Source organism: Talpa europaea (genome assembly GCF_964194135.1).
Source record: "Talpa europaea genome assembly, chromosome: X".
Taxonomy (NCBI): Eukaryota; Metazoa; Chordata; class Mammalia; order Eulipotyphla; family Talpidae; genus Talpa; species Talpa europaea.
Genome location: NC_140081.1, coordinates 62,650,882 through 62,711,829, shown reverse-complemented (window position 1 = coordinate 62,711,829; position 60,948 = coordinate 62,650,882). Strand labels below are relative to the sequence as shown.

General features: G+C 41.6%; 2 protein-coding genes and 1 pseudogene across 3 annotated transcripts; 2 read left to right on the top strand and 1 right to left on the bottom strand.

The window, feature by feature from the left end:
• Positions 1–6,117: 6,117 nt before the first annotated feature.
• Positions 6,118–6,966, bottom strand: LOC311187613 (transcription factor E2F6-like; the record flags this gene model as incomplete). Its single annotated transcript, XM_084258960.1, has 1 exon — positions 6,118–6,966. The coding sequence occupies one exon, from the start codon at positions 6,964–6,966 to the stop codon at positions 6,118–6,120; it is 849 nt and encodes a 282-aa protein (XP_084115086.1).
• A 19,641-nt stretch (positions 6,967–26,607) lies between these two features.
• Positions 26,608–27,245, top strand: LOC311187612 (N-acylneuraminate-9-phosphatase-like; annotated as a pseudogene). The gene has a single exon. The product of its transcript is annotated as an N-acylneuraminate-9-phosphatase-like (transcript).
• A 143-nt stretch (positions 27,246–27,388) lies between these two features.
• Positions 27,389–36,533, top strand: LOC311187611 (nuclear RNA export factor 2-like; the record flags this gene model as incomplete). The annotated part of the gene is made up of 18 exons (XM_084258959.1): positions 27,389–27,395; positions 29,984–30,170; positions 30,396–30,603; positions 31,141–31,224; positions 31,341–31,445; positions 31,764–31,833; positions 31,970–32,058; positions 32,186–32,293; positions 32,453–32,562; positions 33,813–33,849; positions 34,242–34,310; positions 34,395–34,450; positions 34,589–34,696; positions 34,823–34,881; positions 34,996–35,111; positions 35,207–35,249; positions 35,796–35,868; positions 36,374–36,533. The coding sequence occupies 18 exons, from the start codon at positions 27,389–27,391 to the stop codon at positions 36,531–36,533; spliced, it is 1,689 nt and encodes a 562-aa protein (XP_084115085.1).
• Between the last annotated feature and the right edge of the window lie 24,415 nt (positions 36,534–60,948).

Below are 60,948 nucleotides of genomic sequence, written 5' to 3'. Positions count from 1 at the left end.
TTTTGCATTAATTCTGAGAACCAAATGTAAAAAAGAGCTTGGAAAGTAAATCTCAGAGCAGCTAAGTCCATTGTCCAAAGTCATAGAGTTAACAACAGAGTTGGGAATTGAATCCCCACTTTTCCTTCTACTGTATTACTGGAGCCAGGGCGTTCACTATCCCTGGGTAAATGCTGGTCCAGAATAGCTTCCGGGTATGAAGGACCTGGGCAGACCCAGGGCAATCTTACCCATTAACCACAGTGGGAGCAATGCCTCCATATCACAATACTTTTAGGGGTCCACAGAAATGAATTATTCAGTGATGTCGCTCAAAATCGCAGAGTAACAAACTCCCGGGAACTTGTCCACCCACAAACATAACTAATAAGCTGATAAAAACTGTCAGACTCCACTGTCACAGAGCTCTGGAACCTAGTCAGAATCTTACAACTTGGGGAAAGGGGTTGTGGCATTTCAGTGAGCATTTTCAGTAGTTGTCTGAACATTCCCATTTGCTACAGCAGCAGCCATGAAGATAGCGTTTGCAGAAAGCACTTGTGACAGATAGCTGTATGTGTCATCTTGGTTGGGCCCAGATAGTTGAGTAAATATTATTCTGGATATTTCTATGAAGATGATTTTTGGATGAAATTAACCTTTAAATCACCATTGAGTGGGTCTTTCAAGGAGCTTCCAGGCTAGTTGAAACATACAACCACCATTCTAAGAGAATAAGGTCTGTACTATTTCCTGTGGCACTGAGCAACATGTACCAGTTGAATTCTCGTAGAACAAAGACTAATCTTCCAGAGGAAGAAAGAATCCTGCCATCAAACGTCCTTTAGATTCAAACTGCAACTTAGCTCTGAGTCTTTACCTTCAAGCCTGTCTATAGTGAAGATTTTTACTTACCAAACCTCCACAATCATGAGGCTAAATTTCTTAAAACAAAGGAACACACATCCTGCTAGTGCTGCTTCTCTGGGAAACCCTGAGTAAAGCAGATTCTAGAACTGAGAAGTCAGGTACTGTTTAACTAATAACCTAAAAAATGTAAAAGCAGCTTTGGGTCTGGGAGGATGTAGAGGCAAGAAGAATGTTGAGGTGCATGTTAGAAAAAGTCTAGTTTTTTTTTTTAAAGAATTCAAACTTTTTTTTTAAAGATTTATTTATTTATTTATACAAGCACTGGTTACAGTCAGAAGCGCTGGAGGGTGAGAGAATTCACCAGAGCCAGAGCGGGGAACAGAACAGGCAGACTGACGAAATACACTGCTGAGGGGAGCAGCGGGCGCAGCAGGAGAGGTCTGTGTGCCATGTGGGACCCTCACCCGGCGGCCGGGGATCGAACCGGCGCTGCAGAGGCTGTGGGCAGTTTCGCAACCCGGCGCTCAACCGCTGCAGCACCAGGGAGGCCCCAGAAAACGTCTAGATTGCCTTTAAGGGACTGCTGGTAGAAATATGGATGTTAAAAATGATTCTAGTAAGAGCTTAGGAAAATTATGAAGATGTTATAGGAAAAGTAGAGGAAAGGCAATCCTTATAAAGTAGCAAAGAACTTAACGGAAAGTGTTTTCTGTAAAGTGGAGATTGTGAGGAATATGAATAGTTCTCTGGGGAGGTTTTAAGTAAAATGTTAAAGGTATTTTCTGGTTTCTCTTTGCTGCCTATAGTAAAATATAGAAGAGTTAAACTGGAGAAAGAATTATTAAGAAAAAAGTGGGGGGAGGAGCACCGTAACTTGATGATTTGGGAAATTGCAAAAACAAAGTGAAACCATATTCTGAAGAGAGCACCAAAGGTGTGACTGGACAGTCACTTCATAAAGAAATTATGCATGTGACTTACGGTCTCAGCAGCCTTCTCAGCAGAAACCAGGAACAGGGGTGGGGTTATACTAGCAGAAACACTCCCAGCTTTGAGCTAAGGCGTCAGAGATGGTGCAAAATGAAGGAAGACTGTCGGACTTCTGGGATTCAATACATGGACAATAGACCCATTCAGCTGTGAACACAAGTTACCCTTCAAAAGAAGGTAGGAATGCTTCTTATCTGGCAAATGAGGTTTCATTAGCTATTAAAGTAGTTCCCAATATGAAAAAAAGAAAAGGTAAGAATGACCCCAGAGATGGGTCTGCCTCCTCCTCTGTGTTAGAGAGCAGAGCCCGCTCTTCGGTTTCAGTAGGTCAGGCTTTGAGCCTTAGAAGTGGGGCTGCCACTCCAGTGGGCAAAGAAGGTGGGGTTCAACAGAGCATCCAGTCAAAGACAAATCTTGATCCTTAAAATTAAGTACAATTTTCCTGTTACGTTTTGTTGGGTATTTTGTTGTTGTTTGTTTATTTTTTAAATCCATCCTCTGACACAGGCTTTACCGACAACTTTCCAGTTAGTCAAAAAAATTAAAAATGGCAGCAATCCCCCTGCCTGCCGTGACCACACGGTGCTTCTCTTCACCCACCTCCCATCGCAAAGCAGCAGAGGCAGCTCCTCCCAAGGCTACCGCCTGTGGCTATGCAGACCTCTCTTTCCCCCTGTCTATTTCAGGGGCAGCCCTTTCCTTCTCTCCTCTTTTTAAAGATTTATTTATTTACACAGGAATTGGGGTACAGACCAGAGGCGCAGGAAGGTGAGAAAATTCACCAGAGACAGAGCGGGGAACAGAACAGGCAGAGGACCGAAAACACTGCTGAGGGGAGCAGCGGGTGAGACAGCAGAGGTCTGCCGCACCATGCGGGGATCTCTCTGGCCCACCGGGAACTGAACCTGCGCTGCAGAGGCTGTGGACAGCTTCACAGCACTGTGCTCAACCCGCTGTGCTCAACCCCTCACCAGCAGGCCCCAGGGGCAGCTCTTCTGCCCGCTTGTGTCTGTGCAAGTGTCCGTTATTCTCCTCTCCCTTTTTATAATAAACTTGCCCTTTTAAATACAAAAACAAATTAAAAATAAGGAACACAGCAGACATTATCTCATACACTAGAAATCAAGATGATAAGAGCCCCTTCTCAGTCTGTAAAAAACAAACCAACCAACCAACCTGGGCCTCCCTGGTGACGCAGGGGTTAAATACAGCGCTATCAAGCTATTGGCAGCCACTGCAGCACAAGTGCAATCCCTGGCCATTGAGCTACACACACACACACACACACACACACACACACACACACACACACACGGTGCAGCAGACCTCTTCTGTCTCACCTGCTGCTCCCCTCAGCAGTGTATTTCAGTAGATCTTTCTGTTCTGCTTCCCACTCTGTCTCTGGTGAATCCTCTCACCCCTGCACCTCTGGCCTACATCCCAGGTCTTGTATGCAGAATAAATAAATCTTAAAAAAAAAAAAAAAACAACCCTAAGAACTGTGGTACACAGGACTCTCGACCTCCACCAAAGGAAGCAAAATAACCCACCCTGCTAAGCCTAGGACTTGCTTAGGGCCTGTAAGGCCTTTCCTCTGCCTTTCTCCCTGTTGGGATGGGAATGTCTATTCTGCGCCAGTCCCAAAAAGTAGATAACTTACCTGGTTTCATAGATTCATAACTGGAGAGGAATTTTGCCTCATGATGAATCATCTCTTTAGTTTTATCTTTACTTGACTAAGATTATATCTAGATAAAATTGGGGACCTAGAATGGATGCTGGAATGAGTTATGAATTTTGGACTGAATATATTTTGCATGTGAGAAGGGTGCCCTAGTATCGAAAGACTGTAACTGGAAGTGGGGTCCTTAAAGAGGTGACTAAATTAAATTGAGGCTCTCTTATAAGAAGAGGAAATTGGGACACAAATTAATACCGGAGATATTTGCACACAGAGGAAAGTCCATGTAAGGATGCAGTGAGAAAACAGCCAGCACCTACAAGCCAAGAGAGTCTGCAGCAAAATCAAATCTGTCAATAACTTGATCTTGGACTTCCGGAGATTTGAAAAAAATAAATGCCTTTTGTTTAAGTCACCTATATTGTCATAGTCATCCTAGCAAATTAACACGACATTAAAAGGTAAAAGTATTGATTACTGTAGTCTGGAGCAAATGTAATGGGGCAAGTAATAGAAAGACTGAAAAGCCTAGGAAGGAAGAGGTTGGGAAAAAAGATATAGGGAGAAATAGGGGCTTTCAAAAGTTCCTGTGTATACTAGGCAGGGAACAAGAAATTTTCCTAATGCCATGGGCAACAAATGCTGTTTTTCCTTTCAATTGGTATAAACTTAAATATACTTTTCTTTCGCTAATAAATTTTTATTCTGGTAACATTGGTTTATTATGTTTTATGTTTCAGGTGTACCATATAATGATCAACATCTGTATATGCTACATGATGATTAGCAGACTTCAATAAAAGTCCCATTGAAGTGGTCAAATTTGTAAATTAACTTGGGAAAAATGGACATTCTTCCCAGTACTGTTAATTTCTTGTAAGATTGTGTTATTGTTAGTGAATATTGCTAGTGTAATAATTTCTCCTTTTAAATTTATTAAGATCTTCTTTATATGTTAAAGTGATTGTGTTTTTTAAATATTTAAAGGATATTTGAAAGGGAAATATTTACATTCATACAATCAGGTCAGTTTTATTGCTGAAATTCTCTATACTCCTACTTTTAAACTTGTATTGTGAAAAAAATCAAAACATTTTCAAAGATATTTAGAATAGTACCATAAACCACCTTTTGTTCCCTACAACTACCTTCAGTAATTACCAACTCATAGCTGGTTTTGCTGCATCCTTAACCTCCATTCCTCCATTCCTGAATTACTTTTAAGTCAATCTCAGAAATCTTATGGTTTTTATAATTATTTCAGTATATATATTTAAAGCACAAGAACTCTGAAAATATAGCCATATATTAGTTTTACACCTCAATCAACTAGCAATAATTGCTCCAGATCAAAAATCTTCCATTATTCAAATTTCCAATTTTCTCATTTTCTTTTTCTTTTTTAATATAGTACTATTCAAACAACTAGTATTTTAGATCCAAAAATTGTGACTGGATTTTATGCCTCCCACATTTCCTTTAAACAATACATTCGTTCTTCATCTCTTTGTATTTTTTTCCCCTTTCAATTTGTTTGTAGAAGAAATCAAGTTGTTTGTTTTATAGTTTCCCACAATCTGGATTTTGCTGATTGCATCCCTGTGGTCTGGTTTAAAATGTTCCTCTGTCCTCTATTTCCTGTAATTTGGTAATTACACTGAAATGCTCGATCAGATTCATGTTCAATTTCTTTTTCAGTCAAAACTATTTTTCTGGTGGTGGCAAGTTTTAATTTAATTTCACGTATTTATTTCATTTATTTTTACCTTTTAAATTTTATTTATTCTATACAATATTACTGTTTTTTTAGCTTCCCATAACCTATTGAAAGTTCAGAGATTTTATTTGATATGTATATTGAAGACTGATTTACAGACTTTCATATTTCATGCTATATAATTATTTTATTGTTTGTTAACCACACTCACACACTTTAATTGAACTTATGAACTTAAATGCACAACACATCTGCGATACTTTTAAATGTAGTTTGGGGGGAAAAATAAAACTCCTCTAACCTTCATTCAGAGGATTCTAATGAAATATTATGGATACCACAGAAATTAGAAAATTTGTGCTATTTTCCACATGTACATTATCTTGATGCACAAGGGTGAAAAGTTTCACTCAGACATTTTCATCAGTAATCCAGACAGTATACAGATATATACAAAGTCATTTACATGCGTGTGCACACCCACCTGACACACAACAGCTAATTGTGATACCAACACAAAACCCATGAAGGAAAAGGCAGAGTCCCTGAAGAATTGTCCATTTCAGTCCTCTCTGCTTTAGTGATAGTCCTGTGATAAAGTCATTTCAGTAGGCAAAATGTTTATTTCACTGACAAAAGGAGAACTGTAGTTATCCACTAGCAGTGGATGCGTACAAGTTTCATTTTTGAATGCAGAAACCATAGCTATCAGTAATTTAAGTACTGAACCACTCAAAGATACTACTGGCCTTAATGTTACTACTAATTGAAAATGAGAGAACTTCATGGATGATTTATTGCTCTGAGAATAAAAGCTGATGCAGAATTCACCCATATAGGCTATTTCCCCAAAACTCAACACACAAATTGTCAAATGCTATCAGTTGCCAGCTATAAGCAACTCCTCACTTTGCTGTGGAGTATTTTCTTCTTTATCAAGGTGTTGTGGATGTTTGCTTTCAAATGAAGTGGCCTCTGCACCTTCAGACATCTCATCACTTGATTGATCCTTTTCCACTTGACAGAAATAACAGTGAATAGGTCCGTCGGTGCTTCTTAGATGTAATGCAATAGAGTCTTCTCCCGGAGGTGGAATATCCAACACGGTTTCTGAGGGAGTTTTAACTACAATAATATTCTGTTCACAGAAAGCTGGAATCCTATTGATATCATCATATGTCACATATGCTAGTCTTTTGTTTTCGTTGTCCTCTGTGAGCCCAAACAACTGCTCAGCACAATCCTTAAGCAACTCATCCAGAGCATCTTCCATTGCCGACAAGTTAGCAACTTCCTCCCGTAGCTTTTTCTGTTGAGAATCTTCTTCCACACCACTAAAACTAGATCCTATCCATCGAATATGGTTCCTAGATTGTTTTTCAATGAGATTGATTCCATCTAAGATATTGGTGATATCATACAATCTTCGTTTACTTACGCCCAGTGCCGCTGCAACCATGTTTAACTCCAGAACACCATCAGGAGCAGCTCTGACGAGATCCATAAACTTTTGGGTTAAAACACCCAATGAAGCCTCGGCACGCGGTCTCTTCACTTTCACAGTGTCTTCCCTGGGCACGTTGGGCACATTATCTTCTAAACCGTCCCACGCGCCCACCTGCTGCAGGTGGTCCAGACCGGCGCAGCCTGTGCACCCCGGGCTCACCGTCCGCTCCTTCGGGTTCCTGCGCAAGCTGGGCGGTCTCCGCTGCAGCGCCGGCTCACTCATGGCATGGAGACGGCAGCTCCTCACCCTCGCACCTCACGTGCTGTCCTGCCTTCCGTGGATCCAGTGCGGTCAACACTGCTGTGTCCCAGGCCAAGTGCGAACCAAGCCGGCCCGCCGCGGCTTGCCAGAAGGTGCAGTCTGGCTGGACGTGCTCGCCACCCAATGCGCGCACGCCCCTCGAGACCTGGAGCTGTGCCGCAGACCACACGAGACCTTTGCACGAGGTCTCGGATCTCAGCGCGCCTCACTGTTCAATTTTTTAAAGGCACATGCAACCATATTGCCTTACGAATCAGTCCACTGAATTGCACTATAAGTCATTCCATTGTCCTAGGAATCAATCCATTCAAAGAAAAAAGTGACCCCCTCACCACTTCTTCACCCCTTCCATGAGAATACTTTTATAAATACGGTGATCCCTCTTCGTTGCTGAAGATCTGCTATGTGAGATGTTTCACGTACGGACCAGTGGTGAAAACTAGGACTTATTCGTGTGACTCGTGGGTTTCTACAAGGGAACAGAAAAACCACGGACCTGTCTGTGCACATCAGGGAGCTGCAGTTCCATTTAAATAGAGACAAACGGGTAGCATAAGTGTCCCGGGGTCAGCTGATGATACCAAGGCCAGGTGTCCAGGCTCCGCTGACATCGCAATTCTCTCTCTTTACTTTCTCCAGACCATGGGCAAGATACTAAAGGAGGCCTGCAAGCGGTGACCCGGCATCTTGATAACAAAACACTTTCATTTTGCCATGTTCAGCCTCATCATATTTGTTATAACTTTCCTCACCACAAAGCCTCTTCCACGACTGGCAGCCCATTTACCAGGAAAGGAAAGTTCGCCTCCCAGGCTGTCAGTTGTTCTGTAACTTCCACACTTATGATCCATGATAATTTTCATGCGTAGTGTACGGTAATAAAAGGTACGTGAGTGTGCTGGTCCCCTCACAAACCGTCTTCCCGTCCGTAATATATATATATATATTTTAATTTTCTGGGTTTATTTTAAAGATTTATTTTTATTTATACAAGAACTGGGGTATATGCCAGAGGTGCGGTGGTTGAGAGGATCCACCACAGACAGAGTGGGGAGCAGAACACACAGATTGACTGAAATACACTGCTGAGGGGAGCAACGGTGGAGACAGGAGAAGTCTGCCCTGCCATGTGGGAATCTCCCTGACTGGCCAGGAATCGAACCCGCACTGCAGAGGCTGCGGAGAGTTTCACAGCTCTGTGCTCAAACCACTTCTCCACCGGGGAGGCCCCCGTCCATAATATTTTTAGCATCCCTCCAAATGGGGTGGTAGGAGAATCTGTGCCCCTGAGCCCTGGACTGCCGGGTCATTGAGTCACAAACCACACATGCTGTTGCGCCCTCTGTTCTTTGCGCCCAGCTGCCGTCCCAGGGACAGAGGCGTCCCGTCCTGCAGAAGCGATCCTCCCCAGGCACGGGGAGAAGGTCGGGATGCTGCTACACTTGGAGGCAGGAGAAATACTTCTGGCTCCCAAGTGATCCTTTGCGTGCTGCTGGGCACTCTCCTGCCTGGGACTGACAAAGTGTGAGGAGACACCCAGGTCAGGGAAGAGGAAGGTGACTAGATAGGAGGGTCTGCGTGGTGTCCCCCCTAAGCCATTGAGACCATCACACTTAGAGGTGCGGGTACTGAGGGAGAGGAGATGCACCAGTGTACCTCTAAGCCCGACCACGAAGGTGGGAATTGTGTGGATAAACAAAAACATCGCCTGCAGGAACCTGTGCGAAGCTTGTTTGTCAACATGAACATAAAACCCAAAGCACTTAAACTCCACTTGTTTCCAAGTACTATGTCTCTCCAGGTAGCATGGACAAAGGCTTGAGTTCAAGAAGTACCTCTAGGGCCTCCCTGGTGGCACAAGGGGTTAAGCATAGCCCTATGAAACTATCAGCAGCCTCTGCAGCACAGTTTGACCCCTGGCCAGCCAGGGAGCTACTCACATGGCGCAGCAGACCTCTCCTGTCTCGCCTGCTGCTCCCCTCAGCAGTGTATTTCAGTCAGTCTGCCTGTTCTGCTCCCCACTCTGTCTCTGGTGAATCCTCTCACCCCCTACACCTCTGGCCTGCACTCCACTTTTTGTATGCATAAATACATAAATCTTTTTTAAAAAGTTATTGATTCCTTATATTCGCTATTTTCCAATTTTACCATTCAATAAATTACAGTGCAGATTTCATAAAAAATATCAATCATGACAACAAAGAGAATCACCATGTTTTGCTAACATCAGCCTTTTTCTTTATAGAGCTTCCTTACCTTTCCATATGGCTTATCTCTAAAAGAGTTGGAATTTTAGGAAAAAAGTCAATATCTTATAAAAATACTCAAGGTAATGAATAACTCCTTCATTCATGTACATTCTTTTTAATATGCTAAAAGAATTATCTGCCAGAAAATTCACAAACTTGCATGGGAATGAAAAGAAAATTTTACTTATTTTTTCCTCTCCTTTTTCTCTTTTTTATTTATTTTTATTTATTTATTTTATTTTTTTCAGTACCCTTGCTAATTTTTTCAAAATATGGTATTTCTCCCATCAGGTTTGGGTCACCATAGTTTTTCTACCACCAAAGCACCCATAGTCCTCCACCACACTCTACTGAGCTCTCCTCACCCCACTTCTGTACTCTCTGCCTCTCCCTGCACCTCCGTTTTCCCTCCTGAGGGTCTCAGATCTAGGGTATGCTCTCAAACATCAGAAAAGAAAATTTTAAACAAGGCAACAAGTAAAATAAGTTAATCACAGAAGGACAACCACTGCATGATCACTGACAAGCAACTGTCGTTCACTGAAATAAAGATGAACTTGGGGGTTAGGAGGAGCAAGGCAGAAACAAATGGGGAGTGGCTAAGCAACATGCATAAAATCCAGTTATGCAAGATAAATAAGTTCTAGACATAACAAAACTCTAGTGTACCCCTAAAAATCTAAAAATCTCACCAGGTTAAAAATAACCATGTTCACATGTTCACTTTTCGTCTTCTTTTAACATCTTAGTTGACTAAGCGAACTGAGAAACATGGCCAGTGAGTCTTTTTACAACAGTCTTGTGTTCTCCACAGAAATTTTAAATTCATTAATCACCTTTTTCTCCCCTGGGAAATCAGTCATTTTTAGTTATTTCCTAGTAATGAAACATCTTTTTTCTTAAAACTTACTAACTTGTCATTCACCTAACTATGTAATGTCCGGGGAGCAGCCTCACACCCCCACATGTGCATGTGCCTCACTCACCCTCCACCAAGACCTGGTGCAGATGTGCTATTGAAGTAGGAAGCTGAGAAGTAGGTACGGGCAGTCAGTTCGGAATAGGGTGCCTCAAGCCCCAAGTCCATTTATCGGTCTGATTGAGAGACAATTGATTGGGAGCCGGGAGGGTATCCCATCCTTCCAAGCCCAGGAGCCCTAGGTTCATTTAACAGTTTTTTTTATTAAAGATTTATTTTTGGGCCTCCCCTGGTGGCACAGTGGTTGAGCACTGGGCTGCGAAGCTGCCCACAGCCTCTGCAGTGCCGGTTCGATCCCCGACAGCTGGTGAGGGTCCCACATGGCGCACAGACCTCTCCTGCCGCCTGCTGCTCCCCTCAGCAGTGTACTTCATCAGTCTGCCTGCTCTGCTCCCCACTCTGGCTCTGGTGAATTCTCTCACCCTCCGGCGCTTCTGACTGTACCCAGTGCTTGTATAAATAAATAAATAAATCTTTAAAAAAAATATTTATTTTTTATTTATACAATAGCTGGGGTACAGGCCAGAGGCACAGGAGGGTGAGAGGGTTCACCAGAGACAGAGAGGGGAACAGAACAGGTGGATGAACGAAGACACCGCTGAGGGTAGCAGTGGGCGAGACAGGAGAGGTCTGCCACGCCTTGTGGGTAGCTCCCTAATGGCTGGGGATCAAACCTACACTGCAGAGGCTGCAGACAGCTTCATAGTGCTGCATTCAAACCACTGCGCCACCGGGGAGGCCCACTTAACAGTTTTATTGGAGAACAATCATGGAACAGGAAGGTGACCCCCTCAATTCAATTGAAAATGGACTGTTCAGAACACCAACACCGTAACACAATCTTGAAGCAACAGATCAACGCTAGGTTTGGAAAGGTAATGTGTGCAAACCCAGTGGCCATGGGTAGCCTGGGAGACCCCACAGGCCCAGCCAATCAGCAAGAGACACAAGATGGAGCCTCCCAGCAGCCCATTCCTTGTCCACTATACCCATATAAGCAGCTACTTCTGGATTGTCCATTTATGTATATTGATAAGTATTATTTAAGAGAAATTAATTAGTGATTTATATAAAAGTAGCCCATATACGAACAGGTACATGAGACAAAATTCAGATTTCAGAATCTAGATCTAGTCAACTATCACAAGTACCTGTCAGCTCTAGAGGGCGAAGGATGTGTCTAGATTAAAAAAAAAAAAGTTAGGGGACCTTCCTGGTGGTGCAAAGGGTTAAGTTGCAGCATTATGTAGCTATTCGCAGCCACTGCAGCATGAGTTCGATCTCTGGCCAGGGAGGTGACCCACATGGCACAGCAGACCTCTCCTGTCTCTCCTGCTGCTCCCCTCAGCAGTGTTTTTCAGTAGCTCTTTCTATTCAGCTCCCTGCTCTGTCTCTGGTGAATCCTCTCACCCCCACCTCTGGCCTGCACCCTGGGTCTTGTATGCATAAATAAATAAATCTTTAAAAAAAACTTTTAAAAAAAAGTTAGAGTAGTTTGTAAGTTTTAAATTTTAATTGAGATCTAGCCGGCTACCTGAAATAGTTAATTAAATTAATTAAGAAACTACCTGGTGACAATAGGTAAATACAAAGTCAACCAATGGCACTTAGTACTCAAGCCATAATTTTTTTCTCAAGAAAACTGGCTGATATCACCCACTTACATCATACACAATTATATACACCAGCAGCAGAGTGAAGAGTGATGTTATAACAAGAAAGGGTGCACCTCCTTATGGAAAAACTGTTCACAATATTTTCAAATATGTAGTTAAAATTAATTTTTGTGTGTTTTGAAATAATAGTTACATTGTGTGGGTAACAAGAGCCAAGTAGAACCACTTAAATTCTTCCCTTCTAGTAATTCCTGAAAACATGACCTACATTTATTTTTGAATAGTTTTCACATGTATGTGTTTTCAAATTTTATTAGAAAGTGAAACCATCACAAACAACACAGCAAACAGCCTGTAAGGACCTCACTCCTCTCCATCCCTTGGTCTGAGAGAAGCTTGCATTGTGTATATACTGCTCACTTCCATGCTTGGCAGTCACCAAGCATGAGCTCAGTATTTAGACAGCTTAAATTTTACACTGTGTGGGGCAAAGGGGAGCATTTTGAGCACCTTACCTCAATCTGAAATCTGAGTTCATTCTGCAACTGGTTTTCTTTCCCTATTTCTTGACACCGACAGTATAGTTAAATACAAAAATAAACATGTCACAGGGTGGGGACTACACTGAGAGGAGAAAGCATACATTGTACAGAAATGAAGAATGATGTAAAAATATAGAAAATAATAAAAAAACCCCAAAGATAAACATGTTGATTACACCTTCTGTAAGGACACGGCCTTAGCTGATTCATTCCCTTGTGTAAAGGTACCAGGTAAGTAAATTTTACTGTCTGACAGCAAATTCACCTAGGACATCTAATTCAGTTGTACATGACTGTGTAGTTCCGTTGTACATGACTGTGTATGTTTCGCAGTATCCCGACCACCTAGTGTTCCCCTTCCCCATGCCCATGTTAGGGAATGCTACTGCTCCAAACGCCAGTAGCTCCAACCTGTAAAATGTCCACGACAACATAGAAAAGTAAAAGAAGTTGTAGGTGCTTCCAGCACATCTTGACAAGTAACATTCAAGCACAATGGCTTAGCCTGCCTCACCTAAAGAACTGCAGGGCCCCAACTACCTAGCACGTATATGCTGTGTTCACACATGTTTATCCACAGGCTCAACTCCCCCACCATATATTTGAGAGAGCTGACAGCCCCCGGTAAATGTAATGAAATACTTTTTATGATTCCTATCTTGGGGTAATCATCTCAGAGAAAGAATAAAGGATCTGACCATCAGGTGTGACAGCAGAAAACCTGCCTCTTCTGAAGGAAGTGAGAATTCCAGGGATTGTCTTTTGGAGGAAGAAGTCCTCAGTCACCCTCACTCCGTCAGCCTCACTCCCCTGACTATACTCAGGCTAGGTGTCATTATGCTGTCTCAGCCTGTGCATCTGCCCACCTGGAGGTGACTGCACAACTAGGGGAGAGACAGACATCAGGTCTTGATTCCACCCTGTGACTGTATGCAGCTACTGAAATCGAGCTTGGAGTTTCATCACAGTCTACTGCATTAGGTGGCTCCATTTTCACACCTGCACTTACATGCTTCTGACAAGTAATTTCCCCAAATCATGTGAGAAGCAGAAATATAGTCACCACAAAAAAATCATGACTTCCTTTAATAGTTTTAGAACCACCCATAAGTATATCCAAATTTAACCATGGCACAAAATTTGGTGTGCTGAATTACTTCAGCTTATTTATGTCATCATGTCACATTGCTGAGGCAGAGCTAAATAATTCCACTGGTTATGTAGCATTGACTTTGCCTAGGCCAGAGAACATGAAAAATCAAATCAAATTTATTTTGGATATGCAGGCAAAGTTTCAGTTTCCTTACAAATGTACAAAAGAAATTCTCCTAAAACTGTAATATAACAAAACCACATAGTTTATTCACCTGCCTCTTTTCTGTCATTTCTAGAAAGGCATAAATATAAATACAGTGATACTGAATTTATATTCCACTTATTTTTATTTTTTTTGTATTTCAGGCAAAGGTATGTTGTTTAAACTGCAATATTCCCTTTTGGTGCTTGTTTAATAGAAAGACATGCTTTCAAATAGCATCGAGTATTTTATTTTATTTTATTTTTAAAGATGTATTTATTTATACAAGATCTAGGGTACAGTCAGAGGTGCGGGCGGGTGAGCGAATTCACCAGAGACAGAGCGGGGAGCAGAACAGGCAGACCGACACAAAACACTGCTGAGGGGAGCAGCCGGCTAGGCAGGAGATATCTGCTGCATCATAGTTTCTAGGGTTTCTCCCTAGCAGACCAGGAATCGAATCCATGTGGCAGAGGCTGTGGACAGCTGCACAGCGTGGCGCACAACCCGCTGCGCCACCGGGGAGGCCCACATCTAGTATTTTATACAACCTTTAATATACATTAAAATTTTACCTATTAATAACTTTGTATTTATACACTAACATGAGTCTGAGTTATAATTTGACTGAACGTTGTAGCTTCAACTTTCTTTAATTGCATCTGGTTTCTAATAGTACCTCAAATTATTGAAATGACACTTTCAAGAGTTCTTCTGTGATCCCAAATTTTCCGTAACAAAGGATGAGTTTATCTGTTAGTCTAGGATAGTACCACTGAACTAATATCATTACAGTTTCCTTTGGAAAAACACGTGGGTGATCAGAACACAAAATCTAGAACCTGGCTTGCCAACTGGCTTTGCGACCTTTTGGGAAAGTGACTTAACATTTCTGTGCTTCAACTTTCTCCTTTCTAAAAACAGAATACTAGCAATACCTACTCCATACAGTTGTCACCATCACAGGAGTTAACATTTTAAAGTGTGTAATACATAATAATTACATGCACCATTTTTCAAATGAACAACTAAAAGTCACATACTGGGCTTGTTTCAATTTTGTTTAGCATCACTTTAAATCAACAAAACTTACCTACACCCACTGCGAAGGCTTTTGAAATAGTCCCTAAAAAATGGCAACGATTAGCGCTGTAGGGAGGACCTATTTAGTTGCTATGTAATGAATTGCATGTATTATAAAAAAAATCATGCATAAAATTAGTACAAAAAGAAGCAATGGAGGCAAGTAATCCTGACAAGTGTCGCGGAGCAACTTCACTTGCAAACACCACGATCTCCACAGAGCCCAGGAATATGAGCGCTCTCACATCTCCAAGTCTCTGCAGAGAAAGGTCTCATGAAACACGCAGATTGGCATGATCTGACTATCATCGCAGCCTATGGTCTCACAGTGACCAAGCTATGAGCATGGTGGGTGGGTTCCTAAGGATTTGGGTGGTGGTCAAGGGGACCCGCCATCATGCGGACACTACAGTCTATCAGCAGACTGACCTACTACTGGTCAGGTCTGCATCATGGGCTCCTAAAGTCTGAGCTCACATGGTCTTCCCTGACCTGTGGCGCCGTGCTCATGTGGTAGATTTGGGTCTTTAGGGCACTAGACGAACATGGAGTCTCAAAGCCGGCTCAGCGCGGGCGGCTTCTTCCTGTCATGTGGTCCTTGTGAGCTCGTGGCTTGTGAAAACTTCACTCTCACACAGGTGACGTGCTGTGAGGGTCACAGGGAGGCTGTGTTCACACATCCCTCTGTGACCAGTGGTCAGACTCAGCCATCTGCAACCCGTGAAGATGAAGGACTTAGGGAAGTGCTTTTGCACTTGTCAGCCCACGTGGTGCCTCTGCACAGCAGGAAGAACCTTTGCAGTCACGTGAGGTCTGGACTCACCCAATCACCGGCGGCCATGCAGATCCTCTGGTCACGCCCCACGCTATCCTCAGTGGTGCTCGCCAAGTTTTTGCTCTCTGAGCTGCAGTTCCTTTAGTTACCTGGAGGTCTAGAACTCCTGAACCCTGCGACCACTTGGATCTTGCCAGCATGTGGCCGCAGCCATGGAAGGACCTAGAAGTCAGGTAGGGCCCCACAGTTGCGGCTTCCTTGGACCTTAGTGTTTTGCGATAACCTCCCCACCCCCACCCTCACCCTCATGGTGCTGGAGAAGGATCCTCACTTCAAGTGTGTGGACAGCTCCTGAATTTTAACTCGATTTAAAGGGGAATCCAAAAGTTCAGGCCTTAAGAATGTGTCCATGCCTGGCTCAAGTGCAGCTTTGAGGAGCCTTAGAATCTAACCCCAAAATTTTCATAAACTTTTACTTCACGCGGCGCTGCGCGGTTGTTGGCTAGAGCGAGCCCGCGGGTGTTGCGCGTTTATTGGCGAGTTGGCGCTAGACCGGGCAGCAAAGGCTGTGGCCCGCTCAGCCGTGAGTTGGGTGATAGCCCCCAGCCACCCGCCCCCGTCCATGCCGTGCCCTGGCCTGTCCCCTTCCTCCGGGTTGCGCTGTGTGTTGTGGCGGCCCCCTCTGTCCCCGCTGTTGTTAGGACACTGGGGGCTTCCTGGATGCCATTTTATAGCGATTCCAAATCTGATCTTCAATTCTGTTGCAGACTTGGTTCTCTGACCCAGGGATGGATAATTCTGAAAAAAAAAAAACTGGATTTTTCTTTTGAAAAAAAAAGTATGAAAGTGGCCACGATGTGAAGATTCAGTTTCTTATCTATACTGTGCTTCACAAGAGTGTTCCAAAGTGCTTTAGGGAAGGGGATTTTTTTTTTGTGCTGGGGCTCTCTAAATGGTTTAATCTAGCCAGCCAGGCACTATTTCTTTAGGTTTTCTTCCTGAGTTCTAAGCATTCCTTCTGAGATGTCTTGAAAACCATTTTCTTTCTCTGTGTGAATACAATTAGTCAATTTATTTCAGTAAGCCTATTATGTAAATTGTAGATGATAAATACGTTTAAAATAATCCTCAAGATGGTACTGAATGAATACAATTCATCAAACAAATGATTGTATTTAGGAGGTTATAGTAACACAGTTTGGTTTGCTTATATTATAGCTGTTTTATTTTTTTCTCATTTCAGCTCTTCCCAATTTGTTGTACAAAACACCATGTCTGAGAGACAGCAACAAAACCGTGTTCACTCATTCAGGAACTATGAAGATGAAGGTAAAGGATTTCCAAATTGAAGTGTCTTTTTAGATAATATGCCGATACTTAACATAATTTTCAGACCGAGGGGTGTTGTCTTACCTTTCAGAGTACTTGTCACTGGACACAGTGGACTGGGTGATTTATATCAACAGAAACTTACTCCTCGCAGGTCTGGGGGGTGGGATGTCCTGAATCCAAGGCAGGGGAAGGTGCAGGGTCTGGTGAAGACTTGCTTCCTGGCTGCTCAGTGACTGTTTACTTGCTGCTTCCACACATGCTGGAAAGGACAGGGGAGCTTTCTGGAGTCACTTTTGTAATATCACTAATCTCATTCTTAAAGCAGCCTCCTTCAGTCTTTGCCCCAAAGACCCCAAATACCAGCATGTTAGTGATTAGGTCCGAATGCAAACATTCTGTTTATAGCAAGTGGTTTCCTCAATGTATATGGGAATTTTTCCATTTTTCCACAGACCATTTAAGACACTAAAGTTCCTCTGAAAACTTTCTGTTAAACCTTGTTCAAACCGAATCTCAGCCACCACATTAATATCTTGTACCATTATTTGCTAAAGACAGTATAACGTGTGTTTACTAATACTTTGGATTGATTCTCATTGGGAATTTACTTATTGCTCTTTCATTCATTTTATCTTATTTTATTAAGCAGCCTCTTGCTTGCTTTACATCTTTTACTTTTTCATTCTCAACAGACCCTTCCAATGTTTATTTCTGATACCATGATTACATGAATAAAGTGCCTCAAGAAAATCTTAGGAAGTTTAATCTATGGCCTCAAATAAAGCGCCCCACTCTGAAAGCAATAGATGTAATGAGCAAATGCAGTATTTCTCATTTTATTCCCATTTTTCACACTTTCAAAACTACGTTATTACTACCCTTTAATGATTGTAGCTACCATTTTTCGAGTTCCTGTTATACGTCAAGCAGTGTGATAAACTTGTCACATAAATTGTTTCATTTCCCCTTTAGAAAAGTGCTGAGAAGGTGTTATTTGAGCTCACATATACGATATATGAGTCAGGAGAGACCAGGTTATGACATTGTACGAGGCAGTCCCAAATCTCAGTAACTTGTTCCTCCATCCCTCATGCGCATGGCAAGTGCATGTCCATGACAGGATGATGGCTCTTCAGGGTCTAAGTGATTTTCATGGACTGACTTGACATAAAAACTGATCAGCAACCTCCCAGTCACCATGCCTGTGGATTAGAGGCCCTGGAGGATCTCAAACCAACAACCCTAGGTTCTGCCTCGAAAACAACACATGCCACTCACCACCCACTAGCCAGAACTAGCCACATGCAGGGCACCACCAAAATAAAGGATGCAAAAGGAGTAGCTTTACCTTGTGCCCGGAACAGGGAAGAAATAGAAATATTCAGTAAAGAACATTGCTGACAATGAGAGATTAAGAACTTGCCTAAAATCACATAGACGGTAACTAGACTGTTCCAGATATATATGTGATTTGCAATTCCATCCTTTTTCTTTCTGACTCCTTTTTAACATTATATGCCATGCTCTTCAATGTAATTAATGTGTAATTATAATTGAAATTTTTTTATTTCGACGCTGCACTTCCGGCTCCCTTTTGAATCTGATTTTTCAACAGTAGCGTTGAATGGGCATGATGTAATTGATTACAGCTCCCGGAATTAGTGACCTACAGGTCTTTTCCAGGTAAATAAATGTATATTTGGATATTCAGATTATTCAAGCATAACAATTCTAAAGTAAAACGTAATGATAGCTGAAAAGACTGTCCATTTGTTATATACTGAGTAAAAATATTTCATGCCATTCCAAGTCATTTAGGAAAAAAATAATAAAAATTAAAGCAAAAGTTAATAAAATTAGATAAATCTGAGTTGAATTAAAATACCAGATGCTAGTGTTTTCTAAATATAAAATCATAAACAAACCCCCAGGCAAGACAGGTCAAGACAATAATGAAGCACAGATAAAGCACTTTTGAATAAAAAAAATGTAGTAATGGGTTGTACTTACAGTAAAAATAAAAATATAATATTAAAATGTGCTTATCATTTGAAAATTTAAATTAAATTGATAAATTGTAGGAAGATATAATTTGTTATACTGAGGAAATAGAAAATACTAGTATCAGGACCTCCCTGGTGGCCTAGGTGTTAAGTCTCAGGGCTATCACTGGTGTGGCTTGAGTTCTATCCCCAGCCAGGGAAATTCCCCAGATAGGGTGCAGCAGACCTCTCCTGGCTCACCCGCTGCTTCCTTAGTGTATTTTAGTAAATCGGCCTATTCTGCTCCCCACTCTGTCTCTGTTGATTCCTCTCAACTCCCGTGCTTTTGGCCTATACCCCAGTTCTTCCACAAAAAAAAATATTAGTATTGAGAGTATTAGTGTAAAAGAATACATGAAAAAGCAACATTACTGGTCAGTCTTTTCTCTTCCAATATTATCTAATGAAAACAAATGCTATATATAGAAGTAAGATAATAATTAGCAAACTAATTCTAGTAATGGTAAAAACAGGTAATATGGCCTAATATAGTTGTGTTTTCCCCAAGTTTAGTGTTGGTTTAACATTGGGAAATCAGTAATGTAACTCAAGACGTCATAAGGTAAAGGAGCAAAAAAGCATTGTCATAAAGATTTCATAAAAGAAAGGAATGCATTAATATATCAACCAATTGAAATTAAACAACAACAACAAATCTCAGGTAACTGGGAATAGAAAGAATTTCTTGAAAATGATAGTGGATATTTAAAAAAACAAAACCCCATACAAGTAATGAAAACATTAAAACCATTCTATTTACTTTTTTCTTTTAAACTATTTTTTAAAAATTATAGCTATTGAGGGAATGTTGATTTACATCACCATATATATTTTAGGTGCATAGGTTCTCAGGTCTACAAATGTATTTACTCACCTCCTGCATCACCAAAGCACCCATAAGTTTTTACCATAGTTCACTGAGCACCCCTCCCCTTTTGTTCTCACCCTCTGCCCTCCCCTTCTGGTAGTGTGCCCACCAGATTTCAAGAATTTGTTCTCTTTTTTGTCATTTCCTTTTCATAGATTTTTGTTCCACATATGAAATTGTATGGTATTTGTCTTTCTCCTTCTTACTTAAGTCTCTCAGTATAACCCCTTGTGCTTTCATCCATGTTGTTACAAATGGCAAAATCTCATCTTTTTTATAGTTGACTAGTATTCCACAGTCTATATACACCATTTCTTCTGAATCTACTCACTTGTCATTGGGTACTTAAGTTGTTTCCAGGGCTGACATGAGCATAGCAGTGTATCTATCCATTGGAATTAGATTTTTTTTTTTTGCATTCTTCAGGTGGATACCAATCGGTGGAAGTACTGAACCTTAAGGTAGTTCTATTTTTGACATTGTGAGAAATTTCTGTGCTGTTTTCCCTAAAGGCTGGACCTGTCTATATGCCCAGTGACAGTGTACAAAGGCTACTCTTTTTCCAAATCTGCAACCACACTAGTTATTTCTGGTCTTTTTGCTATGGACCAGTCTCAAGAGTGTGAAGTGGTGATTTATTGTCATTCTGATTTGCAATTTTCTGATGATAAGAGATGTTGAACATATTTTCATTTGACTGTTGGCTATATGTATATATATGTATTTTTTAAAGATTTATTTTTATTTATTTATACAAGCACTGGGTACAGTCAGAAGCGCGGGAGGGTGAGAGAATTCACCAAAGCCAGAGCAGGGAGCAGAGCAGGCAGAAGGACCGAAGCACACTGCTGAGGGGAGCAGCAGATGGCAGGAGAGGTCTGCGCGCCATGTGGGACCCTCCTCTGGGGCTGGGGAGCAGGTGGGGATCGAACCGGCGCTGCAGAGGCTGCGGGCAGCTTCGCAACCCAGCGCTCAACCGCTGCGCCACCGGGGAGGCCCTATATGTATATTTTTTATTGGAGCAGTGTCTACTCATCTCTTCTGCTCATTTTTTGATTAGGCTATTTATTTCTTTATTTTTTAATTTATTCATTTATGCATACAAGAACTGGGGTACAGGCCAGAGATGTGGAGGGTGAGAGGATTCACCAGAGACAGAGTGGGGAACAGAACAGGCAGGCTGACTGAAATACACTGCTGAGGGGAGCAGCGGGCAAGACAAGAGAGGTCTGCAGCGCCAGGTGGGTCACCTCCCTGGCTGGGGATCGAACTCATGGTGCAGTGGCTGTGAATAGCTTCATAGGTTACCTCTTAACCCCTTACATCACAAGGGAGGCCCACTATTTGTTTTCTTTTTGTTGAGTTGTATGAGTTGTTTGTACCTTGTGGATAGTATACCCTTGTCAGATGTGTGATGTGCAAATATTTTCTTCCTTTTGGTTGCATTTTCTTTTTAATGATAGTTTCTTCTGCTGTGCAGAAGCTTTTGAGTGTCATGCAGTTCTGTGTATTTTTGATTTTCTTTTCCTTGTCCTTGGAGTTGATCCCCCCCCCCACAGTTGAACCCAGTTTCAGAGTGTTTGGCATTTCCTTCTATTTATTTTAATGATATTCATCAAAATATAGAACAGGACTTACTGAATTTTATATAAAATCACAAAAGACCCTGAATAACCAAAGCAATCCTAATTAAAAAAAGAATAATGGAGTTCTCTCACTCCCAGACTTCAAACAATGCTACAAAGCTGTTGCAATCAAACTGTCTGGTATTGGTATGAAAATAGATACACAGACTAATGAAATAGAATTGAGAGCCCAGAAACAATAAAAATGAAAAAAAAAGGCATAAAATAAAAAATGTAGTCTGTTGTAGAAAGTAAAATCACCAAAAAAAAAAAAAAGCAGCTCCTTCCTCTTACCCTTTTATAACAACTCTAACCCCACCCTCTAGCAAACACTACTTTGTTCTCCATAGCTATAGTTTCATCATTTCAAGAATATTATGTAATGGAATACTAGAGCATGTGATTTGAGATTGGCTTTTTCACGTAAGCACAAACACTCTAAGATGCATCCAGGTTGTGGCATGTATCAATAGTTTAGTCCTTTATGTTGCTGAGTAGCATTCCGTAGTTTAAATCTGCCAGAGTTTTAGTCATTTTCTGGTTGAAAGACGTTCGGATTGGTTCTAGTTTTGGGTTACTGTGAATAAAACTGTTAAGAACATTGAGTCCAGATTTTTGTGTGAACATGAGTTTTCTTTTTGAGATAAATACACATTTAGTTTTCTAAGAACTGTTGAATTCTGCCAGCTTCAATGTGTAAGGGATTTAGTTCCTCCTTGTCAACATTTGTGGACCTTTATTTTTTTACTTTAGACACCTTTGTGAGTTGAATTGTGTCCCACTAAAAGATATGTACGAAGACTTAACCTCCAGTACCTGTGAATGTGACCTTACTTGAAAGTAGGGTCTTTGCAAATGTAATCAAGTTAAGGTGTTCCTACTGGATTAGGTTGAACCCTAAATCCATCAACAATGTCCTTATAAAAAGGCTATGTGAAGACACAAATGGGGAAAAGGCCAGGTGACTACAGAGAAAGGATTGGGGGTGATACAATAACAAGCCAAGGACACAGGTTGCTATCAGCCTCAAGAAGTCAGAAGAGTCAAGGAAGGATTCTTCGCTAAAGTCTTTTGGCCCTGTTGATAACTAGGTGTCAGAACCCTGGCTTCCAGAAATGTGAGAGAATAAATTTCTGCTGTTATAAGCTAAAAATAAATAAATAAATAAATAAATAAATAAATAAATAAATAAATAAGAGGTGAAGATGTCTCGTACAATCACTTCTGTTCAACATCTCACTGATTCTCCTAGGCAGTGCACCAGCCAAATTCATGCATACATACATAAATTAATAAATATATAAGGCCTCCCCTGGTGGCGCAGCGGTTGAGCACTGGGCTGCGAAGCTGCCTGCAGCCTCTGCAGCCCATTTGATCCCCAGCCGCGGGCGAGGGCCCCCCATGGCGCAACAGACCTCTCCTGCCACTCCAGCTGCTCCCCTCAGCAGTGTATTTCATCAGTCTGCCTGCTCTGTTCCCCACTCTGGCTCTGGTGAATTCTCTCACCCTCCCGTGCTTCTGCCTGTACCCAGTGCTTGTTTAAATAAATAAAAATAAATCTAAAATATATATATATGTATATATAAGTGAAAAGTAATGAGAGCAATTATTTTCATACAAAACTTAAGAGAATCTATAGAAAATTGTAAAAATAGTTCATGCAAGCTCATTGCCTGCAAGAATTATGTACTCAAAGTAATTGCAACAAATAGAAAATATAATGTTCATAGTGAGTAAATATACCATTTACAACAGCATGAACTTTTGGGTCAGTGAAATATATTATGAATTGGCTCAGCTGGCACCTATTCCAACACTGGTAAACACCCTATGCTTTCTTCTTACAGACTGAAAAACTAAAAACCTGTGCTAGAGCCCTTGCACTTAGGGTCCCGAATGGGATCTCAGTGTATCAAGCATATGCACATGCTGAGACGGGGGTAGAACTGAGTAATGTGGGAGCCACATTCAGGCAGCTACATATGTTGGGAGAGATCTTTTTTTTCCCACGCCACCATCCCTCACATCTCCTTGTCTCTTTCTCCCTGTCCTCTCCCTCTTAACTTCAGAGCCCTCACTGCATTTATTAATGTCCACACATTTTGGTATTTTGCTTGATATGTAAATGTCTATTATTTTTTTTATCAATTCAACTGGGTTTACTACACATTATTCTTTCAGACTCCTGAAGAGTATTCCATAGTGCATGTATACCACATCTTCATAATCTGATTTTTTATTGTTAGGCACTTAAGCTGCATCCATGTCTTGTTACTATAATTAGTGCTGCTTTAAACATTCTAGAGCATAAAGGTTTTGTGCTGATGGTTTCATTGTCTTTGGATTGGTGGGCAAAACTACTATTGCTGGGTCTTATGGCATTTCTGTTTTTATTATTTCAAGATGAATCCAGTTCACTTTCCAAAATGGCTGCACCAGTTTACATTTCTACCAACAGTGTTACAGGGTTCCTCTTTCAGCGTATCCTCTTGCTGGTATTTTTACTGCATGCCTTCTCACAGGTGTGAGTCGGTGTCTCACTGTGATTTCAATCTGCTTGTCTCTCATTGGAACATTTCTTTTTTTTTAAGAATTATTTATTTATTTATACAAGAACCGGGGTACAGACCAGATGCGTGGGAGGGTGAGAGAATTCACCAGAGACAGAACGGGGAACAGAACAGGCAGATTGACAAAATACACTGCTGAGGGGAGCAGCGGGCACAGCAGGAGAGGTCTGCTGCGCCATGTGGGACCCTCCCTGACTGGCCAAGATCAAACCAGCACTGCAGAGACTGCAGACAGCTTTAGAGTGCGGCACTCAACCACCTGCGCCACCAGGGGACACCCATATTGGAACATTTCTTATATATATCTTGGCCTTCTGGATATCCTCTTGAATGAGTTGTTCACATAGGCTGCCCATTTATCAATTTTTATCATTGAATTGTGTAAGTTTTTCATATGTCGTGGATATCAACACATTGTTGGTTATATATTATATGACTATTTTCTTCCATTTAGTTGGATGTCTTTTTTTTCCGTTATGTAAGAGCTTTTTAACTGAAGACAATTACAGTTGTTTGTTTTTGCTACTATTTCCCTGCCATGAGGTTGAATCTTCAAAAGCATCTTTAGCATTGATATTATGGAACATATCACCAATGTTTTCCTCTATTGGTTTTATTGTTGATGGTCTTAAATCTAAATCTTTAATCTATTTGGAATTTGTTTTTGTATGTGGAGTTAGAGAATGATACAGCTTCATTCTCTTATGTGTGTCCTTTCAATTTTCCCAGAACCATTTATTAGAGAGAATCTACCTTCCACATTACATAGTTGTAAGTTCTTTTTAACAACATCAAGTACTGATCTGTACATGGATATTTTCTGGACTTTTATTTCTGTTCAATAGATCCATGTATCTATTTTGGTGCCAGTATCATTTTGCTTTTAATATTGTTGGTTTGTAGTAAAGTTTGAGGTCAGGTAACATTATACCTCTATTTCACATTTTTTCAGGATTGGTTTTGCTATTTGAGGCTTCTTGTGCTTCCACGTGAATTTCCATATTATTTTCAATTTTTTGGAAAAATATTGTTCGCATTTTGATCAGGATTGCATTCAATTTATGTATTGCTCTAGGTAGGATATTCATTTTATTTTTTTAAGATTTATTTATTTATACAAGAATCAGGGTATAGACCAGATATGCAGGAGGGTGAGGGGGTTCACCAGAGACAGAGTGGGGAACAGAACGGGCAGACTGACGAAATACACTGCTGAGGGGAGCAGCGGGCGAGACAGGAGAGGTCTGCTGCACCATGTGGGTAGCTCCCTGGCTGGGGATCAAACCCATACTGCAGAGGCTGAGGACAGCTTCTGAGTGCTCCGCTCAACCGGCTGCACCACCAGGGAGGCCCTATTCATTTTAATTTTATTGTTTTTTCTCATCCATGAGCCTGAGGTGTCCTTCCATCTCTTTATGTCACTCAAAAAGGCCTTCAATAATGTCCTGTAGTTCTCATTTTCTAGGTCCTTTACAACCTTAGTTAGGTTAATTTCTAGGTATTTGATTCTTGTTGAGGCAATTACAAAAGGAATTAATTTCTTGATTTCTTTTTCTTCTAGTTCATTGTATATAAAAATCGTATGGTTTGGTAAAATGCCTGTTTGTATATTTATCTATTGTTTCTATTAGTTTTTGGGAGAATAAGATTTCCTAAAATAATTGATAATTTACAAAGAGTAATATTTGCATTTCTGCTTTTCCAACATAGATTTCCCCCCTTTATTTCCTGCTTTTGCTTCTGAACACTGAACAAAACCTCAAATACTAAGTTAAATACTAAGTTAAGGCATAAAGGTGACAGTGGGCAACCTAGCCATAGATTATTCTAACAAGAAAACTTTTAGTTTCTCACTATCAAGGATTATGTAGGCTAATGGTTTATACTATATGATCTTTAGTACATTAAGGTAGGGTCCATCTATTCCCATTGTAAATAGTTTTTATCATAAATATGTGTTGAAATCTAACAAATGTTTTCTCTACATCTATTAACTTTCCAGTTTTTATTCTTAATTTTATTTTTAATCTGTTATATTGATAGATTTACCTCTACTAATCCATCCTTGCATCCCTGGGATAAATCCCATGTGGTCACAATGTATATAATCCTGGTGATATACTGCTGAATTAGATTTTTCTTGTTTTTTGTTGAAGATTTTTGCATCAGTGTTGATCAGGAATTGGTCTATAATTATGTGCTCCTGTGCTCTCTTTAAGTGATTTCTACATTTAGATAATATTGGCTTCATTACATACTGGGGCTGTTTCCTGTGTTTTTTAAAAGATTTATTTATTTATGCTGGGGTACAGGCCAGAGGCGTGGGAGGGTGAGAGGATTCACCAGAGACAGAGTGAGGAGCAGAACAGGCAGATGGACTGAAAGCACTGCTCAGGGGAGCAGCGAGTGAGACAGGAGAGGTCTGCTGTGCCATGTGGGTATCCCCCTGGCCAGCTGGGAAAGGAACCAGCACTGCAGAGGCTGTGGACAGCTTTATAGCGCTGTGCTCAATCCACTGCTTCACCCAGGAGGCCCTGTTTCCTCTGTTTTAAAAACATTTGAGCTTGCATGTGGAGGTGGCTAGTTGGCCTTGGGAATTGATGCATCCAGCCAGAGGTGGCAGCATGGGGCTGAGATGGGTGAGGGCTGGACAATGTGCTCATCGACAACGGCCAGGGAGAGCAGAAGAGGCATGTTGGAGTACATGCATTACTGATCTAATGACTTCGCACTGAGAAGAAGCAATCCAGGGAACAAAGGGTGGTGTGACCAACTGAAAGTTGGCTGAAGAATATTATTTCCTGTGGAAATCTACAGGTTTACAGCATATGCCACTAGCAGAAGATGTCAAGGACATGCTCTCAGAAATATAAAAGGAAGTCTGCCTACTTGTATTAACAAATGGAGACAGACAAATCCAGAGAGAGAAGTCTGAGACTTGTTCCTATCAGACCTATTTGACCCTATTGTTGTAGATGGAGAGCAGAAAGAGGAGAAACCAACACCTTCCATATTTTATTACTGCTGTGATCTCCTCGGAGTACAGCCTACAGAGTGTGTGATGGCTGGTGACACACTGGAAATTGATAGACAAGGAGGCCCCAATGCAGAGTTGGAAACAACAGTCTGGATAAATAAAAGTGGAACAGTGCCACTGAAGTCATTGGCTGTGCCTCATTATCTAATCTCATCTGTACTAGAGTTACCAGCTGTCTTGCAAAGTATAGACTGCAAAATCAGCGTGTCAATTTTAAGTACATGAAAGGGCATAATTACACATTTCAGGGTCAAGGTACAGGGTTTGAATTAAGTAAAGTTAAGACAGTCCATGTACAATGATTAAGTTCTAAAAATAATTTGCTTATGATTTAATTGCCAGCTATTGACTAGTATTTGTATCTGAAAATGCGTGGTACCTTAATATAAGTTACTTTTAGTAGTGTAATCCAGAAGACTTGATAAAGTATTGTATTTTTTATTTTTTTTTATTTTTTTTTATTTTTCTGTAATAAATTTTTTTTTAATATTAAATTTTATTTTTATATTCCCCCATACAATTGCAAACGCCCCATTCTGACCCCAATCCTTCCCCTCCCGCCCCCCACCCCCCAAAAAGTGTCTCTGGTTCATAGTTTTTTGTTGATTTTGATTTTCACTTTCTTATATTCATTTTCCTGGTCCCTTATTTAAGTTTTCTAGATTCCTACTATGAGTGAGACCATCCGGTATTTTTCTTTTTCTTTTTGGCTTATTTCGCTAAGCATGATCCCTTCCAGTGCCATCCATGTTGCTGCAAATTGCATGTGTTTATCTTTTTTGAATGCTGAGTAATATTCCATGGTGTATATGTACCACATCTTCTTGATCCAGTCATCTATTTTTGGGCATTTGGGTTGTTTCCAAAGCTTAGCTATTGTAAACAGTGCTGCTATAAACATAGGAGTGCAGGTGCTCTTTGGAATTGATGTTTCTGTGTCCTTTGGGTAAATACCTAGGAGTGGAATTGCTGGATCATATGGAAGCTCTATGTTTAGTAGGTCCAGAAATCTCCACACAGCTCTCCAGAGTGGTTGGACCAGTTTGCACTCCCACCAACAGTGCACAAGAGTTCCTTTTTCTCCACATCCTCGCCAACATTTGTTGTTGCTAGTTTTTGTAATATGTGCCATTCTCACTGGTGTGAGATGGTATCTCATGGTAGTTTTGATTTGCATTTCCCTGATTACAAGTGATGTTGAACATTTTTTCATATGTCTGTTGGCCATTTGCATTTCCTCTTCAGAGAAGTTTCTTTTTAGCTCTTCTGCCCATTTTTTTGACTGGATTATTTTCTTTGTTGTTGCTGAGTCTCATCAGCTCTTTGCAGATTTTTGTGATCAGTCCTTTGATAAAGTATTGTTAATCAGTAACTTGAGTTGATTTTTTCCCTTAATTATTTCATTAATATTTTAGCATCTTTGATCCATGAAAATACCATGCAGGATAACTTATACATGGATGCACAAATACATGTTTTATGTTCTGACTTAAAAGTTATTTTAAGGGCCTCCCCGGTGGCGCAGCGGTTGAGCACTGGGTTGTGAAGCTGCCCGCAGCCTCTGCAGTGCCAGTTCAATCCCCAGCTGCTCCCCGGCCACCAGGCGAGGGTCCCACATTGCGCGCAGACCTCTCCTGCCACCCGCTGCTCCCCTCAGCAGTGTACTTCGGTCCTTCTGCCTGCTCTGCTCCCCGCTCTGGCTCTGGTGAATTCTCTTACCCTCCCGCACTTCTGACTGTACCCAGTGCTTGTATAAATAAATAATCTTCTAAAAAAATATTTTAAAAGAGATATTCTAAAGCATACATGTACTAGAGATTTATCAATCATTAAATCTGGCTAATATGAAATAAGTACTAAGTCACATGCAAATTGAGGCATTTCATAGTGAAATAATTTTGAATATTTTAAAAAAACTTATGTACCCTATTTTTGCCTCCTTCAAATGCATACTTATGAATCTAATTACTCTGCATGACCTGTTTAGGGAGGACCCCCATTTTATTATACACATGTGTATACATGACAAATGGATTCTTCTGTTTGAAAAAAAAAGCTGTTAAAATCAGCATATGGTGCCCCTTTTTCATGACATTTTCACATCTACCCAGATTTGGCTTATAGATTCCTGTTAGTATTTATCTCTTAAGGAAGTATTTTAATAGAGTTTTCTAGATACACACTGAGGTTGAGGGGATTAGACTATATTAAAAAGATAGACAAGGGATCCCTAAATACTTAGAAATGATAGTTGACATCTCACTATTGATCTTTCAGCCCCTTGCTTTGAAGACTTAAGATTAGGAAGAGCTGAAGCCACTTCAGGCTGGGTGAAAAGAAAGCTCACTCTGGATATTTCAAAGAGAATAATAAGAGTAAGACTGGAGTGAGGGGGATAGTTTCGGAGGCTGTTACATCAGCCATACCTGACATTGAAGCTTGTGTTAAATAGGCAAAGGAAATACAGCTTGCTGATTGTCAGTAGAATCACTTTGGTGACTTACTGGATTTGGAAAGCCTGAATGGTTGCCTCCCAGGTAGTGATGCCTGTGGTTGGTAGAGACACATGAGTAAAATGAAGACTCAGATGCCTCTCAGTGTATGACTCGTGTTAACTCTCACCCATTAAATCACATCATCTTTCCTCTACAAAATGTTTTCAATGGTAAAGACTTCAACACAGTTACTTACGACTTTTCTTCCTCCCCTTCCTTATCCATATCCTGTACCTCTTGTCCTTATACAGATCTATCCTCTTGTCCTCCTCCCAACTTTGTCCTCGGAGTGTCATCTGTCAGATAAGCCTCTCTGGAAAGACAAGCGACATTACTTTCATGGGTCTGTGTGATCAGTCCCTGCCAGCAGATTAGCATTTTGCCTGCCCTACCACAGTGTTAGCTTTAGCTACATGGTTAGCAAAGTGCAGATGTGTCTTCAGACATGCATATTTTATCCCTTTTCAGGATTCAATGATGATGGCATCTACCCTCACGGAACAGAAATGGGTCAGAGTTACTTGAGAGGTAGTAGTTACAAGAGCGACTCTTATGAACATGGTGAAGATGAGGCTCAGCCTTCACACTGCCAGGAGGAGAATGGACATGGGGATGGGAACATGAGAGATGGCCAGGAGGACCCGGAAGTGAGAAAGTAAGTGGCCGGGCAGCCTGGTTCGCAGGTCGCAGCCCCTGGGACTGTGCAACAGCCGCACTGGCATGGCCCTCTCGTTCTTCTCTCGCCGGAAGACTGAAGGAAGCTAGAGGCGGATTATGACTGACCAATCCCAATTGTAGCTCAGGTGTCAGAGAGGCAAGGGTGTGTAGAAGATTTCCTTCGTGTTCGTGCCCACCCCGCTTCTCTCCACGTCCCCCGCAGCACTCCCTGTGGCAATCGATGGAGCAAGAGGAGAGTGAGAATGCAAAATGAAGACCGTATCCGTATTACTGTGTGGAGAGATAAAAAACCTGCAAAGAGAGAAATGGGGAAGAAAAAAGATGCAACCCAGGGGAACTGGTTCAAGATCACAGTGAGTGCCCTGGAAAACGCGTGTTATGTGCAGGAGAAAACATTCGGGGACAGCTGTGTAGGTCTACTACAGAAACGCCAGCTACTCTGCTGGGTCAGCTTATAAACTCTTCCTTAGATTACAAGGAGTTAATAGTCTTAGCTCAGGGAAGATTCAGAGAAGCAACATAAAGGGAAGAGCTGACTGTAGGGAGAGTGGGGGAGATCATCTCAAGGCAAAGCTGGAAACCACTTCCAGGAGATGGAGCAGCTGCACACTGGATGCCTCAGTTTACCTCTAGCTGAGTGTGGCGGATGCGGGTCAGGTTGAGTGTCTGAGACAGTCTGAAATGCAAGAAGGCTCTTGCTAGCTGTGATCATGTGGAACTTTGTGAAAGGAGGTGATAGAATTTGATTATTTTGTGGAGATCTTTGAATGGAGAGAAAGGGGTTGGGAAATCCTTATTAGGCACAGAAATAAGAACTCATGACACTGGTTTCATCTTTTTAAGTCCTTTACAGCTCAGCAGCAGGTCACAAAAGAACCTGTGATGGTTCTGTTCTCCAGCCTAATTCCATGTTGTATCTCTCCTCTCTCAACCCCTTTCACCCTCAGATTCCCAACGGGATCAAGTATGAGAAAACATGGCTAATGAATTCACTGCGGATCCATTGCAGAGTCCCTTTCACTCCAGTAGATGTAAGACAGGGCGGTGGGGGCAGATGCTTGGGCTCAGGGAAGGGTGGGGTGGGGTGGGGGTAGGCTGAGCAGGAGACTTCTTCCCTCCAAAATGATTGTTGCACCCCCTCCTGCAGTTCCACTACGTGAAAAACCAGGCTCGGTTCTTTGTCCAGGATGCCAGCGCTGCCTCTGCACTAAGGGATGTCAGCAATAAGATTTGTGATGAGGAGAACCAAAAGGTGTGTGTCAAGACATGACCTGTACAAAGTGCTGGGATAGGATGACAGGCCAGCAGCCAGTCATCCTTTCAGAATTAGAGATCTTGGTGCTTACCTGCCCTGTCTTTCCCCCAGATATGTACTTCTGTCATGAAATCTACTGAACCCTACTCTGTGTGGAATATGTTAGAGCCAGAAGAACTCAGGCAGCTAGAGGTAGTATGAACTCAATGCATGTTGTGTTCTCACCCACACCCTAACCCAGACCCACCTCTCACATCCCAGCACAGTTTCCCTGTCAGCATCACACCTCACAGCGCTCTCTACCTCTCCCTGCAGGTGGCCATAAAAAAACGATATAACGACTCGCAGCAAGCTCTTGACCTACATAGGCTCCGCTTTGACTCAGGTATGACTGACAGCATAATTCTATGGCAGGCAAGGGTGGAGGAGTCTGCCAGGAAGGGATGGCACCATGGGGAGGGGGTGCAGCAGACTCTGGATCCCAGTCGTTCTTTTGATTCCCTCTTGGCCACTTCCTGAAGACTTGGTGGGCCATGATATTGATATAATCCTGAATCGAAGGAGCTGCATGACTGCCACCCTGCAGATCATTGAAAATAACTTCCCCGAGGTGAGACCTCATGCCCAATGCTGGCACTATGGTAGGAGGTGGGACAGATGGGGGCCAGGGGAGGGCAGAGTTGTCTCCCAGGCCCCAGATACTAGGAACTGAAGCTGTAAGTCTTCTTCCCCACAAGCTCTTGTCCCTCAACTTGTGCAACAACAAGCTGTACCAGCTGGATGGCCTGAGTGACATTGTAGAGATGGTCCCCACAGTCAAGAGGCTGAATCTCTCCAGAAATATGGTGAGAACAGGGAGTCAGAGCAAAGTTTGGTCGGGAGAGGTGATACTGTCTTCAGAGTGATGACAGGTGATTGGGAGGGAAGTTGGGGTGGGGCACAGTAGCCTGGAGTCTCTTTCTTAAAAATCATTTTCCAAGTCCCCTCTCCCCCATTTGTTTCAGCTGAAGTCGACATGGGAGGTGAGCAAGATGAAAGGGCTGAAGCTTGAAGAACTTTGGCTGGATGGGAACCCTTTGTGTGACACCTTCCCAGACCAGTCTAGCTATGTGAGGTCTGTGGGACCCCCCAACCACCCTTTCTGGGGACGTATATCCTTGGGAATGTCAACTATCCCTGACAGTGATTCTCTCCAGGAGGCAGCAGGCCTGGTCTTCTGGAAAACCACAGGCCTGTCTCTCCTCTCTCCCTCCATGTCCCTCATCTATGCTCAGAGCTCTCCTCTCCTTCCTCCTACCTGCTCACTGGCCTCGCAGTCTGGGGTCTGGTCCTGAGCCTGCCTCCAGCCTCTCTCGCGTGCCCTGCCAGCCTGCGCCCCAGGAAGCAGGGCTTCCCTCCCCGCCGGGACCACCAGTCACCAGCCTGAGCCCGATGTGGTGCCCTGGACGAGAAGGGATGTCCAGCCGGGCTGGTGCTGAGATGGGCCTTCCTGCCCCGTGCTGGGACCAGGCTGCCCTCTCCTGTTCTGGGGGCACCCTCTTTCCTAGCTCCAAGGGCCCCCCCTCCAATCCCAGCTTGACATGTGGGCTTTACTCATATAAAGAAGCAAGGAAAATAGGTAGACAGGACCACCAGAGAGAAGGTGGTGACTTAAGAGAGGCCGCAGACCTGCCTCCCCACGCTGAGCTGGGCCTGGCCCTTCACTCCTCTGGGGAGGGTGTCCTGCCCCCATGGCTGCCCTTTGTCTGTGCCCAGCTCCATCTGGGTTGCGGGGTTGAGTAAGGCTCAGCAGCATCCGGAGGGCCCCAGCCCCACAGGTGCATGCTTCCCACGCCCACGTGGGGCCTCAGGGCCAGCCAGGGGCAGGTGAAGGGAAGGCCTGCAGCGGGGGAGCCAATTCCCCTTCCTTCCCTCTGCTTCCTGCCCCCTTCCCTTTGCCTTCTCTCTCCTGTGAGCTGCGCCTCTGGGACTCTCCTGTCTCCCGTCCTGCCTTCACCCCTTTCAGTCTTCATGTGCCCCCTTTCCATCCTGCCTGCCGAGTTCCACCTCACTCACCTCCTGCCCAGCATCCGGGCCATCCCTGGGGGGTCCTGGTCCTGGGAACGTGCTGGACCCCCAGTGAGGTGGCTGTGCCCTGAGCTCCCACCCCATGGCCTTTTCTCTCTGGAGCCCTCAGGGGGGACACAGAGGCAGGCAGGGAGGCAGGGAGGTGGGGGGAGTCCTGGGGCCTGGGCTCCAGATGCTGTGTCTTGTGGCGGTGGAGGTGGGGGGGCCTCTAGCCAGGAGCTACTATGGAAGGGGCGGGGGAGCAGGGGCTTGACAACCCTGAACTGTCAGCCACTCCTTTCCATTTTGTTTGGACAGTGCCATCCGGGCCTTTTTCCCCACGCTGTTACGCCTGGTAAGTGCCTGTGCTCGTCGCCCTCTCTTTCCGTGCTGACGATCTCCACCCTGCCCTCACCTCCTTGGGGTCTCGCCTGGATGACTTGCTCATCGGACCCTTATGCCTTTTAGAGACATGGACTCCAGAAAAAACTTGAACGTACTCTCTGGAAAATGCACAACACGCACGCAGGCACGCGCGCGCACACACACTCTTGCACGCTGCGTCCAAATTTACATACCACAGTAGAGACTTCCATGACCTCACGATGTGGTTCAGCCCAGGAGATTTCCCAGGTTCCTTCACCCCTGACCTCTGACTCTCCTCCTCTCCTGGAGGTCCCTTTCCCCGGACCTTATCCGTGGCCGCCTCTGCGGTCTCCGCTGCTGACCTCCTCTTCCCTTCCCCAGGACGGCAAGGAGGTAACCCCGCAGGTTGCTGTTGACACTGGCATCCCCAGCTTAATAAAGCCCTGCAAGGTGAGGGAAAAGGAGCAAGAAATATTGGGGTACTGCAAGGGATACCTTGTGAACCCCCTAGCCTGGAATGTCTCTTGATTTCAGGAAAGCTATAAAGCAGCAGAGACACTGACGAATCTAGTCTTGCAATTCCTGCAGCAGTAAGTACTCTTGAGATCACGAGGAAAGGGAGGGCCTGGAGAGATGGGGTCACTAAGGCTCAGGATGGCTCACCGATCTTTGTATCTCATTTGGAGTCCAGGTCAGAAAGATCCATTTTGCCCTTTGCCTCCCCACAGGTATTTCTGCATCTATGACTACGGGAACCGCCAGGGCCTCCTGGGGGCTTATCACGAGCAAGCCTGCTTCTCCCTGACTGTTCCTTTCAACCCCGAGGACCCAGCTCCGTGAGTATCACAGCCCAGACTCTCATCCTGCTGCCGGGATGCCCCAGCAGATGGGCCAGCTCCCGAGAATACCCCCCCCCACCCCCGCCCCAGCCTGACACCACCTCCTGTTCCTCTTTCTCCTAGAAGCAGCATGTGGCAGTACTTCAGAGACAGCAGGAATATGATGGAGCTCAAGGACCCCTGTAAGTGGGTGATGGGGGAGACTGGGCAGGGAAAGGGCATGGATAGGGGGGTGTGTCAGTCACAGGGTGCACGGTGCGGCGGCCCTGACCTCTGCTTGCATTGCCTCCCCCTAGTACTGCTGTATCAGCTCCTGAGGAATACAAGCCTTGACATTGTGAGCACCCTGTGCGTGCTGCCCCAAACTCAGCATGACCTCAGCTCCGCCCTGGTGGACATGTGGTTTCAGTCGGTGAGCACCCGCTTCCTCCCTCGGGCAGGCCCAGAAAGCCACAGGTGGGTGGGAGGCTTCGGTGGTGACTGAGCACCCGGGCGCTTCCCTTTCAGGAAACCATGCTCTGCTTCTCTGTCCACGGGGTGTTCACGGAAGGTGAGTGTGTGTAGAGAGTCCCGCAGAGCCCTCCCCCACAGCTCCCTTCCTCCCTGCCCTGACTGGGCTCCCTCAGAATTCTGACAGCTTCCCAGATCCCTTCCCCTGCCAATCCATCCTGGTCTGCCCTGTCCTCCTGCCTGTCTGCCCCACACCCACACATCTGGGGGGTGAGGGAGGGACACAGGCTGCAGGGTTCCAAGGCTCTCACCCCAGATGCTTCCTCTGGGAACTTGGAGCCCCTGCTGAACCTCTCAGGTCCTCACTTTCAAAATGGGGCTGCTGACACTTTCAAAATAGGGCTGCTGCGAAACACAAGTGGTTGAGCCCGTGGGCTGGTTGTCCCAGGACCCCAGCAGGGCCGTGTCCCAGGGAGCAGATGGCGCCTGTTGTTGCCCTGCCTGTTCCCCACACCCTGACTCCCAGAGGACACTTGTCCCCAGATTCAGCCTGGGTAGCCAGGGAGACCCTGACCGGGTAATGCCGGCAGTGTGTGAAGCATGTGAACCCCAAGGGGGTGTTATTGTTTGTTTTTTGCCATTGAAGTCGGAGGAAGTTCTCCAGGCTCTATTCGTGCCTTCACCAGGACCTTTGTTGCTGTCCCTGGCATTAATTCCACGTGAGTGCCATCTTGGAAAGACCCAGCGCGGGTCGTGTTGGGACGACCCACTACAACCTGGGCCAGCAGTGGGAGATGTGGCCATGCAGCCCCCAGGTTTCCTCAGCATTGTGCACAGTCTGCTGTTATATCGGGAAGCAGTCAGGCCTCGTGGTTAGGAGCATGGGCCTGGAGTCAGCTCTGGGGTTCCCTGCCTGACCCTGACCCTCACTGGCTGTGTAATCTTGGTCTAATCATGTGACCTGTGTGTGTCACGGTGTCTCCTCTGCAGATGGGACACATCTGCATTGTCCTCTCCTGTGATTTACACAGCCAGTACACCTCATGTACAGGTTCACCCTCTGCGGAGGTGGGCTCTGTAGGGGGGTTCAGGCACCCCAAGGAAGCTGGGAGGCATGCACAGTAGGGACATAGAAGGAACTTGCTGCTAATACATGGTGCTGTTTATTGGGGTTTGATGTTGTTCTTCCTGTAAAGTTTTCTTATGACCCACTTTTTTCTCCAGTCTGTGCATCGTGAATGATGAGCTGTTTGTAAGGGACGCCATCCTCAGTGACCCCCAGAATATGTTCTCCACTCCAGTGTGCACAGCCACCCCCAGTTTCGTGCCCACCACCTCCCAAGGACAGTATGAAAGGACACATGCTTTCTCCACCACATCTTAAACCAACTTCCACTGGTCTCAGAAGTGAGTCCTGTAGAGAACTGGTGCAGTGGAGGAGAGAATCATGGGAAATTGTATAAAATATTTTTTTATTAACTTCTTTATTTTCTTACATCATTGTTCATTTTTGGACAGTATTTGATTTCTCCCCTCAGGTGTATTCTTCATAAATCTCCCACCACCGCAGCACCAGTGAACTGTCACCAAAGTCCCTTGCGCTCTCCCCTCCCCCGTTTTGCTCCTTCTCCCTCCCTCTCCCCCTCCTCTGACATAGGCCTCAGATCTATGGTTTGTCTGCAAGTTTTGTCTTTTTCCTGACCCTTTGTTCGGTTTCCTTATGCATATAGTATTTTAAATGTATTCATTATTATTTTATCTAAAAGTCATGTGAAATTCCCTAATTATATATCTATATCTCAAAATATAATGTAAATTGCAGTTATAATTTTACATTTAGTTTTGAATCATCTTCTGCTTATTCATGAGCTCTCCATGTATATTAAGTCTTGTCTCTTTAAAGTCCGTGTGCGGAACAGTTGAATTCCAGCAGGCCCTGGGCTACTTGGTGGACGTGCCTCTTCACTGACTTAGCGCCGCACCCTTGCCACCTGCTCACGCCGGCACCGCATCTGGATAACTCGGAGCCATGCTTCTGTAGCGTAGACTCCGCGGTGCCGTTGTGTGGGCTAGTCCCAGTGTCTCCTGGGGGTCCCCCACCACACGTGCTAACAGAGCAGTGGGGGTCCATACCACGCGGCAACGTCCTTCACAGGTGCAGGCCGAGTGTGCAGAGATGAAAGGGGGTGGTTTCGACTCCCAGGAAGGCCCTGTGGGCTGAAGGCAGGTGGCCTGGGGGGTGATACCGAGGCCAGGTGTCCAGGCTCCGCTGACATCGCAATTCTCTCTCTTTACTTTCTCCAGACCATGGGCAAGATACTAGAGGAGGCCTGCATGCGGTGACCCGGCAGCATCTTGAAAACAAAGCTCCGCAAAGGGGCCCTTGAGTATTCTCACGTTCACCCTCATCATGTTTGTTTTATCTTTCTTCCATCCTGAAGCAAATTTCAGGATTTGAGTCCTTCCTGGCTTACCAGGAAGCCAAAGTTTACGTTGTAGAGTGTCAGTTGTTCTGTAATTTTTTCACTTATTATCTGTGTTCATTTTCATTTACAATAACTGCAATAAAGTTAAAAGAATGTGATCTCCCTCTCGCAAACTATGTTCCTGTTCATAATATTTTTAGCATCCCTCCAAATGGGGTGTAGGAGAATCTGTGCCCCTGAGCCCTGGACTGCCGGGTCATTGAGTCACAAACCACACATGCTGTTGCGCCCTCTGTTGTTTGTGCCCAGCTGCCGCCCCACAGACAGAGGAAACTCCATACTAGGGAAGTGATCCACTCCGATCACTGTGAGAAGGTTGAGATGCTCTTAGAGGCAGGAGAAATAACCTGATTCCCAAGTAATCTTTCGAGTGCTGGTTTTTGACAGAAATAGTGTGAGAGAGACAGCCAGGTCAGGGAATAGTGACCAGAGATAACGGTCTGGATAGTTCCACATATAAATCATTAAGACCATCAGACTTTTTGTTGAAGGGTATTGATGGAGAGGAGATGCACTAATGAAAATCTGAGCACAATTAAGAAAATGAGAATTGTGTGGGTAAACAAAAACTTCACTTACAGACCCCAGTTCAAAACACTTATATCAATATGACCATAAATCCAATGCACCTCAGCTCTACTATTTTGGAAATATGTCTCTGCAGATAACAAAGGCAGATGTTTCTGTTCAACTGGTACCTCTCTATTCAATCAGTTAATGGTAGCTAACAGCTGTCCCTCATGCAGTGGGAGTTCTGGAAGAAACTTAAAGGTATCTGATGCCTCTTTTTTTTTTTTTCTCGGTGGGTTGGCATAGCTTCCTCTTCACTAATGTACTTTAGATATTACTGTCTGGATAATTTGACTGAAAGTTTATTGACTATTCCTATTTGCTGTGGTGTGGTTTCCTTTCCAATTTTGCCATTCAATAAACATACAGTGCAGATTTCAAAGAAACAGCAGAGATTAAAACAAAGAAATCACCTTTAGTCAACATCAGCTTTTCTTTACAGGTAACCTTAAATTTCCATATGGCTTACCTTTAAAAAGCTTTGGAGTTTTAGAAATAAATCAGCACCATATAAAGTACTGAAAGTAAAGCATAAATCCTTAAGTGATTTACACCATAAAACAGGCATATAAAAAATTTCAATAAAGGTAAACATGTACAAGAGAAGTAAGTCAATTGCAGGACAAACACTGCATGATCACACTTACAGCCAATAGTCAATTCATTGAAATAGAGAACTTGAGGGCCTCCCCTGGTGGCACAGGTGGTTGAGCACAACACTGTGAAGCTGTCTGCAGCCTCTGCAGTGCTGGTTCAATCCCGGCCAGCTGGCCGGCGAGAGTCCCACAGGGCACGGCAGACCTCTCCTGTCACGCCCACTGCTCCCCTCAGCAGTGTATTTCATAAGTCTGCCTGCTATGTTCCCTGCTCTGTCTCTGGTGAATCCTCTCACTCTCCCGCTCATCTGGCCTGTACCCTGGTTCTTGTATAAATAAATAAATCTTTAAAAAAAAAAGAAAACTTGAGGGTTAGCAGGAGCGAGGCAGAGGGACAAAGGGAGGGGACTAAACAAATGCATAAAATCCAGTTGTGCAAGATAGATAAGTTCTAGACATTACAATACTCTTGTGTATACATAAAAATCTGTGAAGAAGGTAGACCTCATATCAAGTCTTCTTGCCAAGTTAAAAAGACCCATGCTCACTTTTCTTTTTTTCTTTTTTTTTTTTAAGATTTATTTATTTATTTATACAAGCACTGGGTACAGTCAGAAGCACAGGAGGGTGAGAGAATTCACCAGAGCCAGAGCAGGCAACAGAACAGGCAGACTGACAAAATACACTGCTGAGAGGAGCAGCGGGCGGCAGGAGAGGTCTGCACGCCATGTGGGACCCTCGCTGTAGACCGGGGATGGAACCTGCATTGCAGGGCTGTGGGCAGCTTCGCAGCGCAGTGCTCCACCAGAGGAGGCCCCTCACTTTTCATTTTTTACTAAACTCTCCATTGACTGAGCCAACAGAGAAACACGGTCAATAAGTCTTTTTATATCAGACTCATGTTCTCAATACAGGAATTCTAAATTCATGAATCACCCTTTTTTCTGGGAAATCAGTCGTTTTTGATTCCTTGCTCATAATGAAACGTTATCTTCTTTCTTAAAACTTACTAACTTGTCGGGCCTCCCCTGGTGGCGCAGCGGTTGAGCGCTGGGCTTCGAGGTTGCCTGCAGCCTCTGAAGTGCCCGTTCATTCCCCGGCCGCCTGCTAGGGTCCCACACACACAAAAAAATCTTACTAACTTGTCATTCACCTAACTACGTAATGTCGGGGGAGCAGCCACACACCCCCACATGTGCCTGTGCTTCATTCACCTTCCATCAAGATCCTGTGCAGATGTCCTGTCCCCTACGTCCCCGCCAGTCCCCTTACGCCCTGTCCCCTCTTCCACACCACCCTTTCCTTCTAGTACCCAGTGTCCTTTTACAGAGCGTAAGATTTATATCCCGTGCTTTGCTTCCTTGTTTCCTTTGATTATTTCTATTCCAGTAATGAGTGAAACCACCCAATAACGGCTTCACTTTCTGACTTACTTCACTTCTCATCGTCTTCTCAGGATCCACCCATTTTGTCCCAGAAGGCGCTATTTTATTTTATTTTTTAAGATTTATTTATTTATTAATTTATACAAGCACTGGGTACAGTCAGAAGTGCAGGTGGGTGAGAGAATTCACCGGAGCCAGAACAGGCAGGCCGAAGAAGTACACTACTAAGGGGAGCAACGGGCGGCAGGAGAGGTCTGTGTGCCATGTGGGACCCTCGCCCGGTGGCCAGAGATCGAACCGGCACTGCAGAGGCTGTGGGCAGCCTCCCAACCCAGCGCTCAACCGCTGCGCCACCGGGGAGGCTCAGAAGGCGCTATTTTAACCTTTTAAATAGCTGAGTAGTATTCTACTGAGTAAACAATCTCTAATTATTTTTATCCAGATGGCTGAAGGTTGGCCCACTGGTTGATCTCATGTGCGTGTATTGTGACTAATGCGGCTGTGAACATAGGAGTGCATAAATCTCACTCTTTCTCATATTTTTTGAGTGAATACCTAGCAATGCTGCATTTTCTGCTGTGCCTGAACCCACTAAATGTCTTCTTTGGAGAAGTGTCTGAATAGGCTGTTTTCCTGTTTCTGTTTGCGTTGTTTTAGCGCTGTTGCATTGCATGAGTTTTTTTTTTTATGTATTTTGGAAATGGCCTCCTTGTTACATGTGTGATGTGCAAGTGCCTTCTCCCTTACACTCCAGTCTCCCTGCCCTAATTATTGACAATATATTATTGATATTAAGTTCATTACAAAAAATTAAAAACTACGTTTTTTAATTCCTTTCAAAAAGGTGTTCCCTTCAGGAAACTACAGTAAGAAAATCAGCTCTTCTCATACACTCTTCTCCAAATTCTCTCTGAGAAGACTTGCTCATTTTATGTTTTTATCAACTTTTATTATGATGTTTGACTTTTATGATTGATTTACTGTAGTCCTTTCTTTTCTCTTTCCTTTTCACTTGTCATCCTTTTTAAATTTTTTATTTATTTTCATGATGTACTGCTGTTTTATATCTTCGTTAATATTTGACAGTATCAAATTTCTCCGCTCAAATTTACAGTAACTCTCCCGCTACCAAAGCACACGAAGTCTTCCACCACAGTCCATGTGCTCTTCCTTCCTCTGCCTACACGTTTCCCCCCCGCCACCTCCCCGCCTAGATGCCTGGGCTCTGTGGCCAGCTCTCACATGTTGTTTTGTAAATCGCCTGCCCTTTCTTTAGTTTCTCTATATTCTTCATATATAATTGAGGATATAAGTACCATCCAGTATTTATCTTTCTCCTTGCTAATTTTGCTTTTCATAATCCCTTCCAGCTCCATCCATAATGCCACAAATGGCATGAGTTTATCTTTTTTTAGTCATGGAGTAGTTTTCCATTATGTATATATACCACATCTTCTTGATCCTCTCATCTGTTCTGGGACATTTATTTATTTTTTTTTTACAAGAATTCAATCTCCTTTATTTTATTTTATTTTTTTTATTTGTTTGTTTGCTTGTTTTTATACATGCACTGGGTACAGTCAGAAGCGCAGGAGGGTGAGAGAATTCACCAGAGCCAGAGCGGGGAGCAGAGCAGGCAGAAGGACCGAAGTACACTGCTGAGGGGAGCAGCAGGCGGCAGGAGAGGTCTGCGCGCCATGTGGGACCCTCCTCCGGTGGCCGGGGAGCAGCCGGGGATCGAACCGGTGCTGCAGAGGCCGCGGGCAGCTTCGCAACCCAGCGCTCAACCGCTGCGCCACCGGGGAGGCCCTGTTCTGGGACATTTAGATTGTTTCTATATCTTGAATTTCATAAATAGTGTTGCTATAAGCATAGGAATGCAGGTTTCCTTTCAAAATCGTGTTTTCATGCTCTTTGGGTAGAAACCTAGGAGTTGAAATGATAGGACATGTGGTGGATCCATTTTGAGTCTTTGGAGGAACCTCCACACTGCTTTGCATAGGGGCTGGACCAGTCTATTTTCCCTCCAACAGTGTAACAGGGTTTTGTTTACTCCACACCCTGCTGCACTTGTGGTTCCAGGATTTTTGATTTCTCACTGGTGTGAAGTAATATCTCATTGTGGTTTTGATTTCATTTCCCTGATTAAAAAAATGAACATTTTTTCATGTGCTGTTCACCATCTATATGTCCACCTTGGGAAAGTGCCTATTTAGTCCTTCTGCCCATTTTTTGATTGAGTTGTTTTCTTTTTGTTGCATCGTATAAGCTCTTTGCTGATCTTTGATATCAGTTCCTTGTCAATTGTATGGTGTGTAAATATTTTCTCCCATTCTGTAGGGTGTCTCTTTGTTTTAGTAACTGCCTCTTTAATTGCAGAGAAGCTTTTAACTTTGTTGTAATCCCATTTGTTTATATTCTCCTTTTTTTCCTTGCTGTAGGGAACAAATTTGCAAAGATATTTTTGTAGTTTACATCATAGAGAATTTTACCTATGTTTTCTATGTATTTTATAGTTTCAGGTCTTACATCCAGGTCATTGATCCATTTTGAGTTGATTTTCATATGTAGTATGAGTATTAAGTTTCATTCTTTTGCATGTGGCAGTCCAATTTTCTCAACATTTATTGAAGCAGCTTTCCTTGTTCCAGTTTAATTCTTCCCTCCTTTGTCATAGATTAGTTGCCCATGTATATGTGGCTTTAATCCTGGGCTCTTATTTCTATTCCATTGATTTGTGTGTTTATTTTTGTTCCAATGCCATGCTGTTTTAATTATTATGGCTTTATAGTATAGTTTGAAGTCTGGACGGGTAATACCATCATATTCCTCCTTTTTAGTTAGGAGAACTTTGTCTATGTGGAGACTTTTGTAATCCTATATGAATTTTAGCAATATTTGATCCATTTCTTTAAAGAATGCCATTGAGATGGGGGAATTACATTGAATCTGTAAATTGCTCTGGGTAGGATGACCATTTTGATAATATATATTCTTCCTAACCATGAGCACGAGATCTCTTTCCATTTCTTTGTGTCTTCTTATACTTCTTTTAACAATGTTTGATAGTTTTTCTTGTATAGATCCTTCACCTCCTTTGTTAGGTTTATTCCCAGGTATTTAATTTTCATTTTGGTGAGACTGTAAATGAGATGGCTTTCTTACTTTCTTCTTCTGGCTCTTGTTTGTATATAAGAAGGCAACTGATTTTTGTGAGTTGATTTTTGTAACCTGCCAATTTGCTGAACTGGTTTATTGTTTTAATTACTTTTCCTGTGGAGTCCTTAGAGTTCTCTATTTATGTTATCATATCTTCTGCAAATTATGATAACGTTACTTGTTCTTTCACAGTTTGGATGCCTCTGTACATTTCTCTTGCCTAATTACTCTAGTTAGGACTTCTAATACTATGTTGAATAGTAATATTGAGAGTGGACAGGTTTGTCTTATACCAGATCTTAGTGGAAGGTGTCCATTTTTTCACCATTGAGAATGATACTTGCTGTGGATTTGTCATATATGGCTTTTATTGTGGTATGTTCTATTTATCTCTAGTTTTTCTAGGGTTTTCATCATAAATGGATATTGGATCTTATCAAATGCTTTCTCGACATCTATTGATATGATTACATAGTTTTTATTTTCCTTTTTGAATATGTGGTGAATTACACTGATTTTTGGGTGTAGAACTATCCTCGTTTCCCTTGAATAAATTCTACCTCATCATGATGTATAATCATTTATTTTTTAAAGATTTATTTATTTATGCATACAAGAACTGGGATACAGGCCAGAGGTGTGGGGCGGGGGAGTGTGAGAGAGGATTCATCAGAGACAGAGTGGGAAACAGAACAGGCAGAGTAACTGAAATTCACTGCTGAGGGGAGCAGTAGGTGAGACAGGAGAGGTCTGCTGCGCCATGTCTGGGTCAGCTCCCTGGCCAGGAATCGAACTCATGCTGCAGAGGCTATGAATAGCATCACAGTGCTGTAATCAACCCCTTGTGCCACCACGGAGGCCCGATGTATAATCCCTTTAATGCATTGTTGGATTTGGTTTGCTAAGATTTTAATGAGAATTTTTGCATCTGTATTTTTTGGGAAATAGGTGTGCAGTTTTCTTTTTTAGTGTTGTCTTTTTTGGTTTTTGTACTCGAGTAATGTTGGCCTCATAAAATGTGTTTGAAAGTATTCCTCATTTCTCAATTTTTTGAAAAAGTCTGAGCAGGATAGGTATTAGTTCATCTTTTAATGCTTGGTAGAACTTGCTTGTGAAGCTATCTGGTCCTGGACATTTGTTTTTGGGGAGAGTTTTGGTTACTGTTTCAATTTCCTTGCTGTGATTGGATTGTTCAGGTTTTTTCTATATTTCTTCCCTATTTAGTCTTGGATAATTGTGTAATTCTAAGAATCTGTTCATCTCATCTAGGTTGTTGAACTTGTTTGCATCTCAATGTTCATAGTAATATTTTATTATTCTCTGAATTTCTGTGGTGGCTGTTTTAAGTGCTTTTGTTTTTGAACCTATTTATTTGAATTTTTTCCTTTTTTATTAGTTAGCCCACCTAGAGGTTTGTCTGTTTTTTCAAAGAACCAACTTATTATTTTGTTGGTCTTTTGGACTGACTTTTGATTTCTTTTTAATTTATTTGTGCTCAAATATTTATTATTTCCTTCCTTCTACTGGCTTTTGGGGTTTTTTTGTACAAATTTTTCTAGTTCCTCAAGATGAAAGACTAGATTTTTTATTTGGGTTCTTACTTGTTTCCTAATAAGGGCCTGTATTGCTCTGTATTTCTCTAGTACTGCTTTATCTGTGTTCCATAAGTTCTGAAGGGTTGTGTCCTTATGATCATTTGTTTCAGTGTATTGTTTATTTCTTCTTTGATTTCCTCTTTGATCCAGTGTCTTTCAGAAAAGTGTTGTTCAGTCTTCAGCTATTATGGATACTCCTGGTTTCTTTTTTTTAAAATATTTTATTTTCTATGATTCTTACATCATTTTTCATCTTTGCACAATGTATGCATTTTCATTTTGGTTATATTCCCCATACAATTGCACCCCCCCTTATTTTGACTCTAGTCCTTCCTCTCCTCACCCCTTCCTCCTCCCTGCTCCATAGTGTGTCTCTGGTTTATAGTTGCTTGTTGATTTTGATTTTTACTTTGCATTGATTAGTATTTTTCCTGGTCTGTTTTTTAGGTTTTCTAAATTCCTGCTATGAGTGAGAGCATCCACTTTTTCTTTCTGACTTATTTTGCTGAGCATGATCCCTTCTAGCTCCATCCATGTTGCTGCAAACTGCATGTGTTTATCTTTTTTGATTGCTGAGTAATATTCCATTGTGTATATGTACCACATCTTCTTGATCCAGTCATCTATTTTTGGGCATTTGGGTTGTTTTCATAGCTTAGCTATTGTAAATAGTGCTGCTATAAACATAGGCGTGCAGGTGTCCTTTGGAATTAATGTTTCTGTGTCATTTGGGTAAATACCTAGGAGTGGAATTGCTGGATCATATGGAAGCTCTATGTTTAGTAGGTGAAGAAATCTCCACACAGCTCTGCATAGTGGTTGGACCAGTTTGCACTCCCACCAGCACTGCAGGAGAGTTCCTTTTTCTCCACAACCTCGCTAACATTTGTTGTTGCTAGTTTTTGTAATATGTGCCATTCTCACTGGTGTAAGATGGTATCTCATTGTAGTTTTGATTTGCATTTCCCTGATTGCAAGTGATGTTGAACATTTTTTCATATGCCTGTTGGCCATTTGCATTTCCTCTTTGGAGATTTTCTTTTTAGCTCTTCTGCCCATTTTTTGACTGGATTATTTTCTTTGTTTTTGTTGAGTCTCATCAGCTCTTTGTAGATTTTTGTGATCAGTCCTTTATCATTAGTGTTGTGTGCAAAGATTTTTTCCCAGTTGGTGGGGTTTCTCTTTGTTTTTGTTATTGTCTCTTTTGCTGTGCAGAAGCTCTTTAATTTGATGTAGTCCCAGCTGTTTATCTTTGCCTTCACTATCACTGCTTTGGGTGATGCATCTGTAAACATGTCTTTGAGGTGCATGTCATGTAGTGTTTCGTCTATATTTCCTTCTATGTATTTTATGGTTTCAGGTCTTATGTCTAGTTCTTTAATCCATTTTGAGTTGGTTTTTGTGCATGGTGTGAGGTAGTGGTCAAGCTTCATTCTTTTTCCCAGCACCATTTATTGAATAAACTTTCTTTGCTCCAGTGCATTTTCTTTGCTCCTTTGTCAAATATTAGTTGACTGTAAATCTGTGGGTTTATTTCTGGATTTTCTATTCAGTTCCATTGGTCCATGTATCGGTTCTGGTTCCAATACCATGCAGTTTTGATTATTATGGTTTTGTAGTATAGTTTGAAGTCTGGGCGTGTGATGACTCCATTCCATTCTTTTTTTTTTTTTCAGGAGAGCTTTGGCTATTCGGGGTTTTTGGTTATTCCATATGAATTTCATCAATAATTGTTCTATTTCTTTGAAGAATGTCATTGAAATTTTCATTGGAATAGCATTGAATCTGTATATTGCTTTTGGTAGGATGGCCATTTTAATAATGTTAATTCTTCCAATTCATGAGCAGAGGATGTCTTTCCATTTCTTTGTGTCTTCCTCTATTTCTTTTAACAGTGTTTTATAGTTTTCTTTGTATAGGTCCTTTCCTCTTTTGTTAGATTTATTCCCAAGTATTTGATTTTTTTTGTTTCAATAATAAAAGGGATGCTTTTTTTATTTCTTCTTCCTCAGATTTATTGTTTGTGTATAGAAAGGCTACTGATTTTTGCGTGTTGATTTTGTATCCTGCCACTTTACTAAACTGATTGATTAGTTGAATTAGTTTTTCTGTGGCGTTTTTGGGGTTCTCTATATATATTATATCATCTGCAAATAGTGATAGTTTAACTTCTTCTTTTTCTATTTGGATTACTTGTATGTCTTTCTCTTATCTTATTGCCCTGGCAAGGATTTCCAGTATTATACTGAAAAACAGTGGTGAGAGTGGACATCCTTGTCTTGTTCCAGATCTTAATGGAATTGCTTTCAGCTTTTCACCATTGAGAATGATACTGGCTGTTGGCTTGTCATAGATGGCCTTTATGATGTTGAGGTATGTTCCTTGTGTCCCAAGAATTTCAAGGGCTTTTATCATGAATGGGTGTTGCACTTTGTCGAAAGCTTTCTCAGCATCTATTGATATTATCATATGGTTTTTATATTTCTTTTTGTTGATGTGTTGGATAACATTGATTGATTTTTGGATGTTGAACCATCCTTGTGTCCCTGGAATAAATCCTACTTGGTCGTGGTGAATTATCTTATGGATACATTGTTGGATTCTGAAAGCTAAAATTTTATTGAGGATTTTTGCATCAGTGTTCACTAGAGAGATTGGCCTGTAGTTTTCTTTTTTTGTGTTGTCCTTGTTCGGTTTTGGTATTAGTGTAATGTTGGCTTCATAGAATATGTTTGGTATTATCCCTTCCTTCTCAATTTTTTGGAAGAGTTTGTGAAGGATAGGCACTAATTCATCTCTGAATGCTTGGTAGAATTCATTTGTAAATCCATCAGGTCCTGGGCTTTTGTTTTTGGGGAGGTTTTTGATTACCATTTCAATTTTGCTGCATGTAATTGGTCTGTTTAGGTGTTCTATTTCTTCTTTATCTAGCTTTGGGTGATTGTAGAGTTGTAGGAATTTGTCCATCTCTTCTAGAATGTTGAACTTCTTTCTATATAACTGTTCATAGTAGTTTCTGATTATTCTTTTGATTTCTGCTGTGTCCATTGTGATTTCTCCTCTTTCATTTGTGATACTATTTATTTGTGCTTTCCCCATTTTTCCTTTGTGAGCCTAGCTAGGGGTTTGTCTATTTTATTGATTTTTTTGAAGAACCAGCTTTTGGTTTCATTGACCTTTTGGATTATTTTTTTAGTTTCAATTTCATTTATTTCTGCTTTGATTTTTATTATTTCTTTTCTTCTACTGGTTTTGGGTTTTTTGTTGTTCTTTTTCTAGTTCTTTGAGCTTTGAGATTAGGTTGTTTCTTTGAGTTCTTTCTTGTTTCTTGATGTGAGCCTCTACTGCTATATATTTTCCTCTTATTACTGCTTTTGCTGCATCCCATACATTTAGGAAATTGGTGTCTTTCTTGTCATTCAACTCAAAGTATTTTTTAATTTCTTCTTTGATCTCCTCATTAGCCCAGTGGTCTTCCAGTAGTGTGGGTTTCAATCTCCACGAGGTAGGAGAGTTTCTTGCCTTCTTTTTACAGTTTATTTCTAGTTTTATGCCTTCATCATCACAGAAGATGGTTGGTATGATTTCAAACTTGGTGTATCTGTTGATGTTTGTCTTGTGTCCCAGTATGTGATCGATCCTGGAGAATGATCCATGTGCGCTTGAGAAAAATGTGTACTCAGAGTTTTTTTGGGTTTAATGTTCTATAGATGTCTGTTAAGCCCAAGCTCTCTAGATCCTTATTTAGATCTTTAATGTCCTTACTTATTTTTTGTCTTGTTGATCTATCCATTGTTGATAGTGGTGTGTTGAAGTCTCCTACTACATGTGTTTTCTCTGATGTCTGTTTTCAGAGATGATAATAGTTGTCTGATATATTTTGGTGCTCCTTCATTTGATGAGTATATGTTAATGAGTGTTATTTCTTCTTGAAGTATTGTCCCCTTGATCATAATGTAGTGACCATTGGGGTCTCTTTTTACCTTTTTGAGTTTGAAATCTGTTTTTTCTGATATAAGTATAGCTGTTCCTGCTTTCCTTTTTGGTCCATTTGCTTGTAGGATTGTTTTCCATCCTTTAACTTTGAGTCTATGTTTATCTTAAATGTGTTTCCTGGAGATAGCAAAAGGTTGGGTTTTTTTTCTTAATCCAGCCTGTGACTCTGTGTCTTTTTATCGAAGAGTTTAGTCCATTTACATTTAGAGTTAATATTGAGATGTTAACATCTGTATTTGCCATTGTGTTTGTCATTCCCCTGATTTTATTTATTTATTCTTTTAATAACTTTTTTTGGCCTTCTTTCGTTGTTATTCATCCCTCTGTTGGTTTTGGCTTTAGGACTCCTTATAGTATTTTTTGGAGTGGGGGTTTAGTTGTAATGAAATTCCAGAGTTTCTGTTTGTCTGGGAAGGTCCTTATTCTTTCTTCATAGAGGAAGGAAATCTTTGCAGGATAGAGTATTCTTGGTTGGCATTTGTTTTCTTGGAGTCTGTTGACTATGTCCCTCCACTCCCTCCTTGCCCATAGTGTTTTTTCACAGAAGTCTGATGTCAGCCTGATTGGTCTTCCTTTGTATGTTATCTGTTTCTTCCCTCTTGTCAGCTTCATTATTTTTTCCTTGTCTTGGATTCTTGGGAGCTTTACTATTATGTTTCGTGTGTATTTTTCCTTTTGTCATGGAAGTTTGGTGTTCTTCTTTCTTCTTATATGTCAATTTTCAGCTCCTTCACTTTTGGGAAGTTCTCTTCAATTATTTCCTTGAATATTTTCTCTGTTCCTACGTCTCTCTTCTCTCCTTCTGGGATTCCTATAACTCTTATATTTCCTTTCCTCATGGAGTCAGATGGTTCCCAAAGTCTTTCTTCAGTCTTTTTTCTTCATACTTCTCTTTCCTTTTCTTTTTGGTTCTTTTTATTTCTGTGTCTTCAAGAGTACTTATTCGTTCTTCCATTTCATCTATTCTGCTTTCACTGCTTTTCCCAGAGTTCTTTAGCTCCTCCATTAATTCTTTGATCTCCTGCATTTCTTTTACTTCCCTCTTTAGGGACTCAATTTTATTCTTCTGATCATTGATTTTTTTTCCCTTACCATTTTTTACTTCCTTCAGTTTTTTAATCATGGCAATTTTAAATTCTCTTTCTGGAAGGCTCAGAAGTTCTTCCAAGTCACTGTCGTTGCAAGTTGGTGGGTGGTTTTCTCTTGTGGTGTGTGTTTTTCCTGAGGAGTTGCTAGGTTGTATGTAGTTTGTCTTCTCCCTGCTGCCTGTTTTCTAATTTGCCCTATGCGTTGGGACACTGTGTCACTGGTATTGGCTGGCATCTTTCTGGTGTGCTCTTTCTGGGGTTTTGGAAATTGGTGGTCCAAACGAGTCAAATACTGTTATGCCAGAAGTCTAGTGAGGCAGTGGTACTTTGAGTATGTTAATGGTCGCTGTCACAGATATCTCCTCCTTTTGTGTTTAATTCCAAAGGTGTGTCTTGAAGTCCCACAGACTTCTCTGGAGGTGGGGCAGCTGGATTGCACTCTGGCTTCCAAATCACTGGATCCCCCTCTGGGCTCCGACTTCCTGTCAGGCAGGACCAGGCTTGTGGGGGTCTTTAGCTCACCTCTGACTGCGCAGCGAAACTTCTCCCTGTTTCAAGCAGTCTTTATTAAAGAAAGGTCCCTGTTCTAAAATGCTCCTGGTTTCTTTTTGTGTTTGGTTTCTAGTTCAATATCTTTATGGTCAGAGAAGATGCTTGGTATGATTTCAATCTTCATGAACTTTTCTTATGTACCAATATGTGGGCAATCCTGGAGAATAACCCATGTGCACCTGAAAAAAATGTGTATTTTGCTTTTTTGGGGGTACAGTGCCCTATAAATGCCTATTAGTTCCCCATGGTCTAATTCTTTGTTTAAAGTGATTGTGTCCCTATTTATTTTCAGATCTGGTTGATTTGTCCATTGTTGAGAGTGAAATGTTGAATTCTCCAACCATATTTTTCTGATTTTCTCTGATGTATTTCTCTAATGTCTGTTTTTAGAGTTGATATCAATTGCCTAATGTATTTTTGTGCTCCTTCATTTGGAGAGTAAATATTAATGAGTGTTGTGTCTTCCTGGCATTTTATTCCCTTAATCAGAATATGGTGTCCTTTCCCGTGTCTAGTTAACTTTTTTAGCTGTAAGTATATCTTATTCAGATAAAGTATAGCTGCCTTCCTTTGTGTCCCATACATTTATGTATTTTGTGAAAAAAAAAAGTTAAGTAGAGCAGTTTGTAAGTTTTAAATTTTAATTGGGACCGAGCAGGCTACCTGAAGCAGTTCACTAAGAAACTACCTGGTGACGATTTGGAAGTACAAGTCTGCCAATATCACTTAGTACTCAATGCCTAATATTCTTCTCAAGAAAACTGGCTGATACCACTTATTTACATCATACACAATTAGACCCACCAGCAGCAGAGTGAAGTGTGATACTATAACAAGAAATGTTGTACTTCCTTATGGAAAAACTGGTCACACAATATTTTCAAATATGTACCTAGAATTCATTGTTTGTATGTTTTGAAATAATAGTTGCATTGTGTACATAACAAGAGCCAAACCAAACCATTTAAATTCTTCCCTTCTAATAATTTTTCAAAATATGACCCGCATTTATTTTTGAATAGTCTTCATGGGTATGTATTTTCAAACGGTATTAGAAAGTTACATGATCACAAATGACACAGCTCATGAGCAAACACCCTGTAAGAGACGTTCTCACTTCTTTCCATTCCTTAGCATGAAGGAAGCTTGCATTATGTACATACTACTCATTTCCTTGCGTTGGCAGTTACCATGCATGGCTCATTATCTACAGAGGTTAAATTTTACATCATGTGGGGCACAGGGAAACGTTTTGAAGCATATTGACTCTGAACTCAATCTGCAACTGATTTTCTTCTTGCTCATTGCTTGACACTGACAGTATGGTTGCTAGTAGTAAATTTCTCAAAGAACAAAGATAAACATGTTTTCATTATACTATGTAAAAAGACACAGCCATAGCTGATTCATTCCCTTGTATAAAGTTATTAGGTAAGTCAATTTTAATTTCTGAGGGTAAATTTACCTAGAACATCTAATTCAGTTATATATTGCTGTGTATTTCAGTATTTATGTTTCACAGGATCACGTCTGTTTATTCCCCTTCCCCATGTCTCTGTGTTAGGAGAATGCCACTGCTCCAAAGCCAATAGCTCTGGCCTTTAAAATGCCCACCACAACACAGAAAAATAAAAGAAGTTCTCGGTGCTCCATACATAATGCCAAATAGCATTCAAGCAAAACAGCTTACCAACCTGCCTCACCTACGGAACTGCAGAGTCGAAACTGCCTAATATGTACATGCTGCACTCATACACATGTTCATCCATAGGCTAAACTCCTCCACTCTATTTTTGAGAGTGCTGACAGACCCTTATAGATATAACTATTTTTTAATCCTATAAATCTCCTGATAATAATCTCAAGAGAATGAAAAAAAAAAAACAATATAACTATCAGTTGTGGCAGCAAAAATATCTGAATCCTCTGAAGGCAGGTTAATAATTAGAACTCCAAGGATTGTCTTTTGGAAACAGAAGTCCTCCTTCACCCTCAATCTATGTAAGTCTCCACTGAGTATAGTTGGGCTAGGTGTCATTGTGCTGTGTCTCAGAATGTGGATCTGACTACTTGTAGGTGATTGATTACTGAACTACGCTAGAAATAAACATCAGCTCTTGATGCCAAGTTCCATCCTCTTTACTGTATGTAACTATTTGAATCCAACTGGAGTTTCATCAAAGTCTGCACTTAATTATGTGCTTCCATTTTTGTACCTGCATTTATATTTGTTTGACAAATAATTTCCAAAGGTACATAAAGTCACCAATTTGCAGAAATACGGCATCCAAAATACCATGATATCTTTCGATAATTTTAGAACCACAAACACATGATCTCCCCTCCCTAAGTTTATTCAAATTTAACCATGGTGCAAAATTTGGCCTGTTAAATTTTTTCAGTTTATTTATGTAGCCATGTTGTATCACAGGGCAGAGCAAAATAATACTACATTTTGCATAGCATTGACTTAGCCTTTGCCAGAAAATATGAAAGACCAAATCAAATTTATTTTGGATATGCAAACAAAGCTTTGGTTTGCTCCTCAATGAGCAAAAGAAGTGTTTAAAATACTAATATAATAAAACTGCATTGTTTGCTGGTCTTACCCTTTCTCTGTCTTTCTAGGAAGGCACGGTATAAATGCAATAATATTGAATTTACACTCCACTCATTTTTAATTTTTGGAGTTAGATCAAGAGTCAGGTGTGATGTTCAAACTTCTGCAATACCATCTTTTAGTTGCAATAAAATTTCATGTATTAATAAATTTAAATTTAGGGGCCTCCCATATGACACAAAGGGTTAAGACACAACCTATGAAGCTATCTGCAGCCACTGCAGCATGAGTTCCATCCCCAGCCAGGGAGGAGACCCACATGGCGCAGCAGACCCTCTCCTGTCTTGCCCACTGCTCACCTTAACAGTGTATTTCAGTCAATCTGCCTGTTCTGTTCCCCACTCTGTCTCTGGTGAATCCTCTCACCCCCCACACCTCTGTACCCCAGTTCTTGTATGCATAAATAAATCTTTTTTAAAAAATAAATTTAGGGCCTCCCCTGGTAGCACAGGCGGTTGAGCGCCACACTGTGAAGCTGTCCACAGCCTCTGCAGCGCTGGTTTGATCCCGGCCGGCCAGCGAGGGTCCCACATCATGCAGCAGACCTTTCCTGACTTGCCCGCTGCTTCCCTCAGCAGTGTATTTCGTCAGTCTGCCTGTATGTTCCCCGCTCTGTCTCTGGTGAATTCTCTCACCCTCCTGCACATCTGGCCTGTACCTCGGTTCTTGTATAAAAATAAATAAATAAATATTTTAAAAAATAAATATGTATTTATACATTAAATGAATCTGTTAATCTTAATTACATTCAACATTGTAGCTTCAACTTTAATTGCTTCTGATACCAGAAAGTACTTGAAATGGCATTTCAGAGAGGTCCTCCATGATCGAACTTTTCAGTAACAGAGGACAACTTTTCCAGTAAATCTCAAGTAGTAACACTGAATTAATATTAATTCCCTTTGGAGAACATCCTGGCTGATCAGAATACAGTTTGAAACCATAACTTATGGAGGTAAGACCTGGCTCACCATCTACGGGCTCTGTAGCCTCTTAGGCAAGTGGCTTAACACTTTTGTGCTTCAACTTTCTATTTTCTATAAATGGAATAATAATATCTACTCCATAGAGTTGTCACTATTACATGAGTTAAGATTTTAAAGTGCTTAACACATAATAATCATTAGACACACCATTTTAAGATGAACACACAAAAAAATCGCTTTTTAGGTTTGCTTCGATTTCACTTAGCCTAATTATATCAAATCAACAAAACTTAAACTATACCCACTAGCATGCTTATGAAGTAGTCCCTAATATGGCAATTATTAGGGCTAAAGGGAGAACCTAATTAACTGGTATGTGTTAATTTGTATGTATTAATTTGTATGTGTTATATAAAAATACAAGACTCATAAAATTAGTACACAAAGAAGTGATCCGAGCAGGTAATCCTGACTTGTGTTTAGAGTAAGTTCACTTGCAAACACCACGATCCCTGCAGAGCCCAGGAATATGAGCGCTCTCAGATCTCCAAGTCTTTAGAGAGAAAGATCTAATGAAACATGCAGATTGGCCTGATGCGACTGTCGTTGCAGCCTACAGTCTCACAGTGACCAAGCTGTGAGCATGCTGGGTGGGTTCCTAAGGTGGGTGGTGGTCAAGGGGACGCGGCCATCATGTGGACACTACAGTCTACCAGCAGGCTCAGACCTACTACTGGTCAGGTCTGCATCGTGGGCTCCTAAAGTCTGAGCTCACACAATCTCCCCTGACCTATGACTGCCATGTTTAGGTGGTAGATCTGGGTCCTTAGGACACTAGACCAACAGGGAGTTGGTCCGAAAGCCAGCTCATGGCGGGAGGGTTCTTTCTGTCATGTGATGCTTAGGAACTCGTGGCTTGTGAAAACTTCACTCTCACACAAGTGACCTGCTGTGAGGGTCCCATGGACGCTGTGTTAGCACATCCCCTGTGGCCACTGGTCAGACTCAGCCATCTTCAACCCATGAAGACAGAGGGCTATGCAAGAGCACTGGCATGCATCAGCCCACGTGGTGCTGACACGTAGCAGGATGAGCTTTTGCAGTCACGTGAGCACCAGAATCAACCAATCACCGGCAGCTATGCAGATCCCATGGTCATGTGACATGCTGTCTTAGGTTGCTAAGCTCCAGGCTTTTGTTTCACGTGGCACATTTCTTTTATTACGTGGAGTCCTAGAGCTCTTGAACCTTGTGGCCAGTTGGATGTTGCCAGCATGTGGCTGTAGTCACGGAGGGACCTAACAGTCAGGTAGGGCCCCACAGTTGCGGCTTCCTTGGACCTTACTGTTATCGGATGACTACCCCCATCCCCTGTGGTCATGTGGAAGGATCCTCACTTCAAGTGTGTGGACAGCTCCCGAATTGGAATTCAATTTAAGGAGGAATCCAAAAGTTCAGGCCTTAAGAATGTGTCCATGCCTGGCTCAAGTGCAGCTTTGAGGAGCCTTAGAATCTAACCCCAAAATTTTCATAAACTTTTACTTCACGCGGCGCTGCGCGGTTGTTGGCTAGAGCGAGCCCGCGGGTGTTGCGCGTTTATTGGCGAGTTGGCGCTAGACCGGGCAGCAAAGGCTGTGGCCCGCTCAGCCGTGAGTTGGGTGATAGCCCCCAGCCACCCGCCCCCGTCCATGCCGTGCCCTGGCCTGTCCCCTTCCTCCGGGTTGCGCTGTGTGTTGTGGCGGCCCCCTCTGTCCCCGCTGTTGTTAGGACACTGGGGGCTTCCTGGATGCCATTTTATAGCGATTCTAAATCTGATCTTCATTTCTGTCGCAGACTTGGTTCTTTTCGATATGGATGTAAATTTTTGAAATATAATTTGATTGTTTTAAAAAAATATATATGAAAAGCCATGATGTGAAGTTCCAGTATCTATTTCTTATATATACTTTATGGGACAGACGTTTTTCAAGGTGCTTTAAGAGAGGGATGCCCTCGTCTTTTTGTGCTGGGGAACTCTAAATGGTTTAATCAAGCCAGCCAGGCACTATATCCTTCAGGTTTTGCTTCTGTGTTCTACGTATTGTTATTTACATGCCTTAAAACCAGCTTCTTTCCCTCGCGTGTATGAAGTTAGTGAATTTATTTCAGAAAGTGTATTATGTAAATTGTAGGTGATACAGATACATAATATAATCTTCAAGATGTTACTGAATGAATACATTTCATCAAATGAAGGCTAGTGTTATTATTGATGGGGGATTTGAATATAGTTTGCTTTGTCATTAATGAATATTATCCCATGTGATTTTTATATTATAGCCATTTTATTTGTCTCCTGTTTCAGCCCAACAAGGGTTGTTAAAGCAAGTGCTATGTCTAAAAAGCAACAACAACACTATGATCTACCAGCCATGAAATATGGAGATAAAGGTAAAAGGATTTAAAATTGTAGTATGTTTTTAGATAATATGCCAATATTTAACGTAATTCTCAGACAGGAATGTTGTCTTACCTTTCAGACTACTTGTAAGAAGACATGGACCGGGTGACTTATAATCAACAGAAACTTATTCCTCACAGGTCTGGGGGATGGGATGTCCTGAATCAAGGCAGGGGTGGTGGTGTGTGGTGAAGACCTGCTTCCTGGCTGCTCAGTGACTGTCAACTTGCCAGTTCCACACATGCAGGAAAGGACAGTGGAGCTGTCTGGAGTCACTTTTGTAATGTCACCAATCTCATTCTTAAAGCAGCTTCCCTCAGTCTTCACCCCAAAGACCCCAAATACCAGCATGTTAGAGATTAGGTCCGAATGCAAACATTCTGTCTATAGCAAGTGGTTTCCTCAGCATATATGGGAATGGACCATTTTCTACAGACCATTTATAGATATTGCTATTCTACAATAAACTTTCTTGTTAAACCCTGTCCAAAACAGATCGCTTCTACTACATTAATTGACTTTTGTATGCTAAGGACAGTGGAGTGTGTGTTTACTCATAGCTAGAAAGGATTCTCATTAGGAATCTATTGCTCTTTAACTCATTTCATCTAATTTTATTAATTTCTTTCTCTGTTGTTTTACATCTTTCCACTTTTTCATTCTCTACAGACATTCCCAAAGTTTAAGTATGCTTTTGATATCATCAGGACAAGAAAACAGTACATACGTGAAGTCATTAGTTTCTTGAATCTTTAACAACAGATAAGTGCCCCACTCTGAAAGCAAGACACATGATGAACAAATGCAATATCTCTCATTTTATGCTAGTTTTCCACACTTTTTCAAAACCAATTTATTATTGGCTCTGATAATTATAGTTGCCATTTTTTGAGCTCTTATTATATGTCATGCACTTGCCTAAAATCAATGGACAGAGGACATTCCAGATAATATTTGTGATTTCAAAGTCCATGCTCTTTCTTTCCTGAACCTTTCAAATATTATACACTATCCTCTTCAATGTAATTTGCATCTACTTATTATTGAAATTCCTTTACTTCACAGCTGCACTTCATTTCCCTTTTTCATCTGACTTTCCAGATGGAATTGAGTAGACATAATGAAATCGACTAAAGTGCCCAGAGCTAGTCAGCCACAGGTTTTTTCATGCAAATGAATGTGTATTTGGATATCCAGATTATTCAAGCATTGCTATTATAAATTGAAATCTGATGGTAGGTGAAAACGTTCTTAGAAAAATATGTCTTTCTATATTTTTAGGGAAAAAGTAACACAAATTATAACAAAAATTAATGAAATTTGATAGCGTATCTGAAAGAGTTGAATAAAACTGCTAGATGTCTGTGCTTCCCAAAGATAATAAGGAAACCTCAGGTAAGATGGAGCAAGACAATTGAGAGGCACAGATAAAGCACTTTTGAATGGAAAAGTTGCCTTGTATACACTGACAATAAAACACAAAAGATAGAATAGTGTTATGAAAATAAGCTGAACATTTGAAAATTGAAACAGAATGAATAAATTGTAGGAAAAATAATACTTGTATTGAGGAAATGAAAAATTTTTGTTCCAGAATACATGATAAGGACAAATTACTGGTAAGTCTTAGTGGGTTGTAGCAATAAAAAGTAGAAGAAAAATAGTAGTAAATGAAAATGAAATCCAGCAATGACAAAAACAGGTAATATAACATGACACAATGTATTTTTCCCAAGCTTTCTGTATATCCTAAGTTTGTTATATATCTTGGATGTTAACCCATTGTTTGTTCTATATAGTATGAATATTTTCCTCCATTCAGTAGTATGTCTTTTTAAATCTTTTTAAATTTTTTTCTACTATGTAAATTTTTTTCACTTGAGCTAATTCCAATTTTATTTTTTTTGCTTTTCACTTGCTGTAGGACCTGAGTCTCCAGAAACTTCTCTCTTGAAGTCATGAAAGAAAACACCATTGTTTTCTCCTATGTATTTTATTGTTGCTGGTCTTAACATCTAAACTTTAATCCATTTGAAATTTATTGTTGTGTATGGAGCTAGACAGTAGTACAGCTTCATTCTCTTATGTGTGGCCTTTCAGTTTTCCCCACACCATTTATTCGAGACTCTTCTTTCTGTATTGTGTGGAACTGGCAGCTTTATCACAGAGCAGGAACTGATATGTATCTGGACTTTTGACTCTGTTTCACTGATCCATGAATATATTTGGTGCCAATAGCATATTATGTTTAATATTTTGTTCATTGTAAGGTTTGAGGTCAGTTGACATTATATCTGCATTTCTTTTTTTCCTCCCTCAGGATTGCTTTTGCTGTTTGAAGCCTCATGTTGTTTCATATAAATATCCATATTCCATATTTTTCAGTTTCTTTGAAAATGTTGATATTTTGATTAAGATTGCATTCAATTTACATATTTCTTTAAACAGGATATTCTTTTTGATTTTATTGATTCTTCTCATCCATTTGTAAGAGATGTCCTTCCTCCTTATGTCACTATCTAAGTCTTTCAACAACATCTTGTATTTTCATTGTATTGGTCCTTCACTTCCTTAGTTTAATTTCTAGGTATTTTATTCTCTTTTGAGGCAATTATAAATAGGGTTAGTTTCTTTATTTCTTTTTCTTCTCAATTGTTGATTTTATGTGAATTGGTGTTTTGTTGTGTATTGATTGAGTAACCTACCTGTTTGTTATTCATCTATAGTTGTTAGTAAGATTTTGGTCATGGTAAGATTTTCTAAATATAAAACCATGTCATCCGCAAAGAGAAATATTTGCATTTCTGCACTTCTGACACAGATTTCCTGCTTTTGTTTAATAACACTGGCCAAAACTTCCAATGTAAGTTAGATCATAGTGGTGACAGTGGGCGTCCCAGATTTGCTCTTCTTCTTAAGTAGAAAAAAATTTCAGTTTTACACAGTTAAGTATTATATTGGCTGTTTGATTGTAATGTATTACCTTTATTTTATTGAGTTAGTGAAATCAGTTTAGTTGCTGATTGTATATGGAAAGCCTAGAGAGATTGCCTCTGAGGTATCAACAGCTATGGCTACTAGAGAGACCTGAGAGAACTGAAGATTCAAATGCCCTCTTGATCTAACAGTCATACACCTCTTTTCTCTATAAAACACTACTTCCTATTTTAAAGATTTTCAATACAGTTTCTTCATCTTTCTCCTCATTAAGTATAATTACTCTTCCCTCAAACTTTCTCCCCTGAGAGTGTTATTTGTCAGATAAGCCTCTTCTGTCTTAACAGGAAGATGACATTTCTTTCAGGGCTTTGTGTGATCAGTCCCTTCGGGCAGGTTGACACTTTACTTGACCTTCTACAGTCAGTGTTATCTTTAGGCATGGTTCATGGTTAGTGAATCACTGATGTGTCTTCAAACTAACTTTTTTGTGCCTCCTTTCAGAACACAATGCTAGTGGTAGCTCACTTCAAGAAGAAAAGAAAAGTTGCAGTTCTTTGGGAGATAGTTGGGATAGGAGCGACACTTCTGAAGAACACAGTGAATATGGTGCTCAGTCTTCAATCTTCCAAGAGAAAAATGGAAATGCAGAGATGAAAAATGACCAGGAAGACCCAGAAGTAAAACAGTAAGTGGCCAGGTAGCCTCTTTTACCTGTAGCAGCTCCTGGGACTATGCAACTCCTTACTCTCATGGTCTTCTTGTTCTTCTCTCACTCGAAGACTGTAGGAAGCGAGAGGTGAATTAAGAAATTATAATAAAGTAAAAATCAAAATCAACAAGCAACTGTAAACCAGAGATACACTATGGGGGGGGGAGGGGAGGAGGGATTAGGGTCAAAATAAGGGGGGTGGGAATTGTATGGGGAACATAACCAAGATGAAAATGCATACATTGTGCAAAAATGAAAAATGATGTAAAAAATATATAAAATAAAATAAATATAAAAAAAAGAATGACCAATCCCAATGGTAGTCCTGGTGTCAGAGGGGCAAGGGTGTGTAGCAGACATTCTTAGTCTTTACGCCCACCCTTTTTCTCTCCACTCCCCCCACAGCACTCCCGATAACATCCAACAAAAACAGAGGTCAGTGAAATGGCATGATGAGGACAGTATCCATATTAATATGTGGAGAGATAAAAAACTTCAAGGGAGAAAAATGGAAGACAATCCACAAGATGTTACCCCAGTGAACTGGTTCAAGATCACAGTGAGTGTTCTGGAAAACGTGTCTTATGTGCAGGAGAAAACGTTCAGGTACAGCTGTGTAGGTCTACTACAGAAACGCTAGCTACTCTGCTGGGTCAGCTTATAAACTCTTCCTTAGATTACAAGGAGTTAATAGTCTTAGCTCAGGGGAGATTCAGAGAAGCAACATAAAAGGAAGA